Below are 72,089 nucleotides of genomic sequence, written 5' to 3'. Positions count from 1 at the left end.
GCCAGGTAAAGACCTACCTCTTTGCCCAGGCATTTTAAATGTTAAATTTTAAATTCTAAATTTAATCTATTTTAATTTTAATTTTTTGTCTTAATTTTGTTTTTAAATATGTTTTCATATTGTATTGTACCCACACCTGTATTTTAATCTGTTTTTATCTTGTTGTACACCGCCCTGAGAGCTTGTCGCTAAAGGGCGGTCTAAAAGTGCAATAAATAAATAAATAAATAAATAAATAATAAATGAGTTCTCCCATCTAACATCTCCACAACACTAGGCTCTCTTTTTGTTACAATGGCCTTCTGGTGACTGGCCTGAGGGCACTTAAACCCTTCTTGCCGGAAGCAAGTAGGCTAGATTAAATGTTCCCTATCCAGGCTCCCTAAGCAGGTGAGAAGGAATGATCCTGTCACTTCAGCTGGACCTGGGAACACACTCATTTAGCTAACATTTCTATCTTAATTATCAGTTTTTTTGTTTGAGTGGTACGCTCTAAGCAACTGTGGTTGATGTGTAACATATCATGCTAGCCCTGTGACCTCACTAAGGCCCACCCCTGAAATATCAGGGTTTTGAATGCTTCTGTCCTGGCAACCCTAACTCCTATATATGGCTACTCCAAAGTAGGTATTACATTGTTCAGTGGGACTTACTGTCCAGTACATGTGTGTTGAATTGCAGCTCTAGCCACACCCAACACTGGCATGCAGCCCCCAAAACATTGCCTCTGAGGGAATGTGGCTCTTGATGAGAAAAAAGGTTCTCCACTCTTGCCATGCATGCTTACTTGGGACTGACTCACACTGAACTCAATGTCCTACTTTTGAGTCGATGTGTATAGGATTACACTGCATGACTACAATCTTATATTAACTTATCTGGGAGTAAGACCTGTTGAACACAATGGGACATACTCCTGAGTAAGAGTTGCACTGTTGGACACCTAATTTTAGGCACCCAGTTGTGACCCTTCCAGTTTAAGTCTTTCTTTGCCAGATTCATAATTGGCAATAATTGCTCCTGACACTTCATTCATATTTTAAGGTTTTTTGTTGTAGAGCTTTCTCAGCAATGAATAAGCCGACTGATGTCTCGGGAATAAATGATGAATCCATTTCAAAGGAAATTAAATAACTCTTGGCAATCCCAGCTATTGACAGGCTTTAATTCTTGACTTGATTTCACAAAATAGTTCAATAGGCAGGTGGAAACCCATAATATTGTACTCAACATTCTTTTAAAAGGGGCACAATTAGAAGCTGGACTTGGGAACACCCTCTTCCAGCTAAGATTTCTATCTTAATTTCCAATCAAATAATTTTCTTTTTGAATGGTATGCTCCAAGCAACTTGGTTGATGCTTAATATATCATTCTTAATGACATCACTACCCCCCATGACATCAGTAGGGTCCACCCCTGAAGTCTCAGGGTTTGGGATAGTTCTGATCTGGCAAGCCTAATATAATGTAGTTTAATTATGTTTTCTGCATTATGTTTATTATATTATACCCCACTCTGAGATTGAATTTAATGACGTGTGGGCTAGAAGTGCCTTGAATATATAAATAAATACATACATAAAGAAATAGCACCTTTGGAATTGTTGGGTCCTTTCATTTCCTGGGTGCTTAATCTTTTCTACTTGACATATAATGCAATGTGAACCATGTCCACTCAGAAGTAAGTGGGGTTTAGATTGCACCTGAAGTCTTGTGTGTGTGTGTCAGTGACACCAGCTATGAAAGTAAAACTTCTGGGGCAACAGTTTTTCCAGGTGTCTGTTATTATGAAGTTTATAGATGCAAGATATAATTTCATCATACAAAAAAGTGTAGAGGATAGCAGCTGTAGGGGTGGGGGGCCGCCTGATTGGCGGACAAGAAGTGGGGCATGTGCAGACTGGAGGGGGGTACCGGGGTGGGGTGGGGAGCCATGACATTAAAAGGCTAGGCGGCAGATCCTGGAAAGGTGCGGGTGGCAGGCCACGCCAGTTTAGGGGAACAAGGGATAGATGCATAATATCCATTCCCTGTTCCGGGCCTGTCCATAACCAGAAGACAACTGGGGGACGCAGGACTCCATCTGACCTTCGACTGCTGTTGTGTAACGCCAGGTCTGTGGTGCAGAAAACAACGCTCATCCATGACTTGATCTTGGATGAGAATGCAGACGTGGTGTATATTACGGAGACCTGACTGGATGAGGCCTCAGGTCCTATGCTTGAGGCCATGTGTCCAGCCGGTTTCCAATACGCACAGCAGCCGAGGGTTGGTAGGCGGGGAGGGGTAGTGGCAGTCATCTATCGAGGGTCCTTGGTTTTTGCCAGGCCCCCTCTCCATGAGACCAAGTTTGTTGACTGCATGTACTGCAGGTTGGGCCCAAAGGGCAGTTTAGGGATTCTGCTTTGTACCGCCCACCCCGCAGCACAGCAGACTCTCTGGCCGAGGTGCTTGAGGTGGTCTCTGGTGTACGAATGCTCTCCCCCAACCTATTAGTTTTGGGGGACTTCAGCGTGCATGCCAAGACTGTCCTCACTGGGGCCCCTCGGGATTTCATGGAAACCATGACTTCCTGGGAACTGCACCTTAGTAATATAGGGCCCACCCATGTAGCCGGTCATGCTATTGACCTTGTGTTTGTCTCGGGAGGGGAGGGAAGTGATCTGAAAATGGGGGCTGTTCTTTCTAACCCCATGTCATGGTCAGATCACTACCTGGTGAATATGGACCTCTCAATGCCACACACCCTCCGCAGGGGACAAGGACCTATTAAGATGGTCCGCCCCAGGCACCTGATGGATCCTAAAGGTTTCCTGAATGCGCTGGGAGAATTGGAGCCGGCTGACGGCTGCCCGGTCGAAACCCTGGTGATGGAGTGGAATAAGGAGATCACTAGGGCAGTAGACCGGGTGGCACCGAAACGTCCTCTCCCCCTGAATAGAGCTCAGATAGCACCCTGGTATACACCACAGCTCCGGGGTCTGAGACAGGAGGTGAGACGACTAGAGTGCCGGTGGCGGAAATCTCACTCTGAAGATGATCGGACACTGGTTAGAGCAGCAATTGCTGCCTACCAGGTGGCAACAAAGGCAACAAAGAGGGAATTCTTTGCTGCCTCTATTGCATCCGCAGAGTGCTGTCCCAGGAGGTTGTTCCAAGTGGTCCGAAATCTGGTCGGTCCAGTTGCTCAGGAACCCATGGAGCATTCTAAAGCCTCCTGTGACACATTTGCTAAACACTTTGCCGATAAAATCGAGCATCTGAACAGCATGATTCCATACACCGTGGAGACAGGAAGCGAGCCAGAGCCGGCCAGTTGCATTCCGGTCCGGCGGGATCGGTTTCAGCCTCTTCCCTCTGAGGAAGTGGACAAGGTGCTCTCTACTGTGAAGCCAACCACCTGTCTGCTGGATCCTTGACCCTCATGGCTCATTATGAGCTGCAAAGAGAGACTGAGCGAAGGGATCAAGGCAATAGTAAATGCATCCTTGGAAGAGGGTGCAATGCCATTAGCCCTCAAGGAGGCAGTTATAAAGCCCATCTTGAAAAGTCCTCCTTGGATCCCCAAGAGTTGAATAACTTCCGCCCAGTCTCTAATTTACCATTTCTGGGCAAGGTGATTGAGCGAGTGGTGGCCAAACAGTTACAGACACACTTGGATGAAGCGGATTATCTAGATCCATTCCAATCGGGCTTCAGGACTGGACATGGAACTGAAACAGCCTTGGTCGCTCTGGTGGATGATATGAGGAGGGTGTTGGATAGGGGAGAATATACCTTCCTCGTCCTCCTGGATCTCTCAGCGGCCTTCGATACCGTCGACCACGGTATCCTGTTGGATCGCCTGGAAGGATTAGGAATAGGGGGTACTGTTCTACGGTAGCTCCGTTCCTATCTCTCAGACAGATGCCAATGGGTGGCATTGGGGGATGAGGTCTCAGACCCTTGGCCTCTCAATTGTGGAGTGCCACAGGGTTCTATCCTCTCCCCCATGCTATTCAACATCTATGTAAAGCCGCTGGGGGCCATCATCAGGAGATTTGGGCTGTGGTGCCACCAATATGCGGATGACACTCAGCTCTATCTCTCATTTAAGTCCTCACCAGAGTTGGCTGTGGATACCATGTCCAAGTGCCTGGAATCCATAAGTGAATGGATGGGAAGGAATAGGCTGAAACTGAATCCCAACAAGACCGAGGTGTTGCTCGTGGGAGATAGGGGCAGGTTGGGGGATATAGACCTGGTGTTCAATGGGGTAAGATTACCCTTAAAAGACCAGGTCCGCAGCCTTGGGGTCATTCTTGACTCCCAGCTGTCCATGGAGGCTCAGGTCTTGGCAGTGAGCCGGTGTCAGGCCCAGGATGAGACTCAGGAACCAGACCAGGGGTTGTAAGTAATTCAGTTTTTATTAGAGTAATGTCCAAACAAAGACTGCGTCTTCTCATGAAGCAGTACAGAATTACAGGTCCGGCGGCATTGAGAGAAAGTTGACAGAGCAAGGGGCTGCTTTCCCGCCGGTTCTTTAAGAAGGGGCCAAACGGGCGCGCAACCTTTCGCTCCTCCTTAACTGCCCCTCAGGCACTACCCACCTTCCCCCCTTTCTCTCTTGTCTTTTCAAGTGCCTTCGTGTGCGCGGCGAAGGGGGAAGCATCGGCCCCTCCTCTTCTGAAGGTTCCGATTCCAGTATGGGGGATGGGGGGGGCTGATGGTAAACTGACTCGCAGCTTTTCTGCCTTGGGCAGCCCTCCCTCTTTCCCCTTCTGTTCTGAGCTTCGGAGAAGGGGAGGCATGGGAATGTCTAGGGAGGATTCTGAAACTCCAAAGCTCTCAGGCTCTCCGTTGCTAAGCAACCCTATCTCTGGCATTTCCTCTGCTTCGTCTTCGCTCCACTCGGGCGAAGTTGCTCCCCCTCCTCCCTGCCATCCATCTGAATCCTCTTCTTCCAACCCCCCGGGACCCCAACTCTGCCTCCCGACAGCCGGGCAGCTTGGTATCAATTGTATCTGATAAGGAGGCTGCAACCCTACCTTCCTGCCCATCTGCTCCCACGGGTGATACATGCCCTGGTCTTCTCCCGCTTAGACTACTGTAATGCGCTCTACGTGGGGTTACCCTTGAAAACAGTCCAGAAATTACAACTGATACAGAATGCGGCGGCACGTTTGATTAAGAACAGCCGTCGCCATGATCATATCACTCCAGTGTTAATAGATCTAGACTGGCTACCAGTTGTTTACCGGGCCCAATTCAAGGTGTTGGTGTTGACCTTTAAAGCCCTATACGGTTTCGGCCCAGTTTATCTGAAGGAGCGCCTCCAGCATCACCAATTATGCCGCCTAACAAGATCAGCCACACAAGACCTTCTCTCGGTCCCGCCAGTTAAGACAGCGAGGCTGGTGCGGACCAGAGAGAGGGCATTTTCGATTGTGGCCCCCACCCTCTGGAACTCTCTTCCTTTTGACCTCCGCCATGCCCCTTCCTTGATAGGTTTCCACCTGGCCTTAAAGACCTGGCTGTTCAGGCAGGCCTACGGGACCTCTGGGGTAGGTTAGTTTTTAATATGGTAATGTTATTATTGTTGTGGTCCTCTTTGGCTTTTATTGTATTTTTACTGTGAAGTTGTATGTCGCCTAGAGTGGCCGTTAATTCGGCCAGATAGGCGACTCACAAATAAAATTTTATTATTATTATTATTAAGTGAGATATCTCTGTTGCATAATTAGAGAGGTATAAACAATAATTAATCAAATGTATAAATGTACATGTAAAAAATGTGCCACATTCCAAGTAAATTTTCCATTGAATACAAAAAAGAAAGGTTTAAAATTCATTCCTAGTTAAAGAAAATCACCTGAAAGACAAAATATACCATTTGTTGTAAAAACTTCAGCTCTTCTTTTTTGCTTAGCTCACATGCCATTCATCCAAACATGACATGAAATTCAGCTTTTCATATGCATTCACACTGTCCCAATTTCTGGCACTGGAGATTCTGCTTAAACTATCCAGTGATATATACAGCTAAAGAACCAAAAATACCTCTTCCTACTTTTTTCCAGGAAGAATTTGAGGCATGTTGAGTATTGTAAGTGGTGGTGTTGCTTTCTATAGCTAGGACAGAGGAAGCCAATGTGGTGCCCTCCAGATGTTTTGGACTACAACATCCATAATCCTTGACCATTGATCATTCTTCCTGGGGCCAATCGGAGTTGTAGTCCACAACATCTGGAGGACATAAATTGATTACCCCTGAGCTACAATCTCAAGGGCCCTGTGACAAACCACACAAATGGTACAATAGAACAATCCCATTAAAACAGCATTTAAGTCAGGAGTCATAGGTCCAAAGATCTATGTCAGCATGAACAGGCTCTATATTTATAAGAATCTAGTTTAAGAAAATAAAAATAATATCTTGCCTAAATATTGATGTTCCATACTAAGAACTCTGTAGACAATAAGAACATGTGTTATCATTTTTAAAAAACAAAACAATCTAGTATAATCATTATTTTATAATAACAGTAAACATGGGAGTCTCTTGGCTAACTCCAATATTGCCACTTGAACTGAATAATTCAAGTATTTTTCACAGGGTGTGCTGAAATAATCTTTTTTTCTTCCAAGATCTCAGCAGGAAATGAGAGGAAATTTTGTGTTGTTTGTTCTCTCTTCAAAGCTAATCTTATTTCTTTCTTTTCCTAGGAAAACTCTCAAATTGCTTATCAGTCAATGCACATTGAAGCCTTTGCTTACCCGCATGATTCCTTCTGGTTTATTTTCAAAAGGATTTTAAAGATGATTTTGATTTTATGCTGTCTGCAAACTATTATTTAGCTCCAGTGAAAATTTTTACAAAATTTCAAAGGAAGTGAGTAACTGCTCTAGAGCACATACATTTCTGACCCCTTCAAAGTATTGGTTCTATCTGGCCTGTGAAAGAACAGCTAGAGCATAAAAGCACAGTTCATATTCAGTGATAGTGCCTTACCATTCATGGCAATGAGCTATGCAGAGCCATTGGCCTGGGCATTAATGAGTATATTGGAATATGCTAATAGTAAACTTATTCTCTGTGGTCACTGTAATGTTCCTCCCCTGGCACCACCTCTCAGGCTCCCACCCATGGCTCCCACCAGGGAGAAACATATTTTTTATTTTTCTTTAGCTCACCCTAGCACAGATCTCACAAGATCCCACTGCTAGGCAGCACCACCAGTCACTCCCTGTAAATAATACTGCTAGAGACTTTGTCTTAGTCTCCCTTCTGGCTTATTGTTACTTTGTGTCTGGGTGCACTTGCAGGCCACAACCCCCCTGTATCTTTGTCTATAAAGCATACAGCCCTGGGTTGCCCTGGATACTTGATGATACACAATCTCTTCATGCTGCCACCATTGATACTGTTTCCCAACCTTGGTAATTACCCTGCCCACCCTTCTGGTCTGTGAAAGCCCCAGCCAAGGATCAGGCTTTTGGTAAACCAATAAAATATTTATTTATAAGCACCAGGAAATAACAATATTATGTAAGGTATGTTTAACAAGCGTATGGTTTCATATAGTGTCACTCTTTATGTTTCTGGTCATATATATATTGTCTAAATATCAGCCAAATACAATCCAAGCCTTCCTCAGAACTCTGCCAACCAACTCCTCCAAAATCCCTCTCATCAACCAACCGACCCTCAACAACTCCCCCACAGTCTCAACTGTCACCCTCTCATTTATACCTTCAGCCATTCAAACACTCAGCCAATCATCATACAGCATTCTCCAGCATTCTAGCCCATGTACTCCCCCCTCTCACTCAGTCACTTACCATATATCACTTAATAAACCCGCACTTACCATATTTACAGATATTAAAATACAGGGACATCACAGTCACACCAACACCATATATTTAAAGTACGCTTATGCCACTTTAACAGCTATGACCTTTCCCCCCAAAGAATCCTGGGAGCTATAGTTTGTTAAGGGTCCTGAGAGTAGTTAGGAGACCCCTATTTCCTTCCCAGAACTTCAGTTCTCAGCACCCTTAATAAACCACAGTTCCCAGGATTCTTTGGGGGAAAGCAAGTAGGCTAGATTAAGTGTTCCTTACCCAAGCTCCCTAAGCAGGTGAGAAGGAATGATCCTGTCACGTCAGCTGGACCTGGGAACACCCTCATTTAGCTAAGATTTGTATCTTAATTTGCAGTCAGATAATTTTTTGTGTGTGAGCGGTATGCTCCAAGCAACTTGGCTGATGCTTAACGTATCATGCTTAGTGACATCACTAGAGCCCACCCTGAAATCTCAGGGTTTGGGATGCTTCTGGCAACCCTAGACCTGGGTGCTGATGCTTATATAGCCAAAAGTTTCTTACGCAGGAAATTTTTATTATTTGTTACATTTTCACCCCACTCTACCTCTCAAGGGAGCCTAGGGTGGCATATTAGTCCAGCATACTTGGAGGAACCCCAAAGTTTGCAGAAGTTTTTTTTTTAAGCATTTGGAAAAACCTTTTAAAAGGGACTTGGAATGGTCAGTGGACATGGAACACTGACTGTCTTTTGTGTGTGGGGAATGGAAAGCAAGAAGAGTGGTGGAGGAATAGGATGGAGAAACTGAGAAAAGGGTATGCCCTACCACCCTGCTGTAGTTGTGACTTACTGTATGTAATGTAGGAAATGTAATGGACATTCAAGTGTTTATATCCCTCCTGGTACATGCAACAGAAAACCAGGTGGCTAACCCATGCCTGTCTATAGGAAAGGAGCCTCATAGCTCTCCTGCATCAAATCAGGACACAAGTACTAATGCCTATACTAGGAAAGTGTAATGAGAGATACACCAATGCTCCCCCCCCCAAAGTCTTCTAGGGAGGATCTTTATTCTGAATTTAGTAGGGGAGATAACAGATAAGCCTCTTTTTCCTGTGCTGCCTTCACAGGAAAAATCTGGCTCCCTAGTCTTTAGTAAAGGAAAAGCCAAGGCACATAGCTGCCTGCTAAGTATTTAAGTGCATGTCCCTTGAAACTTTAGTGATGTAGGAAAGCACCTTCGTCAAGTGTCAGGGATGCCCTGCCTCTCCTTCCTAGTATTGTTATGTTGGCCAATCCTCGCATAGATTGCTGTGCAGAACTGGGGTGTCTATCAATGAGAAGACAGGTGAAATTATGGGGACTGGGAGAGCCAGGTGGTAGAAGAAAGGGGATTCAACAGATTTCTATTTAATGCTGTTCCTATATCACATGGGTCACCAACTTTCTTAAGGCAGTGAACATATTTGTAAACCAGAGAAATTGTTGTGGGCACTGCACACACTTTGCATCCAATTCTATTGGCTAGCTTTTTCAAGTCCAGATTTAGCAAGGGAAGGGTGAGAGACCCTGTGGACATTAGAGAAGGCCTCTTTAAGTGCATGGACGTGCAAAGGCACTATGTTGGCAACTTACATGGGTGCTCAGAATAGTGGTCACAATTCTTGTGTGTCTGTATATATCTCTGTGTTTAAACTTATTGCAGAGGAGAGAAAAAAGAAGAACCAGGATCCAAGAGAAACTTGTCTAATGGCTCTGAGAGTGACTGATTGAAAGGTAGCCCAGCCTAGTGTGACTGGAATGCTTAGAGGCTAGAAGGGGGAACAGCATCAAGATAAGTAGCTAAGAGACTGCAGCTGTTCCATGTAAGAACATGCAAGATTAATCTGGGCCCCGAGAGAGCAGTGGAACACTCACTGCCACCTCACCAAGCACAGCTGTTTTCTCTGCTAGAGATATAAGCCAGAGGGGCTTAGAAACACTAAGAAGATCAAACTCTTCTTCACTCGCAGCTGGAGAGTTATCACTTTCAAACTTGGGAAGAAAAGGTAACAAGGGGTAGGCTGGGGTTTTTGGTGTTGTTGTTGTAGCACTGCTCACATCTGACACCCTTCAGTGACCACTCATCATTCCTGCTGTTAGCTTCATTATTATGTAGTGTGAGATTAATCACTTCATTGCTAGATGCAATCCTGACCAGAGCTTGGAAAAGTTACTTTTTTGAACTATAACTCCCATCAGCCCCATCCAGCATGGCCACTGAATGGGGCTGATGGGAGATGTAGTTCAAAAAAGTAACTTTTCCAAGCTCTGATCCTGACAGTAGCAGGCACAAGAGGTTGAATTCAAAAGACCTAAGATTCTTGTCCATTCCTTCCTTCAGCCTTTAATCTGAATCCTCTTCAATCCTCTTCAACTTTGGGTCCTTAGATGTTGTTGGACTACATCATCCCTAACCATATGCTGCCCACAACTTTTCAGAGCCCAGACAATCAAAGTATGTCTGTGTTAGGGGAATACTTGACACTTGTGTGTACATTACTGGATCTCCCATTGTGTGATCACTCAACACATGAGATACTCAGTGGAATGTGTCAATTGTCTCTATTGAAAAGTACAATGTTTGAGTTGACATCAGGCCATCTCTGCAATAGCCCATTTGCACATTCAAGATATTAGTTTCTAAGACACTCAACAAGTAAAGAGCATGCATGTGTGAAATGGCTTTACTGTATAAAAATTCTGAAAGCACAAAATACTACAGGCTTACAATGTTCTGAAATCATGGCACTAACCATTATGTTGTACAGACCTACAATGTTTGGCAAAAAGGGTCAACCATGAATATAAGAGATAATTCTAATAACAAGAGGCATCTAGTAATCCTAATATTTGTATTGAGAAGCTTCCCATTCACTATTCCAGTTTCTTTAGAATTCCATATTAAGAGGTCTAGACTGCCTTTACTCATCTCTCACTGTAGAGGAAGAGAAGTGACCTGTACTTAAAATTACTAGTGCTTGGCTCCTTAGTTAGACAGAATAATGAGGAGACAAAGTCTCTCTTGAATGATGCTCCTGCATTTTCACACATCAAGAAGGTATTCTCTCTAAGGGGAATCTGAAATGCTTATTTTCTCTTTTTAATTGGTGATTCTCTGCTTATCTCCCTCAGTGGGATCCATGTAGAACTGTGAAAGGACCCAACACAAAATCCAAAAATATAAAAGAACTTTTGAACACAGTAAAATCCCAGATGAAGCTCACGCCATAGCAAGGGTGCTTCCAGTCATTCAGCAGCACCTAATCATTGATGTTCTGCTTTAAGCTAGAAGCAGAATAGCTACTCTGGTGCCAGACTTTGGAAATCCAAATAGTATTTTGTAGCCAACTGGGTGGTGGTTCCCTTTGTCCCAGCCCCAATGTTGTGGGTGTGTATGTGGGTGTGATTTTTAGTGGGTCCATTGTATGGGAGAAAGGGTTAAATACTCTCACTGCACTCCCAAGCATTACTGCACCCAACCCACACTGTATTTTGGGGGGGGGCAGGGGAAGCAAATATAAAAGAAATACTATTTAGAAAGGGAAAGGTTATAGTGATCAAGTTGATTCCTAGAGAGGAGACATAGACCACAGAGATGGACATGGCTACAGCAAACTCTCTCCAGGCCATAACTGGCCAGGAAAGTTATTGAACAACTGTGTGATGGCTCATCGACATCTGGGAAAGTGTGGGGTTTTTTAAAGAATGGGCTTTTCTGAGGTGTGAGAGAGAAGCTGAACAGAGAATACATAGGAGGTGCATGTTCTGATCGCAATGTTGTGCAGATTCCCTGTAAAAAAAAAAAAAAGTATGGGTATCCCACAGTAAATACTCAGTGTAGAAGCTCCCAAAGATATCTGCCCAGCAGAGGTTTTTATGAGTCTGAGTTCTAAGAAGATTAGATGATTATATGAAACCTGCCTGAACACCACTATTTAGCATCACCTATTGGAAGCAGGACTGGAAAGGTTTGTATGTAGGCTGTGAAGGCCTCATAATAGATAGGACCTCCTTGGCAATTCCCAGGAGCTTGTAATGAATGAATGGGCCCAAGGCATGATTGTTCAATCTGAGGCAAGGATGAGAGAAGTAGATGAGAGTCTGTGGCACATGAACAGAAGAATCCATGAGTGTGGCAAAGAATCAGACCCATCCACTTGTCCCTTTCCAGTGTGGCACTGGGTCCAGTGGGTGAGATAAAAAGAAACATATCAAGTTAGAGGACCAACGTATATGTTGTAGTACATACACTGGGCCTGCTTTGTGGCATATATGCCAAAAATATTGTCACACACACATAATTATTTTTGAACTCTAGGTTGTTCCAATAAAGTTCAACTCAGAATGGGTCCATTGAAATTAATGGACCTAATTTGGTAATGTCCACTAATTTTAATGAGTGAGTATGATTAACACTGAATACAGTCCTCCATGTACATACACATGAATTATGGAATCAAAACAGAAATCTGTAATTTGTCAACTAAAAAAGAAAATAGTGTGTTGATATTTTTGTTTCAAACTCAAGAAGCTGCTTGTTTCCCCCATAAGTATCCACCAACAATGAAGTCACCTTTATGGATGCTTTTATCTTATGAGTCTCTCGTGCTGGATGGAGCACATTTCTGTGCTGTATAAAACTTCAACCACTGGAACACTATTAAATACATGGAACACCCCTCACCCCTCCAGCTTTCTAGCTATAAGACTGAAAGTTAAGTGTTGTTGTGCAGCTCCTGGAGCTTTTGACTTGGTCTAATACCTTAATCTTCTTTTCTAAAACCAACTTCTTATTTTTTAATTATGCTTCCATTTTTCCCTGGTTTCCCCTGCACTGCTTGATGTTAACATTTCCAGTAGCCTTTATTCAGCATTTGTTCACAATGTAATTGTAGCTCTTTCGACCTAGCGCAGTAATGCAAGGATTAGGAACTTCACCCACAGAATACAGATGGAATCATGAGACTTATTAATGTGCTGGGAAACACAACAATAGCAAACCTGGCAGATAATCCACTCGTTTTCAATGATTTCCAACCTTGCATTTAAGGACTTCCATTTTTTCTCTCTCTTTTCAAATAGATGTCACCAGCGTTTACATAATACACATCAGATCCATCCTAACCAGCTTTGAAAACTTCCATATCTCATGGGCTTTAAACCCTACAATTTGCAGGTTCCCTGTAAACCTGCAGAGCAACTGGTTTAGACTGGAACAGCCATTGTAAACATAGGTTAAGAGTATTGGGGGATGGAGTGGATTTACAGAATGGCCCAGTTCACACCTCATGTTAAACTATAGGTAATAGTTTACCATGAACTTGGAGATGGCCTTTCTCCCCTAGCAGGAACAGGAGCAAGAAACCATGATCCCTGGCTTAGCATTACATCTAAACTGTGGATTGTGGTTTGTTTTACTAAAACAAACAAAACAAAAAAACTAGGGTTGCCATGTCAGAAGCATCCCAAACCCTAAAATTTCAGGGGTATGCCCTAGTAATGTCATGGGGGCGGTCCTTTAAACATGATACATTAAGCATCAACCACAGTTACTTGGAGCATACCACTCAAACAAAAAAAAATCTCTGATTGGATATTAAGATAGAAATCTTAGCTAAATGAGAGTGTTTCTAGGACCAGCTGAAGTGACAGGATCATTCTTTCTCACCTGATTACAGAGATTGTGTAAGGAACATTTAATCTAGCCTACTTGCTTCTGGCAAGAAGGGTTTAAGTGCCCTCAGGCCAGGCTAGTCACCAGAAAGCCACTGTAGGAAGAAGGGAGCCTAGTGTTGTGGAAATGTTACATGGGAGCACTCAGGAGTACAGATAGATGCCCCTGAGAGCTGCAATTCTAAACACACTTACTAAGGGACTAAGTCCCATAGAACTCAACAGGATTTACTTCTGAGTAGATGTGGTTAGGATTGAGCTGTTGGTAAAACTTGACTAGGGATCCTCTGCAATGATATCCATATCCAAACAGGGTTGGCAACCCCTTGCCTGGAACCTGGAAATCCTAAAAACAAACAAACCATGATTGGTGAGCTAAGAACATTGGAAAGTTTGGCTTCACGTAATGGTTTGTCTGGAGCAAAAACAAACAATGATCCCTGGCTTGAACATAACGTTAAGCTAGGAATTGTGTTTGTTGCTCTCACAAACACTAAGGAAGAGTGAACAGGAGACATATGTGCATTCACACTAAACCATTAACTATGTTTTACCATGATTTGTGAACACAGCTATTGGTTTTAGTGGAGGCATAAGCCCTATTTGGGTATTCACTCAAGCAATTAAAAATTCCACTGGTCCTTATGACCCTCCCTGCACCATTCACAAATTGGGAGCCAACACTTGTAGCAGGGAGCTTTCTGTACATACATAGCCTCCCTCCATTGTATGGAGCCCTGAAATAACTGTTCATGAGAACTATGTTGTCTTGAAGACATGTGCAGAGCACTGAGCTGCTTTGCTCTTCTCTTGCATTCTTATCTCATGTTTTCTGAGTATGAGCAGAATGCCAAATATACATATATATACAAACATATACACAGTGTACAATGAGTTAGGGCTCCAAAGGCTGCTCTTGGAAATGTGAATTACAGTAGCTGACATCTTGATATTATTCCCCTTCCCCCACTATAAACATTAATTCCATTTAGTTTATATTTCCTCCATGCTTGTAAGGAAGATCAGTTTGTACATTGTTTCAAACAGTATCAGATTATGTTTTGCAATAGGTAAAGCTTTTATGTAAACATGAAGTCACCAGCTAAAACGTGTACGCCTTGGCCTATAGAACTTGTACAGGTGGAGAGAGGGGGCACAAATGCTTTTCACTGACATTTTCTTTCAGTGAGAGACTAAGCAAAATTGCAGTACATTTTAACAACACCCCTCTTAATGCTGAAGGTTACCATAGAAACTAAAATCTCAGATCAACATGAAAGGCTTTCAGGGAATCAGGCTTTACCATTAGCATGTTCTAAGTATTCTGCACAGAACTAACAATCTGGCACCTCCTTCATGTTGTTATTAATATTCATTAAATATCCCTGGTTGGAATTTCTGAACTCTCCATGTCACACACACACACACACACACACACACACACACACACACACACACACACACACACACACACACACACACACACACACACACGCATATGTATGTTACTCTTAATAATAGTAAGGCAGTGTCCATCTTTATCTTACAGATTTTTTAACACATTTTTTCTTCCCTCTTTAGACCAACACCACTGGCAGGGATTATTATGTGCAGAGATGGAGAAGCTCATGCCTGGGGATCAAATGTAGGCCTTCAGGCCTATCTGTCAACCCTTCAAAACTGTCCCTATGCCACTTCCCTCAGTGGCCCTCCTCCACGCCCTAATCAAGTGCTGGAAAGTGTCCTCGAACTGTGACAATGCCTCTTGATTGCCTGGAATGAGGTATGTGTGTGTATATGCAGAAACCTCTGACTTCTGGCTGGAATGTAGCCTATTGTACAAAAGTAGTCACATCTGGTGCTCTGCCTACTTTTACGGGCTTATCAACAGAGGAGCATTACTTGATACTAAAGATGCTGGTTTTACCTCTGTTTTCTATTTGCACCGTCCACAGTAAGGACTCAATCCCAGTTGCAAACACAGTGTTTTGTATTCACACTGAGGGGAAAGATCAATCACACAGTTTCCTAATGACCATGTCTTCTAACTTAACATTTGCACTCCCTCTGGTTGCTTGGCAACCAAGCATGCTGCAGTGGGTTCCTTTAAAAAAACCTGGAAGTGAAAATATCTGTGCTTACCCTTGTAGGAAACAGCTGAAATACAAATATTTGTTTGAGCAGTGATATGCTTTTGTGCACAAGTTAGGGGAGGAAATAAAATAAAGACACAATTTGCAGCAGCAACATAAAAATGCTAGCAGAATGGGGGAGAGCAGCTGGAAGTTGCTTTTCACCCTAGAGGAAACAAAATGAAAGAAGGGAAGAGAAGGGAGTGGGTGTGGAGAAGGGAGCAATTGACACACCCATCTAAAAGTATTGGAGCAAAGCATCTGCAAGCACTAGGGATACAGAGTAAAGATGCTTTGTCCTTCCCTTTTCGTATTTTCAGAGGATTGGGTTAGTATGGATTTACCTGGGGAACACAGCGTGATAGCTACTGTTTGCCAGTAATGTCATGTGAACCATGCAAATTAAAAGGAGATGAGAGTAGCACTAAACACACAGTAAGCCACCATGCAGATGAGCCCTATATCTGGCCCCACCAACAGCCAGCATGTGGAAGGTTCCCCATGTGGGAATGAGGCCCTCAGGCTGAAAAGGGTTCCCCACTTCTGGTTCAGTGTATAATTTATTGTAGATAAGAATGCCACCAACTTTGGTGGAGCTGCACCAGACCTCACACATAGTAATGTACTCCTAAACATGTTTACTCCAGTATAATTCTCACTAATTTCAGTTATATAGGCAGGAAAAGCCTCACCTTAGGAGGGAAGGAAGATTCTATGGATGAACCATTGCTACTCCTTGTTGCAGCCAGGGCAGGAGGTGTGGGGAGATTTTTTTTCATTTGCTGTCACACTGACTTTAGTGGGAGAGAAATAACTAAGCCAATCTTTGGGCTGATGTAATTTTGGACCTATTTTATTGGTATGTTGGGGAACAAGGGGGCTTTGGACCTTATGGATCCACAGCTGGTCCTAACAGAATTTCCAAAGGGCCCTTCAGCCCTAGGACTGTAGCCTTAATCTCTTAGTAACTTAGACATTCAGTGGTTTTTTTAAAAAGTTGCCAGTTTGAGATCAGAGTTGGCCAAAGCAAGGACTGTGGTTCAGTGGAAGAACAGCTGCTTTGCATGCAGAAAGTCCCTGGTTCCATCACTGGCATCTCCAGGTACAGTTAGGAAAGACTCCTGTTTAGGAAAGGGATGTAGCTCCATGGTGGAGTATCTGCTTTGTGTGCAACAAGTCGTATGTTAAATCCCTGACATCTCCAGGCAGGGCTGTGAGGGAATGCTGCCTGAAACCCTATGCCAAGGTAGACAATCCTGAACTGGATGGACTCATGGTCTGACTCAGTATAAGGCAGCTTCCTATGTTCCTAAGCTCCACAAACCCAGGAAATTTGAAGCTAAGGTTCATGCCTTAGCTGATTTGTCCCATGCTCAGCGATAATGTGCAATGTCAAAATTTGTGCTTGCCTACAACATACCTTCCATGCACCCCCACTTTTCCTTGGTCTTTCAAGTCCAAATCCAGATGGGGAGGATGGAGTGACTGAACCAAACAGAGATGTCCCCCACTCTCTTGGGCCTGCATTGCCTTATGAAGTATCTGAGCCTTACAGTATTGCTAGAGGAATCTACCTGTGAGTTGACCCATGCCTATTCTAAAAGAGAATTTATACCTCAATTTGCCTCTTCATAGAAAAAGACTTTCAGTCCATACTGGATCCTGGTAATGTGTGCTTAATCCCCCCCCCACTGTGTTTAAGACTGCAACCCTATATTATTTTAGAAAAAATGGGTTTGGAAAAGAGCACAATTCTACTCAAACTTCAGTTGATTGTCTGTTGTTAGAGACTCCACACACAATTGGTGACTTTAAGAAACACCTCATATTCAGTTCTCATGAAAGCAATTGAAGTTATGATAATTAACAGCAATTGTCAAAAAAATAATAATAAGGCTGCAATCCTAACTCACACCTATGGAGGAAGGGTGACTTGATGATGCCATCGCTCATCAGCTGTAAGACTGGATCAAGATCCAGTGGATCCTATACTGACACAGCCCTGCCTGCTCCACCCTCAGAACACCCCATTTCAGGTCTTCCTGCCACCAGAGGGCCTCCCACCTACCTAGACATTTGGTGGCTGGTAGGAGCAGTCCCCTGAGCAGGGACAACTGGATGGGGGAGGGGTTGGATTGTTCTGCCCATAATTAAAAATGGTAAATAATTAAAAATATTTTTAAAATAGTATTAAGTGCCCTCCACGTCTGAACAGTAAGAAGTTCTAGGGATAGAGCTACAGGGTTTTATTTTCCTTGGAACAGACATTTGATCTCCATTTGCTAATTTAAAGGTTCTTTATTTTTTAAAAAAATTATGTTCCATTCCCAACTTTTAAAGGGACGTATAGATTCTAAATAAGGTAAGAAAGGAAAACTGGTACCCATCCAGATGTTGCTGGCTTACAACTCCCACTATTCCTGACCATTAGCCATGCTGCCTGGGACTGGTGGGAGTTGTAGTCCAACGACATCTGGAGGGCCACAGATTCTACAACCCTGTAGTAAGGCCTTCATGGATATGCATTTCAAGTCTATGAGATGTTCACTTTTTTCATCGAGAGCCAGTCTTGCCATGCAGCAGAGTGAAGTGAACTGCCTCAGGTGGCACCATGGGGAAGGGGCAAGAACTGATTTTAAATGGTGCAGCTTTTTGACATGGTTGAAAACTCCACTGGTTTCCCTCCAAGACACTTTCCAAGTATGGGTTGTACTTTCTCTTTATTCAACTGTTGCAGATTCATCTTTCTCCATCTTTCTGGGTATTTTCCTCCAGCTTCTACCTGTCATCACTGCTTGAGACTTCCTGGATAGACAATGCCATCCTAGTTAGCTTCTGTACATGGAATAGATTGGGGTGGGGGTGGGGGAGCATCTTTATCTCAGACAGCAAAAATGTCTAGGGACAGCCATGAATATTCCACAATCCCAGCCCATCAGATGCTCATCCATCTCACAAATCTCCTGAGCAATCCCTGACTGGGAGCTGGACATCTGGGCTTCTGGGTCAGCTTTCATCCCCGGTAGCTGCTGATCAAGCATGGTTCTCACATCCTGATATACAGGCAGCCTCAAGACTCTCCTTCAGGACTGCTTTCATTTCTGCTAGAAATGCTGTTCCTTCCATCATGGCTCAGCTTGCACCAGCTGACAGTTTCTCTCCAAAGAATCCATATCTCATTCCTGACACCAGTGTTATGCACTTTCCACCTCCAAGCAGTGAGAGAAGTTCCAAAGGCAGCATGAGAGGACTGAGTTTCCTTTATTTGAAAGAGAACACTGGTGGTGTTGTGCTTCATTGTGATATTTGCTTTATTGACAGATATTGACAGTACAGAAGAGGGAAATACAACCCTGTAAGAAGACTCCTAGCAATCTTTCTGCCTTAAAACTGCACCCCCAATTTCCAAAGGAAAAGCACAAAAAACAGGAACCAACCAATAATGCAAACAAAATGTATCTCAAAGATGCTGGAAAGGATGTTTATTATTAAATTAGCTAAAATTTTAATAATTAACTAATTCAATAATAAACATTCATCTTTGCCAACATCTTTAAGATACATTTCTTTTTTGTTTACCCACAAATTCAGACAGTGTATACCAGAAACTCCGAACTCTTTCTCTACTCCTACATGTTCTCTGTTTAATTTCAAGTAGAGAATTGCTGGTTTCATAATCACCTTGCCAACCACCTTTTTCAGACACCGCCCTTGCAGGTTAATTGTCCATTGAGGAAGCCAACCTCTAATCATTAGCACCTACTGAGGGGATTCCAACTGATCGACTCCTCACAATTAGAAAGCAATCAGCTTTACAATGATGGCCTGTCTGCAGCTGAAACAGCATGCTAATAATAATTATGATAATAAAATAGTTAAGGTAGTAATAATGATAATATTTGAGATTTGGGATTGAGTCAGTTGGTTCCTTACTTGCACTGTTAGGTGCTCCTAGTACAGTCCTTCCTCAAATGCATCTTTCTACTTGCAGGTGGAACACAAAAGGGGTTTGGTCTCAGGAGTCTCCCATACATAAGTAGGTTGAGATGAGTGAATGGATCAGCCCCATAGCATTTAGAGCACACAAACCATTTCACATTAATTATCACAGTAAGCCTTATAATGTAGTAGCCATGCAAGGTAGAGTACGATTCTTAATTCCTTATTGCAGATGGGCTGCTGAGGCTGAGAGATAATAGTTTTCCTAAGGTCACCTAATGGCTGAGCTGACATTTAAACTAGGAGGTAAGAAGGGATCATGAGTAGGGGAAATACCTCTGCTTCACGGCCATCGGTGTATGTACGCATTCAAAAAGCAATGCTTGCTACATCTGTTTCTGGGATACTTCTGTCAACCACAGAGAGAAGGTCAACCTTCTCTCTAGAAATCTAGGCTATCCTCATATTCACTGAACATAATTCATCTTGTAGGACTGGAATGGGAAACCTGTGGCCCTCCAGATATCGCTGGCAATGACTCCCACCATCCCTGACTGTTAGCCATACTGGTTGGGGCTGATAGGAGTTGTATTTCAGTGACATCTAGAGGGTCCCATGTTCCTCAGTGCCACTGTAAGGGAAAGGGAGAGAACATTTTGAAGAGTTCTGGATTCATGAATGGGGATGGAAGGATCTGTCAGTGTGGATCCTCTCAGTTTGTTTTTCCAATCTTAAATTCAATTCTCTACATTTCTGCAACAATACACTTAAAAAAATCCTCATGAAAATTCTTCAGCATTTTGGTGTGAATTTCTCCTAATAAACAATTTTTTGCAAGGAGCTTTGACTAATTTACACATTTTTGCAAGTAATTTATCCTAATATTTAATTATTTATGTATTTATTATTTTATTTATATCTCACCCTCCCAGCAGGAGCCCATTTATGTATGTTTTCACTAATATATTCATTTTATGCACATTTCCCCTTAATATATGTATTTTTGTAAACATTGTTTGGTTGGAAAACTGCATCACAAAATTCAGATAAGTGTGATTTTCCAAGAATGACTTTGTTTCGATTCTCATGTTGTGTCAGAAAGTGTGGATTTGATAGCTTTAACTTTAAATGTGAACCAAATTGAATTTCTCCCCCATCCCTGTTCAAGACATATCCTTGTGGAATCAGACAGTGACTAACCCACATTTCTCATATTAATTTATGGTTTGTCAAAACCTAGATTGAACTCAATAGATGTATAGCATTCCTCCTAATAATGAGGATAATGAGTGGTGGGAAATAGACAGCAATTGTCATCATCATGATCTATGAAACATGAAATACAGCAAATGTGGCAGTTATTTCAGGATGGAAGAATAAAATATAGCCCTGCCACATTTATATTGAGGCTGTATCCTTATGAAGCTCCCGCCTGGAGATTGATAGGAGATTAACAAACATACAGCAAGACTTAAGAGCTGATGGAGCAAATGGCAGCAAGAAAAAAAAACCTCTTAGAATAATGTGGAGGCAGATTGTGAGGCTGAGTTATTCCTGTGAATTTTATTTATACTGTGTAGAACCAATATTAATTCAGGGCAAAGACACATATTCTACGTGTGGTATATTTCAAGGCAGTGCAGATGTAGTTCAAGGCATTTCCAGTACACTTAGATTGTCCATCACTTTTTACCCTAAGGCTTGTTAAATTACTTAACTGAGGCTGTATCCTAATTGCCAGCCTTTGCCAACCTAGATGCTTTGTACTACGGCTCCCACCAGCCCCAGCCAGCAAAGGATGCTACACATACTTACATGGGATTCAGTCCCATTGAACTCAGTAAGACTTACTTCTGAAGCAGACATTCATACAATGTTCTATTCAGCATGTTTCCGTATAAACTTTTGACAAATAACCCCAGAATCATGCTATGTAGTGATGGAAATAAAGAATGCCTGACAGCCAGTGTGGTGTAGTGGTTAAGGTGTTGGTCTACGACCTGGGAAACCAGGGTTCGAATCCCCACACAGCCATGGAGTTCACTGGGTGACCTTGGGCCAGTCACTGCCTCTCAGCCTCAGAGGGAGGCAATGGTAAACCACCTCTGAATACTGCTTACCATGAAAACCCTATTCATAGGGTCAACATAAGTTGGGATTGACTTGAAGGCAGTCCATTTTCTTTAAGGAACTGAAGAAGGTCATCTCCAGCTGTGAATGTTACTGAAGCAATGGGAAATTAAGGTAATGAGTCAGAAGAGGGGAGATGAGTATATAAGGTTGTGCTTTTATTGCATATACCATCCTTGAGTTAAACTCTTACCACCTGGTGTGAGTTTCTCTTCTCCAGTTTTTTGCTGAAATCCTTCTGGAGAGAATTGTTGTTTCCTACCTCATCAAGCCATCCTTTTTTTCTTTTTTCTTTTTAAAACAAATTGTTTATTGTAAAGATTTTCAAATACATGAAATGAGGGGACATGATATCCAACATTCAAAAGACTAACAATTTCAACACAATTAGGAAATAAATATCATCTGACCATCCTTGAAGATATATCTGTGCATGCCAAACAGTTGTATCCCCTTCAGGGCAACATTTTCATCCTCAAGTTGCTCCCAAAACAAAGACACCAGATAATGATTATGAACAACAACAAGAAACAATACAAAGCAAAATATGGAAATGAAATAGTTCACTTATACAGAGTAAAATTGGGAAGGAACCAAGGAATGCCACAATATACTGTTGTATGCAACATTTATATGCTATGTCAAGACAGCTTTGCTATGACATCTTATGACTGAAGCTTCTTTAGAATTTACTATTAGCATATCGATCAACATATCCAATCAATATTATAGGGACTTCTAATATTGATGAGGTATACTGATCTTTAAGCTGAGAATAAAAAAAACAGTTGGAAACCATTACTTGCAGGCCTGTAATCTCATAAAGGCAGGAGTAGCAAAAGGCAAAGCCTGTGCTTTCCACTATGAAAATAACTAGTTATACAATTACTGGGCTGAACATGAGTGATGAAAATGCTAAATTGTTTTCAGAAGCTTGAAAACATCCAGGCTGGAATTTGGCTTTTGACATCTTGGTTCTCCAGAAATGAATGGAAGTAGCCCTACCAGACGTAATCAACTTCAACGTAATCCAGACTTGCAAGTCTACCCCTGCTTTCTTCTCTTCCTCAGCCATTTGTGATAGATACATATTTAAAATTATTTAATCAGTGTCAATACTGAAACATTCACCATCAGGTTCCATATGCCTTTCACAATATACATGGCAACAAAGTAAAGTCCATAAGATGCTGTTATGGTGTCATCATTGTGTGACACTGTGCTAATTATTCACAGCCATATAATCAATAAAGATGTGTGTGTCAATTTTACTCTTCCTTTTGTTCCTTCCATCTGCTCAAGACCTCCTTGTTTCAAGTATGAGACTTCCTGGGCAATTAATGGAAGCCCTGCTGTCACCTCCAAGGCATGCTGGTTTGCTTTATTAATTATTACTTTGTCAGATAAAATCTCACGCCTGTAAATGGAGATGAAGAATGTCAGACTTCAGAATTAATGTTGTTTATCTAACATTTATCTAATGTTATCTAACAGTGCAGTCATAACTTTATATACTCAGAAATAAGTATCTCTGACTTCAGACTCATTCTCTAAAAATGTGTTTAAGGTTGCAACCTAAATTACAGAAGACCCAAACTTTAGCCCAGGCATTTGCTGCTCTACAAGATTTTGGTTTGCCTTACCACCACCAGTTCTAGGACATAGTCTTTTAGGATATCTATAAATTTTGCCTCTCACATTTACTCATTTATTTTATTTATTTATTATTTCAATTTATATACCGCCCTTAGCAGAATAGCTCTCAGGGCGGTGAACAAACAAGATAAAATACAATATATCATAGTAAAAAATCACAAAAACATGTACAAACAAACAACAGAAAGCCCAACAAAAACGAAATACAACACAAATTAAGAAGGATACATGTTAAAAGTATTCATTCTATTTGAGGATAACGGAAGCCACCCATTACTACATTTCCTCCTTTCTTGATTTCACCTTGGAGTAAATTATTTGGAGTAAAAGAAGGCTTAGTTTATTTTTTAATGTTTATTAGAAGAGGGAGGGAGCTAATCTTAAACTATCACAGAAATCACACACACACACACACACACACACACACACAGAATGAATTCCTATTTGACTCCCTAATCTACTACCTCTGCAGGATCACTCCATCAGTATTATAACATAACATCTTATACTCACAGAACCTCCAGAGATGTATCCTATTACTAATTTTCATCTGGTGCACTGAACTCTTCAAAGCCTTGCAGGTTCTCTTTTAGTAAAAGAGCACAGTCCAACAGGAGCAAATGGGAATGTGTTTGCCAAACTGGTGCTTGTCCAAATAACCATATTTATTTATTTTATTTATTTATTATTTGATTTATATCCCGCCCTTCCTCCCAGTAGGAGCCCATATCAGTTTGCTGTTCTAAAATCAAAGTACCTCTGATTACAGTGTAAACCCCTTTGAAATACCTTCAGGTTTCTTTCTTTAAGTTCCTAGCCCTTTTCCTCAGAAAAAAAAATTCTGATAGGATGAACACATTTCCGGGATAGCATAAATGCAGTTACAATCTATCCATAACACTCTGTCCTCAAGCACACATTTGTATTTGTGTAGTTTGGCTAAAAGGTTGCAGCATTACAAAGCTTTTCATCTAATAGCTCCAGTGGTTTTTAGATAATCAAATATGCCAGATAATGATTTGAACATTATGAGTAAAAGAGAAAATTTGACACATGTTCTGAACATCAACGCTTGCCTCCAATATCAGTGCCCTCTCCTCTACAGATCCACCCTCACATATTCCCCAAAGCTATCCAGGAATACCTCAGCAACATCTTTTTTGTTTCTCTTACTAACTCTCCCAACATTCCCTCCTTCCTTTTACTGAGTTCCATCCTCTCCCTCTGCCTTCATAATATCAATTTTGCTTCTACTGTAAGTGCTTGAGGGCAGAATCCATATGACTTCTATGTTCACCAGAGACCCTACATACAGTTGGTGTTACAATTTTATTGTTATAACAGCAGCAGCCAGCTTTGAGGCACAGAGTACTATTGTATTATTGGTCTTATTTACACACATCTCATTTTGAATACGGGGGGATTTCCAGTAAGAGATAATCTTGCTTTTTCATATCTAGGTCAAAATTCCCAATGGAGTAGCACATTGTTATGGAATGTAATAAACTGATTCATCTTTGAAAAATTGGAATTAAAAAACAGATTATGAAAGAAACAAGATCAAAATTTTATTAGTTGTGACACTGCAAACATTAGGGATAACCCATTTGTGTTCTCTTCTCGTAAAAGAGAACTTTCACGGCACAATCCTAGGCATGTCTACTTAGAAATAAGGTCCTCTGAATTCACTGGTATTTACTCACAAATTAGTGTGTTTAGGATTACCTGGTTTCACTGAACTCAGTGGAATTTGCTTTTGAGTGGATATGTATAGGATTACACTGTTAGAGACAGCAATGTAGAGCTATTCAAAAGGATAAGGATCCCTACAGCCAGGTTGTTTGAGGTGGAATAGTCTATGCATTTTCCATGTATTGTTAGCTAACAACACTACTGAGTAGAGTAGTTATATATAGTATGTTTTATATGCACTCATGCAATACTACATGCTAGAGCAGGTGTGGGGAACCTTTGGCCCTCCAGATGTTGCTGAACTACAACTCCCATCTTTCCTGGCCATTGGCCATACTTGCTAGGACTGATGGGAGTTGTAGTTCAGCAACATCTGGAGGGCCAAAGGTTCCCCACCCCTGTGCTATAGAAAACTTCAACTGGTTCAAAATACAGCGGTTGGCCAAGTTATTGGCTGCATTTCCATGTTAATGCTCATATAACTACCATTTTAAAACAGCTATATGGATTGTCAGTTGGTTTCTGTTCCCAATTCAGGGAGCTCACAGTGGTATATAAGGCTGTAAATGACAGCGGTATATAAAGCCGTAAATATCTGAAAGACCAGACACCCTCGTGGGGAAGGTATGCACTTTAAATGCATGTTGGATGTGCTTTAAATGTATTGTGTGGATCTACTTCATAAACTTTGCCTGCATGTAAATCATTTTCATTATTTTTTTAAAACAGAAATCAGCTATAAAGTTTACTGTGTGACCATGGGCTACTCACCACCTCTCAGCCTAATCTGTCCCTCAGGATGAAAACAACAGAGGGGAACCATGACCACCAAAGGAAGAAGGGCACACCTAAAATGTAGAGGAATAACATACAACCATAGGGTGAAATCATATACTTATCAGGACATAGTATGAAGAAATAGTTACATAAGCATCACGGTCAAGGATGTTTATTATTTACACAACCTGTAAAGATATTTGTAGTGCAATCCTATGATTGTTTACTCAGAAGTAAGTCCCAATGGGACTTACTCAAACAGGGAAGCGTGCACAGAACTGCAGCCTCAAGTGATAAGGAACACTCACCCAACCCAAAATTCAGAATCATGCCACTTCAAGCTGTTTTGCAACTGTTTATACTTTTTATGGTTATTGGATTTTAAAGGGATTTATTTCTTATTGTGAGTTGTCTTTGTTTCCAATTGGCAATCTTACCTCACAGGGTTGTTGGAAAGACTTCATACACACACACTGGAGATGTAAAAATACATAGACCCCGTTATTGTCAAAACCAGTTGGCCATTGCAGAACATTGTTTAAAAATAAAATCAGTATTAGTTTCCTACACAATAAAGTGATATCTAAGTAAACCCTTCGTAATTTCTTTAAAAAATAGGATTGGAGGGGGAGAGAAAGATTTACAACACAAACACAATCCTTTGCTATGTTCCCTCAAAAGTCCCATTAATTTACAGCACAATCCTAACCACCTCTACTCAAAAGTAAGTCCTACTGAATTCAGTGGGGTTTACTCTGGGTATGTGGGATTAGCATTGCAGCTTTACTCCGAGAAAAGCAAGCACTGGATTAATGCTTCATATTGGGAAGGTTTTCAAAACATTGCCCTCTTCAACAGCCCAGGAAAAATTAAACTTGTTTGACTCCTGCACACAAGAGAAATAAAGACTTTTGGTACTGCTGAAAGCTATATACTTACTCAATTTATGAGATTTTCAGAAAACAAGTTTTCTACCTTTGCAATGGGGTCTAGGTACTGCCTAGAGGCCACGAAATCCCTTGTCAATCACAACCCTGACTTCACTTATTGGCTACAAACCTGAAAGGGTGGGGTTAGAGCAGTCAGCTAAGAGATCATTTCACACAAGTTGCAGGGGCCCCCCCTGACATTTTGGTGTATATCTTGTAAACGAGACCACCTAGAAATGTAATTTTTTAAAAAAATGAAAGGTGAGAGTCCAGAGATTAAGTTGACTCACCTGGAGACCCAGAGAAGAACCCAAAAATCTGGAGTCTCCGGGCAAAAACAAGACACCTGGCAACTCTAGTGCCAGATTATATCATATCAACTATCGGATTCCCACAACTGGCATTCAAAAGTATGCTGCCCCTGACAATGGAGGTACAACATAGCCATCATAGGATATCAGCTTAAATAGGATGCTGCCAGTGGCAAAGAGGCAGAACAAGCCTTGCCATGACTTGTATTAGTTCTCTATCAAGGCTGCAGCAAAGATTACATATGAAGGCAGCTCTTTGTGAGTACACTATACATAATGAGAAATGTGCTTGACAAATATAGCACTATAAAGAGCATTTAAAATGTAATTGCCAAGTCTGGGAGTTTTCAACATTACCAAATTAAAACAATTAACAATGATAGCAAATATTTATTTATCATGAAACTCTGGCAAATATAGGCAGGATGAAGGAGCATACTCTATGGACATTACTGCAGAATGCCCAATCTCCCACACAACAGTAAATGAAGGGGAAATTAAGCAAGCTATATATATATATATATATATATATATATGACATATCATAAAAATGTAAGTGTCATCACGCAGCCCCCAATGGAGGATTTATAGTGCCTCATCACAAGCCTTTATTTGCATACCATCAGGGTGGGGGTAGGGGAACAAAAGAGAAGGGTGGTGGCACAACAACAGTGGCTGTGGCACGGGAGTGAGAAGGGTGGGACACTGATGGGGGGAAAGTGGTGCTTTAAAATGAGAGGTCTGAATAGATTGGGAAGGGGGAACATTGAGGGATTGTCTTTAAAAAGTTTTAAGGGGAAATGGCAGAGATGGGTATAACTCAGAAGCTAACACAACAAAGTCTTTCCCAACTTCCTTCTTGCTTTACTCAAACCTCCACTCACTCTACTCAAACTCCGCCATCATTTAAAACCAACACTATCCCTGCTTCACTCAAACCTCTGCCATTGTTTGAAACAGCCACTTTTTCTCTTTCAGTATCCCTCCTTCCTTGCTGTACTCTAACTTCTTCCTAGGGCTCTTCAAAGGTCCCCCCATCTGTGGTTCCAATCCAGAGGGGAGCGATTAGGCTGGAGTTCATGTTTAATTAGTGGGGGAAAAACCTAATTGAGCATATGGCAGGGAGGGGGCAGGCATGAGATGTTGTGTCTCCTCCCTCCCCCCAAGGCCAAGCTTGGGGTCAGTTTATCCTTCTAGATGCTGTTCTGCAAAAAAAACTGCATTGTGCAGGAGGGAACAATCCTGGTGGATGTTGCTTTGCAAAGGGATTTCCTAGCCCTTTGCAAAACAGCATTCCGTAGGATCATTCCCCAGCTCTTTGCAAAACAGCATTGTGCAGGAGGGAGCAATTCTGGGGGATGCTGTTTTGAAAAGAGCTTTCTTGCACCCTCAGAGGATCGCTGGCACTGGTCATCTGGTAGTAAGGAGAGCTGTAGCTGCCCCTTCTCCCTGCCTGATGCCCCGCCTCCAACAGCCCTGGATCATCAAATCTAACTCATAGTGATCTGTGGGTATCAGAATTGGATTTGGCCAAGGCCCCAAAATGTCCAAATGGGCCCAATTTGGCTCAAGTCGCAGGCAAATCCAGTGCCAGCCCTACTTGTCCCTCTTCCATTCCTCAGCTGCCTCATGTAAGGGAGATAACGGATGTGGAGCCCTCAAATATTCACACAATGTTTTGCACTCCTGGTACCATGTGTGTCCTCAATATGAAATTCCAGGTTCATTGTAGTAATTTAGAACAGGTATTTTATTAACAAGCAAACACCCATAGACAGGAGCCTTGCAAAAGTAATCAGACCCCTGACCAATGCTTTCCTATTACTGAATTACAAATAGTACATTGTAATTTCATTCTGTATGATATTTTATTTTGAAACACTGAAACGCAAAATCAATTATTGTAAGGTGACATTGGTTTTATATTGGGAAATGTTTGTAAGAAACATAAAAAACTGCATAAGTATTCAACCCCCCCCCATTAATATCTGGTAGAGCCACCTTTCGCTGCAATAACAACTTTAAGTCTCTTGGGGTAGGTATGTACCAGCATTGCCCACAGTGTCGGAGGGATCTTCGCCCATTCTTCTTGGTAGATTTGCTCCAGGTTGTTCAGGTTGGTTGGATGTTTCTTGTGGACCACAATTTTCAAAGAGCGTCACAGATTCTCAATGGGATTGAGATCAGGAGTTTGACTAGGACACTGTAGGACATTCACCTTTTTGTTCTTGAGCCACTCCACTGTTGCTTTGGCCTTGGGCTTGGGATCATTGTCCTGTGGAAAGGTGAATTTCCTCCCAAGCTTCAGTTTTTTAGTGGACTGAAGCAGGTTCTCTTGCAGTATTTCCCTGTATTTTGCTTCATCCATTCTCCTTTCAATTTTAACAAGATGCCCAGTCCCTGCTGATGAGAAGCATCCCCACAGCATGATGCTGCCACCACCACACTTCACTGTAGGGATGGTGTGTCTTGAGGCATGGGCAGTGTTAGGTTTGCGCCACACATAGCTCTTTGAGTTTTGGCCAAAAAGCTCTATCTTGGTCTCATCTGACCACAAAACCTTTTCCCACATGGCAGCTGGAGCACTCTCATGCTTTCTGGCAAACTCCAGCCATGCTTTCAGATTGTACTTTTTGAGTAACGGCTTCTATCTTCCCATCTTCCCATAGAGGCCAGTGTTATGCAGAGCTCTTGTTATGGTTGACTGGTGTACCATTACTCCACTCCCAGCCACTGAACTCTGTAGCTCCTTCAAAGTGATTGTTGGCCTCTCTGTGGCTTCTCTCACAAGACTCCTTGTTCGAGCACTGAGTTTTGAGGGACAGCCTTTTCTTGGCAGAGCCTGGGTGGTATGATGCAGCTTCCACCTGATGATTGATCCAACTGTGCTCATTGGGATATCCAAACTCTTGGATATTATTTTGTACCCTATTCCTAATCTGTGCATTTATATTACATTATCTCTCACTTCTGTAGAATGCTCTTTGGTCTTCATTTTCCTTCAGATCTACATCCTGACAAATGATCCATCAACAGTGAGGTTTTTATCCTGACAGCAATTTTATTTTTTTATTTTTTAATAATTTTTATTCAAATTTTTCAAAAGACAAACAAAAAAAGTCAAAAAAACATAACAATACATCAACAAAAAATGAAAATAAAATAGTTGACTTCCGATTTGTCGCAGATCAGCTATAAGTATATAATATACATCAAACCTGTCCCTTAATGTATACATACAGAGTCCCTTTTCTCCGTAGGCTGTCTTAATTAATCGTCAAATCCCAGTATCATCATTTTATTTTGATCTTTCAACAAAAAGTCTAAGAGAGGCTTCCATTCCTTAAGAAATGTATCTGTCGATTTTTCTCTAAGTAAACATGTCAATTTGTCCATTTCTACTAAATCCATTAATTTCAATAGCCATTCTTCCATTGTTGGTATTGATTCCATTTTCCACTTTTGTGCATATAATAATCTTGCTGCCGTAATCATATATAATATTATTCTTCCATATTTCTTTTCTATTTGTTTATCCATAAAACCCAATAAAAAAAATTCTGGCTTTGACTGAATATTTATCTTTAGAATTTTTTGCATCTTCCTACCTATCTGTGCCCAAAATGATTTTGCCTTTTTACATAACCACCACATATGATAAAATGATCCTTCTTGTTGTTTACATTTCCAACAAACATTAGAAACATTACTATACATTTTTGACAACTTTTCTGGAGTCATGTACCAACGATACATCATTTTATAAAAATTTTCTTTAAGATTATAGCATAGTGTAAATTTCAAACCTTTTTTCCACATATTTTCCCATTGATCCATTTGTATGTTATGACCAAAATTTTTTGCCCACTTTACCATACACTCTTTTACTTGTTCTTCCTCCATATCCATTTTCAATAAGAGTTTATACATTTTCGCAATTATATTTTCATCATTTGTACACAATCCTATTTCAAAATCAGATTTACTTATTTCAAACCCATACATTTTCTTGTCCATTTTATATCTTTCTAACAATTGTAAATAGGCAAACCATTGAAAACTATATCCTTCCTTTGTCAGTTGTTCTCTCTCTTTCATTGTATATTCTCCATGTACATTTTCTAATAGTTCTTGATAAGTTAACCATTTCTCTTTTCCAGTCATTTCTCTTCTATAAAACGCTTCTTGACTTGAGACACATAATGGTATTTTCGAATAAAACCTTGGTTTGTAACTATTCCATATTTTCAACAGAGGACGTCTTATAAAATGATTGTTAAAGTCTACATTTACTTTTACTTTGTCATACCATAGATATCCATGCCATCCCCACTTCAAATTATGGCCCTCCAAATCCAATAGTCTTTTATTCCTCAATAAAATCCATTCCTTTATCCAGACTAAACAGCAGGCAGCAAAATAAAGTCTCAGATTTGGTAATCCCAGTCCTCCTCTTTCTTTGGCATCTTGTAGTAGTTTAAATTTAACTCTTGGTTTTTTTCCTTGCCATACAAATTGTACCATTGGTCTCACCTGAAAGGTGATTTTCATAGGAAGGGGCCATCACTGTGGGTAACAGTTCCACCTATCGTGCGAAGGCAAGAATGTTTTTGAAGTCAAGACTAGGGACGTCATGCCCCTCCCACTCTCCAGTTCATTCGTAGCGAGTCTAAAAGAGATATCTAAAAATACAAGAAGAAGGCCAACAAGCCCGCCAGGAAAATAACATAATAGTCACATGCATAACAACATGACTCTAACCTAACTACATAACATAACAGAACTAAAAGTCTTGACTTCACTCTTACATTTAAATATAATATGGAAACAATAACATATAACCCATTGATAAAATCACTAGTCATCCTCCAACTGGGAGGGTCGTGATGGCCCCTTCCTATGAAAATCACCTTTCAGGTGAGACCAATGGTACATTTTCCATAGGAAGTGGGCCATCACTGTGGGATGTACCAAAGCAACCCATATAGGGAGGGACCACCCACATGTTAATCCTCATTAAGAACCTGTTGCAACACTCGTCTGCCAAAAGAAGCATCAGCAGAGGCATAACGATCAATTTTATAATGTCTTATAAACGAGTGTGGGGAAGACCAGACTGCGGCCCTACAAATATCGGCAACAGGAGCATTAGTAGCAAAAGCAGCCGAAGTGGCAGCTGACCTAGTAGAATGAGCTGTTATACTAGCAGGAACTGGCAGCTTCAGGGACTCATATGCTAAGGTAATGCCTGCCCTTAACCAACGGGATAAGGTAGGATTGGATACTTTATGCCCCATAGACCCTGGATGAAAGGATACAAACAGAGACTCCGTTCGTCGAATCTCTTGGGTCCTAGACAGGTAGGTCTTGAGAGCCCTCCGGACATCCAACGAATGCCAAGCCTTCTCGAGAGGATGGGTAGGATTCGGGCAAAAGGAAGGCAAAACAATGTCCTGGTTGCAATGAAAAACTGAATCGACCTTGGGACGAAAGGAAGGGTCAGTCTTCAGCACAACAGAGTCCTTATGGAAGACGCAGAGGTGTCTAGCGGAAGACAATGCGCCCAACTCCGAAACGCGTCTGGCAGATGTGATTGCAATCAGAAACAGGACCTTGAAGGACAGAATACGTAGGGGCACAGTTCTGATGGGTTCAAACGGAGGGCGTTGCAAAGCCTGCAGAACTTTCGGCAAACTCCATGAGGGGAACCGATGGACAACAGCCGGAGAGCGTAGGGCGACTCCCCTCAAAAAACGTTTGATGAACGGATGTGAGGAAATATGATCTCCAGGAGAGGACACTGAGAGAATGGATGACAGAGTAGACGCATGTCGACGTAGAGTGTTGGGTCGAAGTCCCATCATAAAGCCACTATGGAGAAATTGGAGCACCTGGTGCACATTGGCCTGGGATGGATCGTGGTGGTGGGACTGACACCACTTGGAGAAAGCCACCCAGGTATGTTGATAAATGCGAGTGGTAGATGGTCTTCTCGAGGCCAAAATAATATCAATCACAGTGTCAGACAGTCCAGCTGACCTCAAGTGTCTCCGTTCAAACGCCACGCTGTTAGATTGAGCCAAGTAGGGTCCTGGTGCAGTACTGGACCCTGGGATAAGAGGTCTGGCGTTACTGGAAGTGTCCAAGGGTCCATCATTGACATTGCCAGAAGATCTGAGAACCACGGACGGCGTGGCCAAAATGGTGCTATCAGAACCAGCTGTGCCCTTTCGGTTCGCGCCTTCCTCAAGGTTTTGGCTAACAATGGTATGGGAGGAAAGGCGTACAATAGACCGTCTGGCCACGGTGTTGTCAGAGCATCCACTGCTTCTGCTGTTGAGTCCAGGTATCGGGCAAAGTATCTGGGAAGCTGGCAATTGTGACTGGAAGCAAACAGGTCGACTGAGAGGGCGCCGAACCGACACTGGAGACGATGGAAAATGGCTGGATGAAGTTTCCATTCTCCCGGGAAGACCTGTTGTCTGCTGAGCCAGTCTGCTGTCACATTCAAAATCCCTTTGAGGTGCTCTGCTTTCAGGGATTGTAGATGTTGTTCTGCCCAGACAAAGATGAGGGAGGCTAAGTCCTGCAGAGGACGAGACCTGGTGCCCCCTTGTCTGTTCAAATGTGATTTTACACACGTGTTGTCTGTTCGAATGAGCACATGATGCAAAGGGAACAGAGACTGAAAATGACATAGAGCCAAGTGGACAGCCTTTAGTTCCAGCCAGTTGATGCTTCGAGCTCGCTCTGCGTTGGGCCAAACCCCCTGAACATACTGGGAGTTGCAGTGGGCTCCCCAACCTATGAGGCTGGCGTCTGTGGTCACGACGGTTCTGCGGGGTTCTCTGAACGACGTGCCCTTGGAGACGTGTTGAACCTTGGTCCACCAGCGGAAGGAGAGGCGCAGAGCGGGGCTCAAACGAACTTTGCGATGGTTGGAGCTGGCAATGTCTTTTTGAAAAGGCAACAGAGTCCACTGAAGGGGCCGAGTGTGAGCTCGAGCCCAGGGTACAATGTGGATTGTGGAGATAAACATCCCGAGCGCTCTGGCGAGAAGCATGACGTCTGCGGATGTTTGTTGCATCAGGGACCTTGCGATGCTTGTGATGGCAGTGATGCGATCTGGAGACAGGAAGACCATTGCCTGCAGGGTGTCCAACATTGCCCCAAGATGTAGTAGGCGTTGGGTTGGTTGGAGATGGCTTTTGTCGAAGTTGACCAGCCAGCCGTAGGTCTGCAAAACATTGAGGGTGATCATTAAATGATGATGAGCCAGCTCTTCAGATTTGGCCCGTATAAGCAGATCGTCCAAATATGGGTAGATATGAACCCCTTGGGTCCGAAGGTAAGCCACTAGGATGAGTAGCACCTTGGAAAATACTCTTGGAGCAGAGGAGAGGCCAAATGGCATCGCTCTGTATTGAAAATGTTGGTGGCCAAAGGCAAACCGAAGAAACTTTCTGTGGGCTATGCAAATGGGTACATGGAGATACGCTTCCTTAAGGTCGATAGAAGCCAGGAAGTCTCCTTCTTGCAGACTCTCGGTAATGGAATGGAGAGATTCCATTTTGAACCTGCGGTATGTTACAAAACGGTTGACAAACTTGAGGTCCAATACCGCCCTCCAAGATAAATCTCGTTTTGGCACAGCAAATAGGAGGGAGTACACCCCTTCCGATCTCTCAGTTGTGGGAACTGGCTCTATTGCCGCTATGTGCAAGAGGTGATGTATAGCTGTCTGCATGATGTTGTGCCTGGCTGGTGCCCTTGGGCAAGGAGACGGGTGGAATCTGTCTGACGGGGTTGCCCAGAACTCTATGGTATAGCCATAAGTGAAGAGGTCCCTGATCCAGGGGACCGTAGTAAGGCGCAGCCATCGATCTCCAAAATTAAGTAATCTGCCACCTATGGGGAAGGCGTTAATACTACTTGTGTAGGCGAGGACCTCCCCTATATGAGGACGATGAGTTGCCCCTGCACCCTTGGTACTGACCTCTGCCCTGGGGGCGTCGGTTCCAGGAGCCCCTGAATGCGTTGGAATCATAGGGTCTGAAATCGCGGCCTCGTCCTCCTGGTCGCGTTCCTCGAAAGGGCTGGTTAGAACGAAAGGAGGGAAATCGCCTGAGGGGCCTGTGGTCGATGTTCTTGATTGTGGCTAGAACCGGTTTGTGGGCGTCTTTTGGATCAACCAGAACTGCCTTTAGAGCTTCCTCACCGAAGAGTAGAGATCCGGAGTAAGGAGCCTTGGACAGGTTCAATCTAGCCGCTGAATCAGCTTGCCAGTGGCGAAGCCAGAGGGTGCGACGAGCGACTATTTGAGTCGTCATGGCTCGTGCCCCTAATTGGGTGGCATCCAAAGTGGCATCGGCCACAAAGGCTGCTGTCTTACGTAACTTCAATAGTGCTCTTTTGAAGGCGACAGGATCAGGGTTATCGTCCTCTAGAAGGTCATCCAGCCACATCATAGATGCTCTGGAGAAGATGGAGGCTGAGGCAGAGGCACGCATGGCTAGGGCAGTGGCCTCGTGGTTCTTGCGGAGGGCAAAGTCTATTCGACGTTCAGTAGTATCTTTTAGGTGGGATTCCCCTTCCCTGGGCAAGATAGATCGTGAAACGAGGCGAGCGATCGGTTCATCTATGCCAGGGACATCTAACTTGGTGGCGAAGTCTGGGGCTAGGGCGTAAAGTCTGTCAGCCATGTTCTTGAAGCGTCGAGCTTTGAGCGGGTGGGCCCATTCTTCGGAAGTTAATTTGGCAATTGGGTCCGGCACCGGGATGTAGTGTTCAGTAGGTGCAGGGGATTTGAGGACCTTGGCCCCTTTGAGAGTTGGAGCGGACGAAGTTGAGGGCGCAGTCTGGAGACCAAGGGTATGAAGTACCCTACGTGCGAGCGGTTGGTAATCTGAGGTATTGAACAAGCGATACGATGTATCCTCCTCATGATCTGAATAGTCGCTCCAGTCGTCTCCTTCAACATGGTCAGTGAGAGTTAACTCCTCCGCATACGAGGCTTCGTCCGTACATCTGCCTCTGGCTAAATCGAAGGGATCTGGCGAGCAGGAAGGATGAGCAGCATGGAACGCGCGTTGGTCCATGTTGAGTGGGGGTCTGGCAGGAACCTGTGGTAGTGACTGCATTTGTGTGAAATAAGCCAGCATGGCTTGGAGTTGGGAGAGGAAATCAGGAGACAGCTGCAGACCAGATGTGTGAGATGTATGTGCCTGGTGGGCTATTGGAACAGATGTCTGAGGCGGTAAGCCAGAGGTAGGTTCGTTAGGCGAACCGTGAGGGGGAAAGCCAACAAACTCTTCCTCGTCAGAGGCAGGAGCAGGAGAATGGAAAATATCACTTATGTGTGTCTGTGCTGTGGTGGTTGTTGGCACAGAGACATAACGAGGGCGCTTTGGTTTACTATGGCTGGAAAGATGTTTTGTCTTAGCGAGTGCTTTGGCATGTCTGGTCTTAGACGTGTTAGTATGTTGTGGCTTGGCTGATTGTGGCATGTCTGGCTGATCTGGCACCATGTGTGTTGATGGTGACATGCCTGGCTGTTCTGCCATCTTATATGAACCTGGGTGCAGTACACTGCCACGGAGGGGGCAGGATGTAAAGACCCGAACTGGCACAGCGTACTACCACGGAGGGGGTAGGATACACTGGCAGATGGCGAATGCACTGCCACAGAGGGGGCAGAATGCACAGAGGTATCAACGTTAATATAATATAGGCTGTTTTAGAGTTGGCACACTCAGATTAGTGCTGTAGGCTGGGTTTTTGGCTTGTTCACGGCCCCATAGGGGGCAGGATATGTAATGTAAATCAGATTTAGTACAAGTCAGCCACTGATATTAAAGCTCCAGCCTTGATAATGTAATCCAGCCACTAGGATTAAAGCTCCAGCCTTGATAATGTAATCCAGCCACTAGGATTAAAACTCCAGCCTTGATAATGTAATCCAGCCACTAGGATTAAAGCTCCAGCCTTGATAATACAATCCAGCCCACTAGGATTGGAGCTCCAGCCTTAATAATACAATTCAGCCACTATGATTACAGCCACAGTAAAAATGTGTGTAAATCAGCCTTGTGTAAATTTGTCAGCAGCACATATACACAAACATACAGATAGATAGCCTGCAGGGGAGGTATCCGATGCTTAAAAAATGGTAACGAAAAAGGCGGGAATTTTGAATTTCAAAAAATGGCGCCCAGAAAAACGGGCGGGAAAAAAACGATCAAAAGGGGGCTGAGGAAGAAGGAGCAATGGCGGCCGTCGGAAGCGAACTGGGAGAAGGGCTGCCCAGCACGGACTCGCCGAAAGCCGCAGTAGCGGCTCTGGAAAAACTCTGGAAGGGCAGGTAGAGGCAAAAAACGGCAGCCGCCGCAGAGAGAACCGCAATAGCGGTCTGTAAAGCCCTTCGCAGTGGGATTTAAGCCACGTAGCGAGGGCGATCTGCGGTAAGGGGTAAGAGCGGGAGCCGCAGCTGCAAGCTCCCGCTGAGATCGGATCAGCCGCAGCCGCGGCAACGATCGGGGGGGGAAGGAGGGTGGATTCCCCTTCCCTCACAAGCGATCAAGAGATCGGATCAGCCGCAGCCGTGGTAACGATCGGGGGGGGAGGGAGGGGGATTCCCCTTCCCTCACAAGCGATCAAAAGCGATCAAAAAGAGAACCGCAGCCGCGGTCACTGAGGGAGCCCCCTGGCTACGGATACGACAGAGCCGGGGGGGGAGGGGGCTTGAAACTGCCAAAACAAAGAGAGCCGCAGCCGCGGTCTCAGAGGGAGCCCCCAGTCAAGGAAATAAAAGAAATTAAATAGCCTTGAGGAAAGGGGGAAGAGAGCCGCAGCCGTGGTCTCTGAGGGGATCCTCAGTAGGCTAGACACAAAAAACGGAAAAAAGGAAAAAAGGTTTTAAAGAGAGATAGACTTAGCTAAATGCTACGTGAAATTCCAATCTTGTTCGTACGAAGGCAAGAATGAACTGGAGAGTGGGAGGGGCATGACGTCCCTAGTCTTGACTTCAAAAACATTCTTGCCTTCGCACGATAGGTGGAACTGTTACCCACAGTGATGGCCCACTTCCTATGGAAAATTAGAGATATCTTTTTGCCATTGTTTAAAAGGTAAATCAGAGGATATTACAGGTATTGTTTGAAACAAAAACATCATTCTCGGTAATACATTCATTTTTATCACAGATATTCTACCCATTAATGACAGTTGTAGTTTATCCCATTTTAGCAAGTCTTTCTTAATCTCTGTCCATAATTTTTCATAATTATTATGAAACAACTTTGAGTTTTTATTTGTCATAATGATACCTAGATATTTCAACTTTTTTTCTATTGTAAAATCTGTCTTGTCCATTAACTCTTTCTGTTCCCTTAAAGTTAAATTTTTCACCAACATCTTTGTTTTTTGATTGTTGATCTTAAATCCTGCTAACGGTCCAAATTCTTTTAATTTGTCCATCAATATATGAATTCCTTCCAAAGGGTTTTCTAGTACAATTATCAAATCATCAGCAAATGCTCTCAATTTATATTCTTCTTTTTTTATCTTTAATCCCGAAATCCTTTTATCTTGCCTTATATCTCTAAGCAGCACTTCTAAGACCAGAATAAATAAAAGGGGAGATAATGGACATCCCTGTCTTGTACCCTTTTGTATTTCACATGAATCCGTTAAATCTCCGTTAACAATTATCTGGGCCTTCTGAGATGTATAAATCGATCTAATCCATTTTATAAAATTGTCTCCAAAATCCATTTGCTCCAAAACCTGAAACATAAATTTCCAATTCAAATTATCAAATGCTTTTTCAGCATCTAAAAAAATCAAAGCTGCTTGTTTATCATTTCGTTGTTCTAAATATTCCAACACATTCAAGACATTCCTGACGTTGTCACGTAATTGTCTTTTAGGTAAAAACCCTGATTGATCTTCCTGAATAAATTGTTGCAATATTATTTTCAATCTTTCTGCCAAGATCATTGTAAAAATTTTATAGTCATTATTCAATAGAGATATTGGCCGATAATTTTTTGTTTCAGTTAAATCTTGCTCCTCTTTAGGTATTAATGTTATATTAGCATTTTTCCAACTATCCGGTATCTTTCCCTCTTGCAGAATAAAATTCATTGTAGACTGTAAAGGTAGCAAGAGTTCTTCCTCCAAACATTTATAATACATTGCAGATAACCCATCTGGTCCTGGCGCCTTTCCTAATTTAATTTTGTTTATAGCTTCAGATATCTCTCTTGACGTAATAGGGCCATTAATAGCTTGTCTCTGAAAATCTGTAATTTTAGGCAAATTCTGTTTAGATATATACTCTTCTATTTTTTCAGATGGAATTTCCTGACACTTGTACAATGTTGAATAATATTGATGAAAAATCTTTTTGATTTTTACATTATCTGTCAGCGTCTCATCTCCTTCTTGTATCTTTAAAATAATATTTTTTTGACGTTCTTTTCTTAATTTATATGCTAACCATTTCCCAGGTTTATTTGCAAATTCAAAAGTCCTTTGTTTAGCAAAATTTAGTTTCCTTTCCATTTCTCTAACTGTCAACATTGACACTTGTTTCTGTAACATTTTAATTTGATTTACAATAGAAACTTTAGTTGGATTCTTTTTCAATTCTTCCTCTTTTTGTTTTATTTCTTCCAAAATTAATTGCATTTTCTGTTGTTTCTTTTTTTTTAATTCAGAGTTACATTTAATAAAATATCCCCTCATAAATGCCTTACTTGTATCCCAAACGATATTTTCACTTGTTCCTTTATGTAAATTATGTTCAAAAAACTCTTTTAATTTCTTCTTACATTCTTGTACTACTTTGTCATTCTGTAGTAAAGATTCATTTAGTCTCCATCTAAATCCAAGATTTTTTTTTTTTAAAGTTAATATCACAGGATTGTGGTCCGAAAAGTTTTTGGTAATATATCCATTTTAAAAATATCCTTCGCTAGAATTTTAGACATCCAAATCATATCAATCCTCGAGAATGTTTTGTGTCTTTCTGAAAAATAAGTAAATTCCTTTGCGTTATCATTTATATATCTCCAGGTATCCACCAATTCTAAATGTTCCATCAGTTCAAAGCAAATCTTCGGTAATTTACCCTGTGTCTCTTTGATATTTTTTTCAGAAAGCCTATCAATTTTTGGTGAGATTACCCCATTCCAATCACCCATGACGCACCAATGATCATATGAAAACTCTGACAATTTTTCCATAAGTCCTGTGTAAAACCTTGTTTTATCTTCATTGGGCGCATAAATACCCACTATCAAAATGTTTGTACCCTGTAAAGTAATTTCAACCCCCACAAATCTACCACTATCATCCAGTAATACCAATTTAGGAAGCAATTGTGGGTTAATGTAAAGAACAACTCCATTTTTTTTTTTTTGGTCCAGCTGAAATAAATTCTTCACCCAAATTTTTACAAATCAAATATTTGGAATCTTTCTTCTTAATATGAGTTTCTTGTAAACAAATTATATCCAATTTTAATTTTTTCAAATAATGAAACACTTTCTCTTCTGCGCCGTGTTGGCTCCATTTATATTCCAAGTTAGATATTTGTAATCCATCTTTGAGCGTGTATTTTAAAATGTGCCTGATGCTCCTTTTAATCCATCATCTTCCTTCCCCTCCTCTGCATATCCTTGTTGACTTTGTTTCCCAGGAATTATATCCATATCTTTGAGTTTATCTTCTTCCATATCTTTTGAAGCTTTTCTCAAGAAGTCCCTTGCTTTTTGAACAGTATTCAATCTATATTTCTGTTGTCTGAATGTAAAGATCACTCCTTCTGGAACATCCCATCTAAATTGAATTTTGCATTGCTTAAGTTTTTCTGTAAGGAAAGCATATTCTTTTCTCTTACGTAGAAGTCTAATAGGAATTTCTTTCATCACCAATATTTCCTTACCATCAATTTTAAAGGTATTTTTAAAGTGTTGCTGTAATACCATATCTCTGGTCGTCTTCTTTATAAAATGAACAAGCACATCTCTTGGAATTGTTTTCATTGTTGCATATCTGGAATTAATTCTATAAACTTTGTCTATTTCAAATTCCATCCGATCTTCATTCAAATCCAGAAATTTTACTAAAGCATTAACAATTTTATCTCTGATGTCTTCACCTGTTTCCTCAGGGATTGCACGGAATCTCAAACAATGCTCTTTATTTCTCATTTCAGTCACAGCCAAATAGTCCAAGTTTTTTTCTAATTCCAGATTTAATATATCTGTTCTATTCTCCAAGATTTGTACCTTTTCTTTAGTATTTTTTGCATCCTCCTTTATTTGCCCAATTGTCCCTTTAATCTCATCCACTTGTGTTTTAATATAGTCTTTTATATCTATCAATTCAGTTTTCATTTCCTGTTTTATAGCATTAATCCCTTCCATTATTTTTTGAAACATATCTGGGGGTATAGCCCCTTCCTGTGGGTCAATAGAACCTCTTCGCTCCTGGGCCCTAGTTGCTTTTTTAGTTGTCATTTTCAAAAGAAGCCTTTAATTTCTGATATTAACCACTGTTCCAAAACCTAGAGGCAGTCTATTTCTTTTTTTTTTTCCTCCACCAACAAAAGAGTTAATATTCCAGGCCTGTTATTATAGTCCAGCCAGCACAACACAGTTCTTATCTACGTCCAAGAATGCAAAACAATCCTGGTTCCCAGTACAGCCAACACCAAGCGATTAGTAACATATACGAACAGCAGATTCGTCCAAAAAAAAATAGTCCAAGGAGAAAAATAGTCCAAAATATATTTCCATCAAATAATAATTACCTCTCATCCGTTTTTAAACTTTAAAGCTCCAAATTCAGGCCAGCTTTTTGTCGTAAAAAAAATATATAAGTTGTTTACATTTTCTTTCTTCCTTAATTATATTTAAAAGAGAAAAAGTATGACTCACCCAGGTTTCTCAGTTGCTGATTCGTAAACAAATCCCTTTTATTGTAGTAATTTAAGCCAAATGATAAGATTTAGACAGAAGTAGGCTCGCTGGTTAAGGACTTTTTTTTAGAAGGAAAAAAAACGCTTCGCTTTATCCCAGTACAGCTTGCATGGAAATCCTGACTCCGTCTTCAGCCGATCGGCATGCCTTCTTATCTCAGGGATTTCCTGATCAATTCCAGCCGCCGACAGCTCAACGAAGTCTTGTGGAAAATCTGATCGGTTCTCCTATACCTTGGAGAACATTTAAACCAGTCAAAGTTTCCTTTTAACTGGCTTTTAACCTGAAAAAAGCTTCCTCTGAGGCAGAGATCTCTCAAAGACAGTCACCAGCTGAGCACTCACTTCCGGGAAGTCTCCCTGACAGCAATTTTAATGGTTCACAGGTGGAGGCCAATGGTAAGGTAACTGTGTCCTCGACAGGACAATTTCTTTCACCTGTGTAAACTGGGAGCTTCCACAGCTTGAATACACACAGGAAGAGGAAGAAGAGGAGGTGGTGGCATGGACATGGGGGTGAAGGTGAAAACAGAAGTGCAAAGCAGTGCTGAAGAACAAAAGAGAAATGCCTTCATAAATGGGGTTGGGAAGGTAAAAAGGGAGCTTAGCAGTTGCATAGGGTGGGAACGGGAAGCCTAGGGAGTTAATGTGGGGGAAGTGGCAGGGGGATTGGTGAGTGGAGCAAGTAGGGGTACAGCCCCTAGTGTGTGTGTGTGTGTGTTCATTTATATACTGCAAATGCATATTAAAATATATTTATGTGGTGTACAACATTTCAATTCGTATATATATATATGAATATGTAGAGTTACATTACAAACAATGCCTTGGACTATTAACAGAAACCATGGAAACACACTGTTACCACAGAAACCCAGAAAGAAGAGCTAGGAAAGCATTTAAGGTTAAAAACTCAGGTTCTTCTGAGGAAAAACAATGAAGAACTAACCTTTTGAACTCACCACTGCTGAAACAAGAAAGGCTTTAAAATTTTATCCCCATTTTTCTGCTGCCTGTGATCCTTCCTGTTTCTTCCAGTTCTTTCCCCTTTGTATCCGTACTGTGTCTTTAGCAGCAATCATGTTATATAATGGCTTAATTAAATAAATGCATTGTTTGTGAATATTGTGAATATTGTTGATGTAGGATATAAGTGCAATGCAGCCAATATCACACTGTATTCTATGCAGCCAGTATCACACAGTATTCTAGCTAATTCTCTAGTGTTGCTACATATGGCTCCCGGCCTGGATGAGAATGTACATACTCTTTCATGACAGATGCATCTATAGAGTGCAAGGGAGACATGATGAGCATTGTGATGCGTTTGACAGCTATGCATCCGATTCTTCCTTGTTGAATTGGGATGCATTAATACTGCACACAGTTTGATCTAGATGCTCATTTGCATCTGCATTACAATGAATGAATGAGCTACCAAGATATGGAACTGCATTTACTGCTGCACTGAGATGCAGAGAAACACTACATTCCCATCCACCTTATATTAACCTTGTGTTCTCTTCTGCATGCACTACACATCGATCCTGCCAGTTTGCATGAGATTCCTTCATTATCAATGCGCAGCAAGACTCTGTGCCACTTTCCATATTCAGAAGCAAGAGTCGTGGCTCTCTTCTTCATTTTGATGTGCAGTAGATTGTAAGGATTTGAAAGCATACAGCAGCTGCTCTATTCACACAATAGGCCTAGAACACATAAAAGAGAATTGCTGGGCCAGAATAATTAGGTATAATCCAGAAAATGTGAAACATGCTTAAGTCCCACTGAAAACAATTTCTTCACTTTGCCCTTTAAAAATGTATTTTATTGGTTCAAATGGTTTATATTAATTTACACACCTGATGCTATCAATAGAAAAATTAATGGTTGCACTGAGGGAGTTTGGACATTTATCAGGGGGATATACAGTTAATTGGACCAAAATCATAGCTGTAAGACATGCAAGGAAAAACAGACGGAAATACAGAAATATTAAATATGTAAGAGTTGTTCTCCAAGGTTGCTAAAGAGTTTGTGAGAGAAAACACTGATCCACGGATAAATAAGGCAAGGCAAAACCTCACTCATAGTGGAACCCTATGCCTATCTTCTTTGAAGAAAGTCCCATTGAACTCAGTACTCCCAGGTAAATGTATATGAATGATTTAAATAAAAAATATACTGGATGGTAAAAATCAGTGGCACTGTTAGGGCCAGACTTCAGAGCTCCATCCCCCCGCCCCCAAAATAAATACAGGAGACAGCCAATTTGATTGGAGTGACCCTGGCAAGAGTGGTAGCAAGCTCAGCCAATCAGACACCAGGTAACTAAGTGCCAGAGCAACAAGGAGGTGGGGCAAGGTTGAGCCCTCTGCTATTCTCACTTTGGGAGAAATGTTTCAAATGAAAATGGCAGCTGGCTGCCATTTTGGCTGCTAGCCCAAGAAGTCCAACACCTTCTGGAGGGCCACATGTTTTCCCTCTCCGAATGAGACAAGGTGTTCATCTGGTCCTACTATACGCTTTTTAGCAGACCCAGTGCTGAGTGAGGCTGTGCCTAGCTGACATTAGGTGGAAGCAGAGTAGTGGCATCACTCCTTTCTTTCTCCCTCCCTCCAGTGTGAATGGCTGTCAAAGTTCCAGCATCATCTTTGCTCAGAATGCAGATGGTGGGGGAGATTGTCCCATTGCTAGGTAGCACTTGCCCCATATTGGCCCAGTTGCTAGGTAAGGACCACAAAAAGAACATGGGGTGGTAGAATAGCGGGAGTGATTTATGGAGATGAGAGCAAAAAAGTGTCTTGCCCACTGGGGCAGGGCTGCAACACTAACTTACTGGCAGCAGGGTCACTTCCAATTGGCAGTGACTGCCCTGCTGGGAAGCTAGTATTGCAGCTCCCAGAAAGGAGAGGTGTGAGGCAGCAAGGAGATCTGGTTGGGAAGCTAGTGTTACAGCTCCTGGGAGGAAAGGGCAAGGTGGCAGGGAGGTCTGGCACTCCTGCTGGTGCCCCAGCACTACATTGATCTCCCTGCCCCTCCTTGCCCTCTCCTCCTCTCTCCCAGTAAACAGTAATGATGCTGCTGGCGGGAAGCTAGTGTTGTGGCTCTGCCTTACCATTTGAACCACTTCTGCAGCCAGGTTTTCATGGAAGCAGAAGTGTCCATGGTCACCTTGCTCAGGACCCCTTAATCCTGGCATCACCACTGTTAAAAATTGCTGCATAAGAATGAACATCTTCCATAAATTTCTGTTCATTTTTAAAAAATACAGTAGTATAAATACCACAGAAGGGGGTACCACCGAAAGGTAATAAACAAAAGGGGAACTAACATTAAAAATATTATTGTGCTGTGTTGTACCAACTGAGCTGTGTCACTGATGAAAGGGAAAAGATGGCATTCTTGGTTGGGATATAGGACAACCTGGTATATCTACCCTTCAAGATAATGAATTTCAATGGGGAAAAAGTAGCGTTAAGCCAGTGATAAAGTCTGTTTTTGTACATGACACATTAGGAAAGATCTGAGACAAATATAACAATTACACTTTCCCAAATCCTTAATTTTTGACATATATGTATGTAAGTATTATAAGTAGTTTTATATTGGCCTTCAATTACATTCATTTAATGTATTAATGCATATGATATTGGTAGCAGTTTGCTGCAATATCTGCACATCTGTATATAAAAAAACATTCCCTTCAGATGAATGTCCCTGAAAGCTTATGGCATTTCTGTGATCTCAGGTTTTATCTACGCATACCTACAGGCTGAGCATAAGATGGGAGATGCACAGCATTAACACTCCAACAGATCCTGCTTCCCCCATTAGCCTGTGAGGGGGCTTTCCAATGCCATGCTGCTAGATTCTTATAGAGAGCAAGTCAAGTCTCTGTCTCTTTCACACTGTCAGTATCAAGATTGTCAGTCTATTGCTCTCTTTCAGACAAAAAAAGCTCCTTCATAACATCACCTCCAGCCAGGGAAGGGAAGGGGGAGAAATGCCCTCTTTTGCTCACCTTTCAAAAGTGTCTCCAACTGTTTAGCTTAAGATCATAAGAAGAGCCCTGCTGGACCAGGCCAAAGGCCTACAGCAACATGCTCTCATAGTGGCCATCCAAATCCCAGATGCCTATGGGAAGCCTTCAGGCAGGACATAACTGCAACAACACTCATCCCACTTTTGTCCCCCAACAACTGGAATTTATACACAGCCATCATGACTAGCAGCCACAGATAGCCAGAACTTGAAAAAGTTACTTTTTTTGAACTACAACTCCCATCAGCCCCAGCCAGCATGTCCACTGGATTGGGCTGATGGGAGTTGTAGTTCAAAAAAATAACTTTTCCATGCTCTGCAGATAGCTTTATCTTCTGTGAACTGTGTAACCCTCTTTTAAAGCTGTTGAAGTTTGTGGCCATCACTATATCCCGTGGCAGCAAATTCCACAGTTTAACTATGTCCTATGTGAAGAAGTGCTTCCTTTTGTCTATCCTCATTAGATGACCCTGGGTTCTGGTATTAGGAGAGAAGAAGAAAAAATTCTCTATCTACTTCTTCCACAACGTGCATAATCTTATATACCTATATCATTCCCCCCACTTTACTCACTGTTTTTCCTAACTAAACAGCCTCAAATGTTGTAACCTTTCCTCTCAGGGGAGTTGTTCCAACCGCTTGATCATTTTGATGGTCTTTTCTCCACCTTTTCCAGCCCTGAAATACAGTATTCTTTGAGGTGAGGCAACCAGAACTGTACATAGTTCTGATACTATCAGTTTTATTTTCAACCCTTTTCCTAATTATCCCTAACATGGAATTCACCTCTTTCACAGCTGCCACACACTAGGTCCTGAAGGTCAATGAGCATGATCTTCATTAGGCTGTTTGGGGGCAACCCTCACTTCTTTTTTAAAAGACTCTTGTACTTCTGCATACCTCAGGTATCTGTTTTATTATTTATTATTGTGATTTATATCCCTCCCTTCATTGTTCTGTGAAGGCTCACCCACACATTCTGATCCCTCCGTCTTGTTTCTCATTGGTCCTATTTTTGCACCAGTTCCCTCAGCTTCCGCCACCCAAGTCCACCATTAGAGGGAGTAATAATGGTGTGTAATAACGACTGAACTATGCAGGCCCGGTGCTAGCACATGGCCAGGTAGGGCACTGGCCTGAGGGCCCAGGATCTCACACAGAGGCTGTCCTGGGATAAGCGCAGGCCAGCAGCAGAGGAGGGAATCAGAGGCTGGTGGTGCAGGCAAGCCCTGCCAGCTCTACAGCAACAGAGTCTGTCCTGCTGAGCTGCTAAAGAGCTCCCCACCTGTCCTGAATTTAAGGCATGGGAAGAGAGGCAGAGCCGCGGAGCTTAGTGGCCTGTAGCGGCAGCAGTGAAGCAATGCTGAGCGGAGGAAGGCACTGAAAAAGAGCCTAACTATGTCTATTCTAATTGCTCAGAAGTAATCCCTGTTGAATTCTGAAGGGCTTCCTCCCAGGTAAATGTAGTTAGAATTGCAGCCTCAGAGTGGACTGTGGATCTTGGAAGGAAGGTAAGAAGGCATTCCTGGTTTTCTTAGGCTGCAATCCAATAATGTCTACTCAGAAGTAAGCTCCCAGGTAAATGCATTGGATTGCAGCCTTAATTACATAATAATTATTGCCTCCCCACCCCCTCATTCCCTTTGCCCCACCAATCAGAGAGAGAGAGAGAGAGTTACGAGCTTCCCTCTCCTTTTACAGACAAAGTTCCATTGTTCAGGTCTGTCCTGGGGCTTTTGCATATGGATCCCTCTCCCCCTCTCCCCAGTTGTAGCTGGGAAGCTCCTATTATTATTTTCATTGGTATCTTGCTTTTTCTATAAGGAGCTCAAAGATGGTTCTTCCCCTCCCCCATTTTATCTTCTCAACATCCCTGTGAGGTAGGTTAGACTGAGAGACAGTTACTGGCCCAAGGCCACCCAATGAGCTTCATGGCTGAGCAGGGATTTGAAACAAGGTCTGGCAGGACGTCCTAGTTATCAGGTGTCTCTTTAACTTGGAAACTTGTACATTTATGATGCTTGGTGGCAATGCAGCATGTTCAGAGACTAATAGTTTGTCCCTAGAAATGCCCTTTTTTCAGTCCTCCATACAAAGTGCTATATTAGTAATACTAATAGGATTAAATCTCCACCAATGCTGTGTGTCTATTCTGCATTAGACATCAAAAGTGATTCCTATTATTAGACATGAGGGTTTCTGATGGACTGAGGCATGCTGGAGTATTGTGTTGCATCTGCATTTATATGGGTCTAGAGTATCTGAAGGTTTCTCTGCATGTAAGTCCTGATATGGAGGTATCCTTTAGTGTCATTTTTGTACACTATACCCCCTTTTAACATATAGGTAAATTGTAGCTGAACAATTTGTGAATGCCTTTTTTTTTTGAGAAATAGAATTTTAACTTTTTAAAAATAGTATTTGTTTAAGAGGGCAGCCTTTCATCTACTGTTCTGTCCTTGGCTTGCCCTGGTGCTCTGATACAACAGTGCCACGTGGCAATAAGGGGTTCTAAGATTAATTCTAGAATGCCTCCTAATATCTCAGCACAGCTGAGTAAGTTGTGAGTGCAGGGAAAGGGCCGTTGCTGCATCTGCCTTGCATGCAGAAGGTCCCTCAGGTTCAGTCCCCAATGGCATCTCCAGGTAGGGGAGGTGCTATCAGGGACTGAACCTGAGAGACCTTCTGGGAAAGACTAGACTCCTGCCTGAAACTCTGGGCAGCTGCGGCCAGTCAGTATAGACACTACTAGGCTAGATGGACCAATGGTCTGACTCAGTATAAAGCAGCTTCCTATGTGAGTAGAAAATCCTGACGGAGAATTGAAATGTTTATTTGAAGTGCTTTTTTCAAAGATCTTTGCAAATGACAGGAAATGATGGCTTCAACCCCCCCCACACACACACAGTCACACACACTTTTTTGTCTGTGAAAACATTAAAGTAGAGAAGAAAACAGGAACAGTGAAAAATGAGAATTATTTCTCAGTACATTTTGTGAAAGATCCCAGGTGCTGATACTATTCATACTATTCATATAATCTGCCTATCATTAACATGGTTAACCAGAATAAATTCTTAGGAGCTAAGGCCTACAAAATAGGTACATTTATCTCAACAAATTAAATCAATATAAGAGGGAGTTGCAATATTGGTGAAGATTTGTTTTCTTTGAAAGGAGTGGAGCACAAGGGAGGAGGAATGGGGTTTGAGGAGGAAAGGGAGGGGACAAAGGCTCACTGATACACTGTGCCCAAGGGCCCCCGGAAACCTGGAGCCAGCCCTGCTATTCAGGGCTCTAAACCACTTGAAATGACTGTTGGGAGGCACACAGGATGGTAAGGGGAAGACAAGATTGCAAAGGCTACAGATGAAATAATTTGGTTAAATGACGTTAAACTTATTTGTCATTTGCAACAAGTTCATACTGCTGATTTGTTCAGTTTCTCACCCACATTCTTGTTATCCTTTGTAATACAGAATTTTACAAAAATCTTATACAAGATTTTAGTTTGTATAGCTCATCACATTTGTTTTTAAAACTATTTTATTATAATGCATTCCCATCAGTTCTTCAGATTAACAGATCTGTTTTTAGCAAACAACCTTTTTTTATCAATCTATATTTGATCAATTACTTTTACACCTGATTACATTTTGTGACATGTTCACCATTAATGCTACTATGGAATATAGCCACTAGCTTAGATAATTTTCAACGAGCATTAGAAAAATTCATGGAGGATATCTATCGATGGCTGCAAGTCAGGATGGCTATTTGGTTCATAGGAAGTATACCTCTGAGTATCAGTTGCTGGGGAACACAAATGGGGACGGGGCAATATTGCTCACCTGTCCTGCTTGTGGGCCTCTCATGGGCATCTGGTGGCCATTGTGGTAAACAGGATGCTGGACTACATAGACCTTTGTTCTGATCCATCGGCTCTTCATGTGTTCTTGGGGGGAGGGTGTCTTCTTAAAAAAAAAAAAGATTATTGGAATTCCATAAATGGTTGCAGTTTAGGCAGCATTCCTTGATGTTCCTTGTCCACCCAGTCACTCCCTAAATGCTTCATTGTATCACCAACAATGCCTTTTTGTAAGATGATGATGTTTCTTGTTGAACTCTGTAGTCTATCATTTTGCAGACTGAAAACTCCTTGACAAACAAGGGCCTCTTTTCCCTTTTTTTGTTCTGCACAGTAACCACCAAATTGTTGGCACTCCAAAAATAATTAATTGAAAATTGAAGGGATGATGGAAGCTGCTTGGTCAAGGGCCTCTGTGGGGATCAATTAAGCGAAGGTTGCTTTGTTAACATGGCCTTGCATAAATCAAAATGGGGAAAATCTGTCACTTGAGGCTCAGGTAGCCTCAGTGGCACGGAGTGCCTTCTACCAACTTCGTTTGGTGGCCCAACTACATCCCTATCTGGACAGGGATAACCTGGCTTCAGTTGTCCATGCTCTGGTAACCTCTAAATTAGATTACTGCAATGCACTCTACATGGGGCTGCCTTTGAAGACGGTTTGGAAACTGCTGCTTGTGCAAAATGCAGTGGCCAGATTGGTAACAGGGACCAGATGGTCCGAACATATAAAACATATTCCTCTCTCTCTCTCTCTCTCTCTCTCTCTCTCTCTCTCTCTCACACACACACACACACACACACACACACACACACACACACACTGTTGTGAAAGATGTTTCCTATGGTACAGTTTCATGTCACTAAGATATGGGTCTGAACAACGCCTCATTGCCTGAATGTTAATTCTGCATTGTGGGAGAGGCTGTTGCCTGTTGCCTTGAAAGAGTCTCTGGTACACCCCCTCCTAAACAGATCTTCCTTGGACCCTAAGGTTTTTAACAGCTCCTACTCAGTGGCTAATATCCCCTTTTGGGGTAAGATGGTGGACAAGGTAGTGATAATTTGGCTACAGGCATCCTTGGATTAAATGGATCATCTAGATTTAGGCTGTGGTCACACTAGTTGACTACAGCAAAGTGTTTCCATTGGCCACACCTGGAGGGCCAACAGGTTGATCTTTTGATCATTTGAGAAATCTGTTTGAAGCTGAATTTAAAAACACGCACACACAAGCTAATCCCACCAGGTTTTACAGTAAAAAGGAGTGGGGTTTGACTAGCGTTGTGTGCCCCCATTTTCTGAAGAGAGAGGTGGAGACACACTGGAACCGGCAGAACAGTAAGTGTGTCTCTACCCCCAGGCTTGGGCTTCGGTTCAGCACGGAAAGAGCTTTCACCTGGACCCTGATTGATGACCTTTATCAACAAAGGCACAGGGTTAATGTGACCCTGTTGATTTTCCTGCAGCTGCCCTTGTCTTTTATACTATCAAGCATAGTATCCTCCAGGAGTGTCTCTGTGAGGTGAGAATCACAGCCATGGTGATACAGTGGTTCTGTTCCTACCTGCAGTACTCATTCCAGTGTCATTCCCCTAGTCTGTGGTAATGTCTAAAAGAATGCTGTATCATAAGCAATGATAGCTACAATACAGCTTCCAAATCTCTGAAAAGTTATCATGCCAACAGTCTTCAGGCACAGACTAGAATGACCAAGGCACTGCTGTCATTCATGACCAATATGGATGATAGCAACATCTAGATCTGAACGGTTTGAATCATGTTATGAAAAAGTTACAGTTTCCATAGGACCCTATCTTTGTTTGCATTTTTACCAGAGTGTCAGTTGGACTGCACGCATGGCCTCATTTGGATTTCTGAGACTCAAGAGAGGGAAAATGAACATTTGGCATCTCATGAGATGCACAGAATTCTATTCCCACATGGAGAAATCTGTGTTTTCATCACATATGGACCGACTGATTTTGGTACCACACATTTGGGAATGGGCTTTATTTCCAGATAGAGCATTCTGACTGCTGGAGGCCAATTTTATGAAACAGTGTGGTGTGTTGCTGCAACGTGCATGACTAATGCAGTGTAGGAAATGTTCCCTCACCTCCAGTCAGAAAGCAGTAACTTTACCCTTTGTTTAATTCTTTCTGAATTATTCAAAATGTTACTTTTTCACTTACAAAGATCCTCCAAACCAGGCTGTCCCCTGCTCTTCACTAAGGAAAGCTAAGGAGTGCCACTTGAGAGAAACAGTAATGTGGAAAGGAGGGATTTTTAATTAATGTTTATTTCTAAAGCTATATGGCAACAGCTATATTTGTGCTGAATAATCATTAAGACTCTTATGTCAAACAGTGTATGTGAGTCAGAATAGCTGGCTGGTAAATATGTGGGCAAAATGCTGCTCACCAACGTAAATGGGGATAGTACAAGGACTTATATAGTACAAACAGGGCCGGCGTTTGTAAACGCAGGATCCAACTGGGAAAGAAATATGAGGGTTTCTTGTTTGGTACCCACTGGAGACCAATACCTTAGGCTTAGTTTATATCCACCCTTCTTGCGCTTTTAAAAAACGCATCTCTTGATGCGTCTGTTAGTCTCTTTCTCCCCCTCCACACTTCTCTAGATAAAAGTAAGATCTCCCAAACGGAGATGGGGGGGGGGAAGGAGGAAGAGAGACAGCGCGCCTGACTTGATGGCATGCTTCACCTTTGGTTGGGGAATTATATTAATATCTGATCTTCAAAGGAATCTAAAACTTCCTAACAGGCAGGGGGTGTTTCTGAATGCAATGTCTGTGTGTGTGTGTGTGTGTGTGTGTGTGTGTGCATGCGTGCGCGTGGTTTTTTGTGTGGTGTCATGTTTTGCGTGTGCGTGTGTATGGGCGGGAGGGGGACGAGTGGGAGGGAGCTCGCAAAGGATGGACTTTTTTTTTCTTTCAAGGCAAAAGTGTTCTGCGTTCCAAACTTTGGGCTCATCCAGATGACTGTAAAATGTGTGACATGATCGCTTTGTGTTTTCATTATTTTTCAGTCGTCCGTATGACACCTCGTGCTTTTGCGCATTTTCGCGCAGTTAAATCTGCTCCTGTAATACCGCAAATCATGCAATTTGCTTTTTTAAACCAGGAATCATCCACTGTACCTTCAGGCGCTCAGATGCAATACCGCGGACTTTACAGCTGTGGGCGTTTGGTGGGCGGTTCTTGGGCAGTTCCCCATATCCCTTCCCTCATTCTCAGCCAATCACGTATTTCCACTGTTGCGCATGTGCGCGAATGTCCGGGGAAAGCCCAGGAAAAAGGAACCTATCAGAGCAATGGTGTGGTGTTGGCCCCGCCCCTGCAACTTCTACTGTGCAGATGCAAAAAAGTGCATTTGCGCAGAAGCAGCAACAGCGGTTAATTTTTAGCCAGCCTGCAAACTGGGCAGCCGCTCAGGGTGAGATCTGCAATTGTGGTTGTTTGTAAACTTTTTCAAGGGAGAAAATATTTATCTTTGCCTAACCTCCACCTCCCACCCCTCAAATGCCCTTCTTGAACGTATTGGTCTTTGCTTCCAGGCATCCAGAGTTGAGGGGGGGGGGGGGAGAAGAGAAATAGAGGCTTTCCTCTTGGATTACAGACACTCATGCACCCTTAGTCAATTTTGCTTTCCTGCTTGCAAGGCTCCTCTCTTTGAGTCTTATCAATTTCAACCACAGCCTGCAGGTTCTCCGCAGCCCATCTGAGCTGAAAAGCATACAGTCGCTTTTGCAAAATATTGCAAATATAAGCAAAAAACCCACAGGAATTATTGGCATATAAGTGGTTTGCTAGAGCGTCTCAGCCACCCGCAACCATAGAGACTGCTGGTCTACCTTCCTAGACATGACACATCGTTACTTGCTGTTCTGGAGAAATAAGTGGAATTGCAACCATGTGTATCTCCAGAATCATTATAGGTAGAAAAGCATACAGTTAGTTTTGCAAAATATTGCAAATACAAACAAACAAATATACAGGAATTATAGGCATATAAGTGGTTTGCATGTTTCTTTTATCAGAGGGAACACTGCAAAGCCTGTGCTGGTCGCTTCAGTGGAGATTGACACAGCAGCACGCGGGGCTATTTGCCAGTATTCCCTGCCCGAGCCAAGAGCAGCCACCCGTGGGCGGTGGTGTTTGCTTCCCTCGGGGGCAGCATTCCTGCCGCCGAGCCGCATAACGGTCGGGGGCTGAACCCAGCAGTGAATGAGCCCAAAGGTATGGGGGGATTCACCCGGCGATTACAAGCACTGATCCCTTGCACTGCCCACAATCCCCCTGGATGGTCAGGGGCACCTGGAGACACACACCCCAGCCAGTGCTGCTCCAGAGTGATGAATGACAAGAAACTCCATTACAGCCACTACTACCAAACCATCAGGAAATTCAAACTTTCGCACTCGTATGTTCAAGCACATGCGCCTTGTTGTGCTTTGTTGCAAAGGGGGAGAGGAGCATAAGTCATGTTTTTGCGGACCAATTGGCTGATAGGGGGGAGTGTTATGGGCGGAGCTGGGAAAAAGCAAGAAGAAGTACGGGTCCTCTCGCTGCGTGTGTGGGCGCAAAAAAAGCGGGTTTTTTTATTGGGAAAGAGCGAACAAACAGGCAAAGTGAGGACTGTCAGATGACGAACTGGATATGGAAAACATGGATTATCCCGCTCCATTTGGATGAGCCCTTTGTCTAAACAAGCCAGCTTGGCGATGGTGGGGAGGGGGAGCGCCTCTGTCTCACTCCCTTGCCGGGACAGAGAGTAAAAGGCTGGGGCCATTTCTGTCTCCGGTTTGTGTGTTGTCACCGCCGCCACCCCTTTCCTCTTTTCCTCCGCGCGCGGCTGTGTCTTGGCTAGGTGGTGGCCGCTGCTCGCTCTTTTCTGTGTTGTTGTTGTTGCGGGTTATTTCTGTCTCCTTGCTTGGTTTTGCTGCAGAAGAAAGAATTCCCCCATGAGCATGGGCCCCCCGCTAAACCCGGGGCCCGACTGGGCCCAATCGGTCCAATCGGTATTTTGCTGGCCCTGACTACAAAGGTATATGGTGAAACTCTGCAGTGGGGGTGGGGAACACTTTTCAGCCCAAGGGCCGTGTTCCCTTCAGGGCAAGCTTCCAGAGGCCACATGCCAAAGGTAAATGTGGGCAGAGCAATTAATATAAATTTTACCTTTATACAATATACAAACTTCTATGTACACTTGCCCACCCCTCTCCATATCCAGGCAAGCAAGAGCCCTGATCAGAGTTCAACATAGTCCAGCCAGGCAGAAACACTCAAGAAGGGTGCAAAGCTTGAAACATGAATTTAAACTGAACTTCAAAATCACCAAACTGCTTTTTTTAAAAAACAAAACAAAGAAAATCAGTACTGGGGAACTATAAAACAGAAATGACTGTAAAAAGCTGGGCATTTATGTCAAAAGAACTCTAATTTATACTATATTTTTAAAAAAATTCTTAGAATTATATTTTCAAAATTACTGGAAATGGCTGAGTGTCACATATTTGGGAATGGGCTGATTACCAGTCAAGAAATTAGTAAGAGCTTGAATACATATAAAAGTTCAGTTGGTATACTAGAAATCCTAACCATATTTCAACTTATAGTTCAGTTTTAGATCTGTTATTGGCCCGTAAAACCACTTTAGTTTGCCTACTCTTTTGCCTACTACTTGGGCTAACATTCCCCAGTGAAGTATTTGTTGGTGGAGATTTATAAAAGCAAACCCAGCTTTTTTTTCTGCTGCTAGGCTTTCATAAAGCTCTTGTGTCCCACAGTGCTTCACAGAGCACTTAATTATATATTAGCAACAAAGGAAATGCAGCAATTTGCTATGTACCAGCAACAACCCACGTATAGCTCAATGTTGGGCCATCTTGCCCAACATTAATACGTTACTTGCAGGCATATTGGTCATGGTCACTGCATTTTTATTTGTTATTTAAAATCTGTGACTGTTTCCAGAAAAATAGGTTTAATATGACACTGTGATACACATGCACACACAATCCAATCTAGAGAAAATAAAATCTCACATTTCACCCCATTGACTTCAGTGAGACTAAACATGTAGCCAGGTTTATGGGGCCCCTTGAACACAGGCACAGACAGCGCTAAAGGGCAGCCAGGTCAGGCCGTGGCCAAAGGCCCCTGGGGCCACAGGGACCCCTGAGGGGCCCCTCAATAGGGTGGGGGATGTGTGCCATCAACCAAGATGGTGGCAGAGGCTTCAGCCCCTTAGGGAAACCTCAGCCGCCATCTTGGTTAATGGCAGCCCAGCGTGCACAGCTGCAAAAGACAGGAGAGACAGGTATGTGGGGCACACATGCATGTGTGTGTGCATGTGTGCACGGCAGGGCCCGTGACTGTGCCCCCTTGTCCTTGCTTTCATCCTCAAATCACACTCCTCCATCCTCTTGACCCATCCGGTTTGACTTTCTTCCGGTCAGTTGCTGTCTTCTCAGCTCCGGTTTGTTTCTCTTTTAATCTATTTTCTATTATATTTTTACTTGGACTGACTCTATTTTATCCTGTCTAAACCTTTCCCAACCTTACGAGGAACACAAGGTTGCTAACGACGTCTATTTTATTGCATTTAACCCTTGTTTTATGGCTTCTCTCACTCGGTGGAACTATAAATCCTAAAAAACCTTCAAAGCTTTTTATAACTCTGAAGCAGCGTCAACCTACCAACTTCTTAAACTTATACCTCTAATTAGTGTGATTATCACAGTCATTCAAATGAAACGAAGTAACCTTTAAGATCCCGTCATATAGGAGTCTAGCCACTGTAAATTGCCTCCTCTAACGTCGGCGAGTTCTTTGCATTTCACTAACTTACACATTACGTATTTACTTGAGCCTAACCAGAAGCTTCTCTTAGTCCCAGGAAACCTATTCAATGGATATTTCAATGCCAAGTTTACGTCAATCTAGAATTACAAACTTCTTCCCTCCTTTACATGATTCCTCCTCTGAATTTACGCAGTTATCTTTAAAGCTACCAGCAAACACCGAGCAAATTAACTCTCATGAGTGGACGATGCAACATACTTACACAGACAATTCCTACATGAAACCCTCCACGGGTAAATCTTTGGCAGAAGAGCTACAAGATGCCGGTTTCAACAATGCGTCTCAACTACGCAATTCATCGACTCCATCTTTTTTTTTAACAATTGACTCTACATCTGACTAATGGGTTTATAACTCCGCCCTTTGAACTGAGAAAGGAACAACTCCCCCCAGCACGGATTATAACACAGACAGAGCACTCAGCTCTTCTAGAGGAAATGAAGCTTGTGAAAACCTTTATTTCTGAAACAAATCAATTACTTACCACATTAGTGCAGTCGTTTCGTTCATTGATTTCCCTACATAAAGACAATCAAAATACTCCTGCAACCTCCATAGGATTACAGACTCAGAAAAATGGAACCAAAAAAAAAAAAAACCCTCTACTAACACAAAACAAACTAAGATACCAAAAAACATTAAAAATCCCAAAAAGGTTACCTCAAGCAAGTTGAACTATAAACCACTGTTTAAAATATTGGACTCCCAAAAGCAGTCTACACCTTCCAACCAAGTGCTCACAAAGAATAGGAGAATCCCTTGCCACTCAAATTTGGACTACTCTGAAGTAGACCCGCCGATACAACTTCCAAGTACTCAACACGAAAAGAACATGTTTTCTTTCTCGACTCCCCGTGAATTTCAATCCTCCTATTCTCAATCAACTAAACACAGTACAAGACACAACTTATTATCTTCGCAATCCTTAGTTCTCCAATCCAATAAAGTGGCTATTTCCTATAAGGCTATTGCTAATGAGCGTCGCTACTCCTTACCAAATATTCCTTTTATGGACGTTGTTATAGGCAAAGCTCTGGGAGTTTTTAGACGCAGGAACTTTATCAGATCCATGAAAATCCTTCCTTACACCCTGTATGAATGGCGAGTGATTGTTACCTGCCACTCCCGTGCTGTTGTTAACCAACTATTGCAATCAAGACACGTGTTGAATAAAATGGGTTTTTCGATATTACTTAGACTTATCTCCTCCTGTTCCGCTGGATCTACCCTACACTTATCCAGCATCCAGTAATGCGATATCACCTAACACCAACTCCGGATTACCTACGTACACACCATCTCATAATGAATCTTCATCAAATGCATCTAACCACCAGGAGAAGGCGGCCCATTCCCACACTCCAGAGATACTTGCACAAGTGCTGGAACCCGAAGAAATCCAACTTGAGGAGTTGTATGCCTAACTATCGCCATTGGATCGCGAGTCCTTAATTAACAGGTTCTTAAGTTTGATTCACCGACTCAGATTGACGCCTCAGAACAAAAACTCAACAGAACCATCTTCCCCTAATAAAAAGCCTGAGCCAATCCAATTAAGGCAAATTCCATCTGATGATGGCGAAACAATTTCAAATGCAAATTTTTCCACGTACATTGCGGAAGACACGATAAAACCAAAGGATACTCGATGCAAAGTATCCAAGAGCCAGATTGAAAAAACCAACCCAATATCTGATGCACCTACTTGTAACTTTAGACACCGCCCACGCAACAAAAATGGAGCGATCTTTATCGATGATACAGACTCGTTAAATCAAATAACACAGTTAAATTGACATTCTCATAAATCCTCCCAAAATGCGACTCACTTCCCATTCTTTGCCAATTCTATACCCACAACGCCTCATAAACCTCTAACTGTCCTACAACAACACTTTATTCGCTTTTAGCCATGGGCCATAGCATACATGTTTCCATAAAATAAATAAAATAGAGATAAACCATACAATGTAGTACACAATTTTGTTGGCTTCCCTATGAGATAAAACGATTTAAAATTCAATGCAATTAGGTTTTGCAATATTGAATTCTAATATGCTTTGCAGCAAGAGCAAAATTGGCTACAGCCATAGTGATTACTCCATAGTTATCTGACAACAAGTCGGCTATTAAAACATCAGAGGAAAGCCCAGCTCTAGAGTTAATAAAGGGAGATAAAAACTTGTGTCTGGGAGCATTATATAGAGGACATTTTAAGATATAGTGGGCTAGATCCTCGGTCTCCTTATTACCACAAATACAGTAACGTTCAGTTCTTGGAATCCCATTATATCTACCCTCCAAAAAAGCTGTTTTCATAGTCTGGAATCTGATTTCAGTGTAAACTTTCCGAATCTTCGGGTTAGTGAGTATAGTAGAATAAGAGGCAATTACGTGATTTGATTTAAAAGATGGAAACCATCTCGAGAAAGGAGATGTCACTATATAGAGCCTATCCTGGACCTCATGGAAATTAAAGATCCAGTTTCTCAAGTCATTTGGAGAAAGGGTTAGAAGATTACTGGGGGAGAGGTTATAAAAATTAATTAGCATTAGTGTGGTATGGGCCCAGCCTCCAGATTGTATTTGTTCTTGCCAGCAAGATTTTACAATTGAAAATTCATCAAGATGGATAATTTTCCTCCAAAACCTTAATATCGCGCAATCTATTTTCGCTGCCAATGTGGAGAGTCCTGTCTCGGCTCTTACATGAGCAGAAGGCGTTCCTCGGGGAAGGCCCAGAATCTGTTTTAAAAATAAATTTTGGATGGGTTCTAAAGTTGGCTTAAGAGCATAACCCCAAATTTCTGCCCCGTATAACAATTTAGGAAGGGCTTTAGCCATAAAGATTTTTATCATCGGGGGGATTAACTGTCCACCTCGGGTGAAGAAAAACTTTTTTAATTGGCCTGTTATTCTGGCACTAGCTAATTTGATAACCTCTGCCTGGGGTTTCCATGAAAGGTTATTATTAAGTATTATGCCAAGGTATTTGAAAGATTGGACCTGCTCTATAGGGATGCCATTGAGGGACCATTTGTTTTTGGACTTCCTGTTCTTCCCGCAAATCATAATTTTAGATTTTGGGTGGTTTATCTGTAGGCTGTTATTCCGGCAGTATTCCTCTAGGCAAGCTAGCATTCTATTTAAACCAATCTTATTTAGGGAGAATAGAGCCAGATCGTCTGCGTATAGCAACGCAGATATTTTTTTATTGCCAATTGATGGAGGGAAGAACTTCAATGAAGATAGCGTTGGAATTATATCATTGATGAAATAATTGAAAAGAAAAGGTGCCAAAATGCATCCTTGTTTCACTCCTCTCAAGGATGGAATTTCATGTGATAGAGCTCCGTTTCTACCCAAACGTACTCTTAAATAATTAGAGTGATGAAGGGACCTAATTAACCAAACCAATCATTTGTCTATATTCGATTGCCCCAATTTATGCCACAGCAACTCTCTATCCACTGAGTCGAATGCCGCGGCGAAATCTATGAACGCTATATAAAGGGATGAATATTTTCCTTTGAGGGCTTTAGATATTAGGTGCTGTAGAATATAGACTTAATCTATTGTGGACCTATCTTTTCTGAATCCCGCCTGCTCCTGGTGGATGATCGAGAACTAGGTGTCCCACTCTACCAGTTTATTCAGAAGGAGACGTCCATATAATTTAGCTGTAACGTCAAGGAGGCTAATGGGCCTATAGTTTCGGGGGTCTGATGGATCCCCCTTTTTATAAATGGGTACTATAATACTAGTGCACCAGCCCCAGGGGAAGTTTCCTGTATTATTAATGTATGTAAATAAATTTGCTAACAGAGGGATCCACCAAGAGGATTCCGTTAGAAAAATCTCAGGCGGTAACATGTCTTCCCCAGGGGCTTTATTTAGGTGGAGAGTTGAAATTAAATCCCTTATCTCGGTATAGGTGACTGGTGGCCACGGTGGCAAGTCCAGGCTCGCATCTGGAGGACGGGGCTGGGTTAGTGTTATAGGGGCAAAAAGGGCGCTAAAATATGACACCCACGTCTCAGGAAGAATCGGGGGAATAGGGACTGGATCACTCTGAGTAAAACCTCCCTGGACCAATTTCCAAAATTGCTGGTCTTTTTTATGTAATAAGGCTTGGCCTAGATCCCTCCAATTGTTTGCAAAGAAGAGTTGTTTTTTCTTTTTTAGAAGGCATTTATAAGCCCTCTTTAATAGTAAAACTTGATGGATAGAATCCTCTGAAGGACATCGACACATAATTTTAATTTGGGTTGTCAAATCACTTTTCTTTGCACGACATTCCCCATCAAACCACGAATTCAAACCTCTTGAGGGTTTGGGAGGGATAGAGGTTGACACTACATATTTAATAGCCGAAACTGTGCGATCGTAAATTTCCAGGATATCTTCAGGAGTAACAGTGGCCTGATGGCGAAGATCTAAAAGTGTTTTTGATTGAAGGAGTTGGTTTGCTAGCATTTCTATATCTGGTGTCCATTTAAGACGTCGAGGCCCATGTATACTATCTAAAATTGGGTTGAAAGTTTGTGGCCTATGTAGGGATCCGGGGATTGTTAGACATAAACAGATTGGGAGATGGTCACTATCTGCTCGACTTAAAACTGCCAGATCATTTACGAAAGGCACTAGGGAGGGGGATCCTAGAAAGTAATCGACAACACAGTTAAATTGACATTCTCATAAATCCTCCCAAAATGCGACTCACTTCCCATTCTTCGCCAATTCTATACCCACAACACCTCATAAACCTCTAACTGTCCTCTCGTGGAACATCGCAGGCTGGAATGCCAAATCAAACGACCAAGACTGGAAAAGCTACCTCTCTAGCTATGATATTATTTTCCTTCAAGAAACTTGGATAACCCACAAGCCATATTTAAATGGCTTTATCACGCTTTACTCTCCAGCCCAACCTGCAACAAAAGGTAGAGCAAAAGGGGGTATGGTGATCTTTATTTCTACATCTTTGGATGTAAAAATGCTTCAACTTCAACATCTGGATACCTTAGCGATGGCAGTTTTAATATCGTTCGGGAAGACTACTATACTTTTGTAAATGTATATATTCCCCCCTCACGCACGAACGCCAATACAGAACAATATTGGGAAAAATTAGACCATTATACGCTAGATCTTGGGACGGCCCACCCCCATGCTTATCTGTTAATAATGGGAGACTTCAACGCGAGGATAGGCCCGAACCATTGCACCCTGTTCGCCTGTAAATTATGGCACGGAGAGGTTTGCGACCAACCTGCTTTTCCCCTTGATAGACAATAGAAAGACACTATAATTAATGTTGGAGGTATATGCTTAACTCGTTTTGCTATTTCGCACCACCTTATCATCTTAAACGGCCTTGAAAAACTAGACAGTTGTGCCGAATATACATTTATATCCCAATTAGGAAGCAGCGTAATCGATTACATGCTGACATCCTTATCCTTCCTTCCTTTTATAGAAAACTTCACTACCGGTACAAAATTAAATAGCGATCATCTCCCTCTAAATTTTTCATGTTTAGTCTACGAGAGTTTTCGCTTAACAGCTGAATTTAAGCCATCAATAAGTTACCATAACTCTCAATATAAGCGATACCCATGGACGGATTTCCTTGCTGCAACGTTAGAACCCTTCCTATCCTCCTCAAAAGTTATGGATATTAGGACCCACTTAATGAACTCAGAGTCCTCTGAAGAACGGCTCAATCTATATGTATCTTTAATAGACCTAATATAAAAAAAAATGAGTCCAGCGAATGTAAGATCTAATGTACCTAGAAACAGCGGCCCAAAATGGTTCGACGATGAGTGTCGGTCGCTTAAACGTCAACTATAGCATATTTACTTATATTACCAACAACAGCAACTAAACCAACTTCCTCCAATTTATTATCAAACTAAACGAAAATACAAAACAACGTTAAAAATTTAAAAAAACAATGCAAAGAGAGAGGAATGGAATAGTTTAATTAGAGCGTCAAGGACAAAAAATTCCAAAAAGTTCTGGGCAATAATTACAAAAACCTTTAGACCTTCCCGCCCAGTATTTTGCAACATCTCTGCACATACATGGGAAAGTCATTTTACGTCCTTATTTAAAAATGCCTCCCCTAAAGTATCTAATATTGCTTTTTCCTTAGATATAAATTTGTTCACAGCCTGGCCACCAGTTGACCCAACTGAAATTGAGACCTTAATTGCAGGACTAAAAACTGGCAAAGCTCCCAGGTCTGATCACATTCCACCTGAACTCTTAAAAAATTTTCCAGACTGGTGGGCCCCTTTACTAGCAAATTTTTTTACCAGCCTTAATGATTCAGGCATTTTCCCACCCTCATGGCAGGAGGCTATTGTAATCCCCATTTATAAAAAAAGGCGATAGAGAGGACCCTTCCAACTATCGGCCAATTACCCTCCTATCAGTAATTGCCAAGCTCTATGCGTCATACCTGAAAGAAAAGCTCCAGCAATGGATGGATGAACAAAACATACTTGGCAAGGAACAAGTAGGATTCAGAAAAGGCTCTTCGGGCCTGGATCACTGCTTGATTCTACACCACCTGGCTGAAAAATACAGTAAACAGAATGGAAATGGGTTGTCCATCGCCTTCATAGATCTAAAGGCGGCATTTGATTCAATCCCCCGAGAAATTCTCTGGTTAAAATTATCTAACACTTCAATTGATAAAAGACTCCTGTTTCTGATTTATCAACTCCATCAACAAACTTCCTTGCGTATTTGTTGTGGAACAGAGGGAGGGCTATCAAATTCTATTCTTACTGAAAAAGGGGTCAGACAAGACTGCATACTCGCGGTGCTCCTTTTTAACCTGTTTCTAAACAACTTGAACGAAAGCTGCCTTTCCCATGACTTTCACTCCCCCAGGTTAGCAGATGTGCGATGTCCCCTTCTACTCTACGCGGATGATGCCGTACTCCTCTCACTGTCAAAAGTAAGTTTAAAGCGCACTTTAAAGGCTTTCATGTCCTACTGTGCAGCGAACCATCTAAACATCAATTTTGATAAAACAAAAATTTTAGTTTTTTCCAAGCAAATAAGCACTCCGTTTTGGACAGTAAATAATCATTCCATAGAACAAGTTTCACATTACAAATATCTGGGAATAAACTTCCATTCCTCAATGAAATGGGTTTTTCACATAAAAACAATCGTAAGGCAAATAAAGTACTCTTTAAACAGTTTGATTCGATTTTTTTATTCCAAAGGAGGGCAATTTATTCCCGCGATTTTGCAAATATTTAAAAGCAAAATTATTCCACAAATTTTATATGGAGCCCCTATCTGGATTCACTCCTGGGACTGCTCACTTGAAGCAATCCTCTCCTCCTTTTAAGACGCCTATTAGGAGTTCCCAGATGTGTGCCCTCGGCGGCTCTCAGATTAGAATGCGTTTTTTTATCAATGGAATGTCAGGCCTGGCTGACAACCGTCAACTATTGGATTAAAATTTCATCCGTCTCCTCACCCAATCTGATAACTTTGCTTTGGAATGATAACTGGCATTCTAAATGGAACTCCAAACTAGAATCGAAATTATGCCAAATAGGCTTTTCAAAAGACTACTTAATATCCCAATCCCCTAAATACGCATTATCAATAATTCGCTCAAGAATCAAGGACATTGATTACCAGATATCAATCTCTCATGCGACCAAAAGATGCTCCCCAATATATCTGAATTTGACTCTTCCCCCTGAAAAATTAAGTACATATTTAGATCACCTTACAATCCCTAAATTCTGCCAAGCGTTTTCAAAAGCAAGATTCAATGCTTTATATTCAGCGATTCTCGAAGGGAGGTTTAAGGGGATTCCATATGAACAATGCACATGCCCCTGTGGAACAGACATAGAAACTCTATCCCATAGTCTCCTAGTCTGCCCCTTGTATTCACAACTTCGATCCAAATACCTTAAAGATCTATTGCTAAAAATTTATCATAAGCCTCTAGAAGCGTCCGTTGTGTATTTACTATCCGGCTCTGACAAACAAAGCACTTTGCAAGTTGCTAAATTTATTTATGCAATTCAACAGAAGCGTATTGGTCTTTCCCATCATTAACTTTAAATTTTGTTAACAAAATGTTCCCCATTGTCATTATTATTTTACATTCATTTTATGTATCTTCTTTTATGTACTGGTTTTCTTTTATGGGTCTATTGACTGTAAATAAAGAAAGATTGAGATCCTCTTGACCCCACTCCTTTAAAGTAAAACAAATCTTGACTGATACAACTCTCTATTGTAAATAAAAATAAAAATAAAAAACAATACATTTTGAACTTTTGAAATGATGAGTGCCCTTTCTTCATCATTAAATAGATACACACATCTAAAATTAACCCTTGGGTCTCTCTATGTCAGGCCCAGGATGAGACTCAGGAACCAGACCAGGGGTTGTAAGTAATTCAGTTTTTATTAGAGTAATGTCCAAACAAAGACTGCGTCTTCTCATGAAGCAGTACAGAAATACAGGTCCTGCGGCATTGAGAGAAAGTTGACAGAGCAAGGAGCTGCTTCCCGCTTGTTCTTTAAGAAGGGGCCAAACGGGCGCGCAACCTTTCGCTCCTCCTTAACTGCCCCTCAGGTACTACCCGCCTTCCCCCCTTCTCTCTTGTCTTTTCAGATGTCTTCGTGTGCGTGGCGAAGGGGGAAGCATCGGCCCCTCCTCTTCTGAAGTTTCCGATTCCAGTATGGGGGATGGGGGGGCTGATGGTAAACTGCCTCGCGGCTTTTCTGCCTTGGGCAGCCCTCCCTCTTCTCCCTCCTGTTCTGAGCCTTGGAGAAGGGGAGGCGTGGGAATGTCCAGGGATGATTCTGAAACTCCAAAGCTCTCAAGCTCTCCGTTGCTAAGCAACCCTATCTCTGGCATTTCCTCTGTTTCGTCTTCGCTCCACTCGGGCGAAGTTGCTCCCCCTCCTCCCTGCCATCCGTCTGAATCCCCTTCCAACCCCCCGGGACCCCAACTCTGCCTCCCGACATCATCCCCTCTCCCAAGCTGCCCCCCCTTTTGCTGACTTGGGGCGGTGGGGAAAACGTTGATGGAAAAGTTTTACCAAGTCTGGAGCATGCACGTCAACTTCATCTTCCCATGATCTATCAGCTGGTTCATAGCCTTTCCAGTGAATCAAGTACTGCAACTTGCGGCGTCTTATTCTGGAGTCTAGTATTTCCCCAACTTCAAACTCAGTTTGCTCATTTACCAGGAGCGGAGCTCCGGGAGGCTCCTCCGGCCGTAACTCACTGGGAGGGGTGGCTTTTGTTAACAGGGATTGATGAAACACAGGATGTATTTTAAACGTGTCAGGTAGCTTCAGTCGGTACGCCACGGGATTAATTTGAGTTTCTATTTCAAAAGGACCCACCCTCTTGTCTTGTAATTTTCTACATTTACCTGGCATTTGGAGGAAGCGGGTGGACAGCCAGACCCGATCTCCCGGCTGCAGGGGGGGGCCCTCCTTCCTGTGCAGGTCAGCAACTCGCTTGTACTCCGTTTTGGCTTCGTTTAACTGTTGTTTCAACGTCTGTTGCGCCGCCTGCAATTCCCTAAGAAAGTTCTCTGCCGCCGGTACCAGCATACCCTCTGAGCTGCTTGGAAAGACTTTAGGATGGAATCCATAATTAGCGAAAAACGGGGTTTGTTGAGTGCTGGAATGCAGGGAGTTGTTGTAGGCAAACTCTGCAAAATGCAAATATGATACCCAATCAGTCTGTTGATAGGACACATAACTACGTAAATATCTTTCCAAAACGGCGTTCACGCGTTCCGTCTGGCCGTCTGTCTGGGGGTGATGGGCGAAGGAGAGTTTTAACTCCGTCTGCAGCTGTTTCCACATGGCTCTCCAAAATTTGGCTGTGAACTGAGTTCCTCGGTCCGAGACTACACTGTTTGGCAACCCATGCAGCCGGTAGACTTCTTTGATGAATAACTTGGCCATTTCTTTAGCCTCTAAGGCCCCTGCACAAGGAAGAAAATGCGCCATTTTGGTGAGTAAATCTACCACTACTAGAATGGCTGTCATTCCTTGGGACTTGGGTAAATCAGTTATAAAATCCATGGATAGGTCCTTCCAGGGTTCGTGTGGGACAGGTAATGGTTGTAACAGTCCTGCTGGTTTTCCTGTTTGTGTTTTTGTCCGCATACAGACAGAGCAGGATAGTTTTCAATATCCCGACGCATTTTAGGCCACCAAAAGTCCTTGGCCACGTTCTGAATGGTTTTGTAAATCCCAAAGTGTCCCGCCGTGACGGAATCATGGCACTGGCGTAGGATTCTAAGCCTTAATTCCCCTTCTGGCACATATCTGGCTGTTTTGAACCATAACAGTCCATCCCTCCAGTGGAAAGTTACTTCTGAGTCTTGATCTTGTCCCGTCTCCTGCCTATATCTTAGCATGTCTACATCTTCTTGTTGTGCCTTTTTGAGTTCCTCTTCCCATGAAGACTTACACGATCCCAACGTTAATTTCTCTGGCGGGATCACGTACTGAGGCTGGTCATCTGATTCACTTTCTTTGAATTTGAATTGTGGCTGTCTGGATAAGGCATGATAAATAATCTTGAAGTTGAATCTAGTGAAGAACTGGGACCATCTTATCTGTCTCTGGTTCAACTTTCTGGCTGTTTGGAGGCTTTCCAGATTCTTGTGGTCGGAGCGCACTTCAATCTGATGAGAGGCCCCCTCTAGGTATTGTCTCCAGTTCTCAAAAGAATCCTTGATGGCCAGCAGCTCCTTCTCCCATACTGTGTAATTCTTCTCTGCTGGCTTTAACTTCCTAGAGAAGTACGCGCAGTGTGGTTTGGCTGGGGCCAGTGAGGGGCCCCTCTGAGTTCCTGGGCCCTCAGCCAGTGCCCCACCTGGCCCACTGCTGGAGCTAGGCCTGCATGTAGATATGGATTGCCATCTAAGGTATAAAAGAATAAATATTGTTGTGTGCCTCCCCAGTCTCTGAGCAGTGGGAGATCTCTAGGGGTCCCTACGCTTATCCAGGGTTTGGTTTCCTTGGAAAGGTGGTCAGTGGAGTCTCGGGTGTCTTTATGAAATATGGTTTATTTACACACATTCCAACCTGAGCTTAAGATGGAGGGGTTCAAAGCATTAGCAGTCCAATAGATCTTGCCTTTCCATCAGGCACCTGAAAGCCAGCCTCTCTATGTCTCTCCAGTCTCCAGCCTTTCCTATGACTCACTAAAACACAAGGAAGGGGGGGCTCTCCTGAAGAGTTTCAACAACAATAGGATCTCCCTGGCCCATTTGCACTAGACAGATCCATTAGCCCACCTGGCCACTCTATTAGATTAACAAAGGAGATTCATCTGACCAGCGGAGCAGGTTTCTCAGCTCCAGGTTCAGGGTTCCACATCAGAGACTGGAAGGGGACTCATAGAAATCATTTGTCTCAAACCCAAACCCATAACAATATATTCAGTCTTTAGATTTGGAATGTGCCTTCCTTAATACCGCCATGGAACTACAGGGCTGGCTTTAGCCATTTGATCTACATAAGGGTACTGCAACTCCTGTGTATTGGACCTAGAAGATCCATCTTCATGGATGACACCCCCCTCTCCCCCAGATTAGTGACAAGAACCCAGCAGAACAACCCACACTATCACTCATCCTACCATCTTTCAGTTGGGGCTCTGCCTTCTGCCTGCATCTGTGATCTCCCAACAAAGTTTTTAAAAAAACTGGAAAAATTCAGAAATGTGTTTGTCTAAAATCCAAATTTATTAGGAGACAATTGGTCATTTATCACAGAAATAGCTAGATAGCCAATATCATTTGACCCCAAAACATTGTTGGGCTATTCATCCAAACTCAGAAAAAATCACACTAATATTTTTTGGGGGTGTATTTCTACCCCAATGTGATTTCCAATGAATGGTGGGCTGATAACTTGACCCTAGATAAAAATTTCCATCTATGGTGTCAGATGACAATACCCAAATACCCAGAACCAGAAAATACTTATTCAAAGGAAGTAGGATTTTTCTGTGCAGAAATGTTTGCACCAGACTATTTTTCTGTGAAAAAAACATGGGGTGTTTTACTCCCCCAATCTTCTTAACATTGACTGGGTTAGAAATACACCCCCATGGCAAAATGCAATGCATTTCTGAGGTATTTAATGTCCCAGGTGGTTTTTTGTTTCCAGAAGAAAAATGGTAAGTGGTAAGTGGCAGAAATTTGGGGTCATTGTGACACTTTGTGAAAATGTCTTAGAAAGACTACTCTATAGGTCTACTTATGTGTAAATTGCACAATGAAAATTGCACCTGGGGTTGGTGTTTAACCCAGAAAATTGGATGAATTTAAAAAACATGGTACTATGGCAAAACTATGTACTGTGAAAGCCTGAATACAGAAAATGGCACCTTTAATGTCAAAATGGTTAAAAAAAATCTGACTAAGTTAGCATACTATAGAAGAGCAAGTAACAAACAAATTGATTTTTAGAACGGTGGTCTTTATTCATTTTATTTTGGAATGATCAGTTCCAGAACAATGTTTATCCATATCATCTTTTTGCTTTACTTTAAATTGCTTTATATTTTGTTTCATATATATCTGTATGTGTCTGTATCTGTTCTTTTAATAATTAAAAAAAAGAAAAATCAGCAAAATAAAGGATCAGTTTCATAGGCCAGAACATTCCGATAGCTACGGTAATGGCTCAGAGACTTTGGATTCAAGTGGTCTTCTCGCCAACCTACACTACATACCTCATCCATTCATGCACCCAAGTTGCAATAGACAACTGCTTTGGGGTGCCTAGCAGTAGACCAGATCCTAACATTGTATATGCCAAACAGCACAAGAAAGGGTTAATCTGGAGAAGCTACCATTTGAATTTACTTAAGTAACTGTGTGTCTGTCCTGCTGCAAACAAACCATTTTGTAATTGGTGCAGTGTTGCTTTTTTTAAATTTGTATCTTGCCAAATATGGCTCCATAGAGTGCTCAGGGTGGTTTATGACATAAGGTAAAAGCAACAATAAAATCAATATTAAAAGAATACCATCACTATCAATCCAACATCACTCTCTTAACAAGAATAGACAACAGCTCAGCAGAAGAACAAAACAAGCAATCTAAATGTCAGTTTGGCCTGCTTTTAAAAGAATGAATATGCTGGGCTTTTAAAACTCTTCTATTGTAAGTTGGTCTTTAGTTGGTCTTATGTGAACCCCCTTTTTATGCGAATCTTTTCAGTAAACATACTTTTGGAACTTTGCAGGGAGGAACAATTCAAAGTAAAGAAAGAACAACATCTCAGTAAAAAAAACCTGCTCCCTCCCCCTAAAGCAACTTTTCTTCGGTAAAAAACAACAACTACATTGTTTGTAATGTAAAGTGTGTTCCTAAAACATGTTAAATATTGTGTTGCTTTTCTGATAACATGGAAACTGATTTGAAGGTGCAACAGCATATGTTACGGCTACTCATATTTCATACTGAGAATTAGCAAAATTTAAAAATAGAAATTTAGTTAAATACAGCATTCAAAAATTAAAGGGTTAATCTTTGCCCACAATAATTTATTTTAGGTTCAAACACAAAGCTTTTTATTAAGAAATGCCCTGACATTATAATTCCAATGCTGTTCATCATTCAAAGCTTTCTTCCAGTTTAGATGAGAAAAGACTGAGATGCTTGTATAGTCTCTCCAGACAATAGTTTTCTAAATGAGTGTATAAACATACCAACCTTATTCAGTTCCTGATGCAGCAAAGTACTCTTACATTTTGTTAAAGAACAGACAACATACGATCATGGAGACATGCACTGAAACTGTTGGAGACTGTTAATGCACTGCATATTACAGGCCTTTATTTGTTCTGGATTTCATAGATAGAGTAACGTCTTATTGTTTCTCTTGAATTTGTATTAACGGATTCCATCAGAAGAAGTGGCTGCATTTCCTCACCCTGATCTAGCTGTGTGCTGGTACAGCAGGGATGGAGAATGTATGGCCCTCCAGATGTTGTTGAACTCCAGCTCCTTCCATTTCTGACTACTGGCCATCTAGCTGGGGCTGATGGGAGCTGGGAGTCCAACAATATCTCGAGGGCCACACATTTCTCATCTCTGGTGTATAATATCTAGGGATCTGCATGGTTAGCCCCAGTTACACACTTAATAATCACACCAGTCTTTATTAAATCTTTATTAAATCCAGACCCAACTTGCTTCTCCTTTCAATCAGTGTAATCAATGGTATCACTGATTTTTTGACTATGGTTTGGCATGCACATACCCTACTGTTGGGCCATGCTAGAAACCACACAACTGTACCTGTGCACCTGAGCTGAACAGGAAATATTCTGCAGTGAATGTATAGCACCTGTTGCTGTGATAAGTCTAAGTTTATAATGACCAGAGTATCTATGTAAATGTTAGTGTGCTAATATGTTTTGTAGAGCTTTCATCACAGCAGGATGAATTTCTCTTATCAAAATTAGCACCCATTATGCTAATTAAATTTAAAGAGTTCATTACCTAAATAGTGATTGCACTAACATGCATTAAGGACATGATGATTTACAAAACTTGCTTTCAAGAGAAATTGTTCCCCTTTTAAAGATAACCTCTAATAAAGGCCACACTGAGCAGGGACAGAGTGAACAAGTGGAAAGAAGAGGCAATATTTCAGTCATGTTTGTTTTTAACGAACTGTTAATTTAGGCAAGATGAATTTTAATTCTCTTGAGCTTTTAGTTTTGAATCAATCTGACCATCACTTCTAGGCTTGGTGCTTTGCCTCTGAAAATCACTTAGGATAGCTGCTTTGGTATATTCATGTTTGCACAATGGTTTTTAGTTAGTTTGTTATAATGTAACTATATATATATATATATATATATATATATATATATATATATATATATATATATATATATATATATATATATATATATGTATTGCCATATGATTAATGAAAATACATTTGACACAGATTTCTAGGATGAATAATGAGGGAAATAAAATTTCCTAGTTTAGATTCTCTGTAGAAACATTAGTAACACAGGAAAGAAGCAAAGTAAGAAGAACACCAACAAACATACAAAAATATAATTCTCCATCTTTGGAAATGGCAGGTATTGCCACCACTCACCATATGCTCAGAGACACATGTTACCAAATTCTTCCAAGCCACACAGCAAGTGGA

The 72,089-nt window shown here is 42.0% G+C and overlaps 1 protein-coding gene and 1 long non-coding RNA gene across 3 annotated transcripts; both read right to left on the bottom strand.

Annotated features, from left to right (window-relative positions):
* Positions 1 to 22,110: 22,110 nt before the first annotated feature.
* LOC133386746 (uncharacterized) lies at positions 22,111 to 46,146 on the bottom strand. Of its 2 annotated transcripts, XR_009763262.1 has the most exons (4): positions 46,099 to 46,146; positions 43,587 to 43,783; positions 25,843 to 25,919; positions 22,111 to 23,140 (listed from the first exon to the last, which is right to left on the bottom strand). It is a non-coding gene; the product is annotated as an uncharacterized LOC133386746 (long non-coding RNA). The 2 variants fall into 2 exon arrangements; XR_009763263.1 differs by lacking the exons at positions 43,587 to 43,783; positions 46,099 to 46,146 and adding an exon at positions 43,024 to 43,130.
* LOC133386469 (uncharacterized) lies at positions 30,096 to 35,622 on the bottom strand. The gene is made up of 3 exons (XM_061630129.1): positions 35,085 to 35,622; positions 33,116 to 34,325; positions 30,096 to 30,102 (listed from the first exon to the last, which is right to left on the bottom strand). Exons 1-3 carry the CDS (start codon positions 35,596 to 35,598, stop codon positions 30,096 to 30,098), a joined length of 1,731 nt encoding a protein of 576 aa, XP_061486113.1. The 5' UTR covers positions 35,599 to 35,622.
* Positions 46,147 to 72,089: the final 25,943 nt, after the last annotated feature.

Source organism: Rhineura floridana, chromosome 6, assembly GCF_030035675.1.
Source record: "Rhineura floridana isolate rRhiFlo1 chromosome 6, rRhiFlo1.hap2, whole genome shotgun sequence".
In the NCBI taxonomy this organism is placed as follows: domain Eukaryota; kingdom Metazoa; phylum Chordata; class Lepidosauria; order Squamata; family Rhineuridae; genus Rhineura; species Rhineura floridana.
This window is presented reverse-complemented; position numbering and strand designations above follow the sequence as displayed.

Excerpts from the sequence above, each read along its gene's own strand:
- LOC133386469 (XM_061630129.1), bottom strand. The coding sequence starts at position 35,598 with ATGCGTGCCTCTGCCTCAGCCTCCATCTTCTCCAGAGCATCTATGATG. Across the intron at positions 34,326-35,084 it reads CCGACGCCCCCAGGGCAGAG|ACCTACGGCTGGCTGGTCAA; the intron begins GTCAGTACCAAG and ends AATGTTTTGCAG.